Raw genomic sequence first — 72,089 nt, 5'->3', positions numbered from 1 at the left:
TGCAAAGGACCAACAAAAGCTGATCCCAAAACAAGATGGAGATACAAAGTAGAAGGACATTCTTGGAGATCTGGAAACGAATTTTAGGCAAGTCTAAATACCTGCTGATGCTATTAGGTCAGCTCCTAAGTATTTCATGCTCAAATACTTTTTTTGAGAGGCTATTTAACTTGATGTCATCACACTGGAAGCACATCAGGAATCAGTGTCATCAGGGCTTGATAAGAACAGAGCTGCAAGTCAAAGGACATTTTATTTTTTACTGGATTCAATTTTACCATTACATGAAAGATAATAAAAATGTCCTGGGCTGCAAGCAGTTCAAAGGGGCAATATTAAGAGAGAAAACTGAAATAGAAATATGCTATTGTATCATGAGTTTAAAAAGTTATTAAATATTATTATACTTTTCTCATACATATTATTTATTAGTAAATCCTACTACTAATTACTACCCATTGCCACTGTTTACTACTATAATTGTTGCTTTGTTTAAATCATAGCATTAATGTAATAGAAAAGAAAATAATAAGACATAATGTATAATTTCAAATAAATACCCATTGTAATAACACACACAGGCATAATTCCTTATTTATATTGTTATGTTCTTTCTGTTTGGTATGGCCAGGTCTCAAACCAGCTCTCTAACAAGTTAGTCACCCTATACCTAAGTCTGAATTCTGGTTCTGCCAAGCACTGTAGCCTTGGGTACGTCACTTAACATTCTTCAGCCCAATATGCCTCATCTTACAAAATAATTATAAACAGTAATAAGCTTTGAGACATTGTCATGATGGAAATGATCAGTGCATGTTAGCTCTTTCACTATGCTTGTCCCACCTGAAACTGTCAATCCATGGTCAGGTCTTCGAATGGATTTTATTTTCCTTTATAAGGTCTTATCTTTTGTTGGTTCTGTGGCCTCAGGATCCTGTTACTTGAACCTATTCAAGCCCTTCTTTCTCAAGGCCTTATAAAGCCCTGGGTGCAGTATGTAAGTGTAAGCTAAGTCATTTCTGATTCCTTCTCTGGTCAATTCTTGAGTCCATTTGCACAGTTAAATTGCCTAATTCAAGAGATTCTTTATTTAAAAAAAAAAAGCATTTCAGAGTACTTTTCATTCATATCAGTTGCTTTCAGGAAAATCCCTATAATCTACTTCTGATTCCACCACTGCTGTAAACCAAAGCCAAGTACAAGGGCTACCTACACATCACAAGAGAGAGAGCACTGAGGCCTGGGAATTGCTGAATGGTTTCTCTTCAGGAAAAGCAGTGATTTGAAGGAAGACTTTTTGAAATATGGCCTTTTGTTTCTTGCCCTAAGTCAGCTAGCAAGAAATATTTCTAAGAGGAGAAACAGGAAAATACCAAATAGAGAGCTTGTCAGTTTGTTTCCTAAAGGGATAATTTTCTAGTGGCATCATGCCAGGAAGCTGGTTGTTCCCATAGTCCTTTCCCACCCCCCTAAACATAGTTACAGACTATGTGTAGGGTCAGTACAAACTGTGTGATCAGACACAGAAGCCAAACTGGAGAGAATGTGATGTTCGGTTTGTGATCAGTGTGACCATGAGGCCAGACTGATTGGTGGTGCCAGGAGGCTCAGTGTGGTGTAATCAGAGGGAGACAAGGATGTGAGCAAGATAATCATCTGCTTTATGACTCTCAGGCCAACATGGGGTCTGTAGAGGATGAGGTGGCCTGAAACCTCTCTGCAGGGAGGATGTGGACAGAAAAAAACAACCAAACTTTGGACATCAGAGTGCACTGCACAATAATAGAATCCACAGAAAAAAATAACTGGAACAAAAAAATACAATGCAACAAATGGCTAGAAAGAAAAGAGTACCTTATACATTACCAACCCATGTACTCCTCCAAATTTAGACATCAACACGTAAATGGAAAATCCTGGGCTGCAGGGATGTAGGGAAATCCTTAGAATGTAAGTCACCCTTCAGTAAGAAAAGGCACTTTCCTCCAGAAGCCTTGGCACAAGGTTTTTATGGGAACAATAGTTACAAGGCTCACTGGCCAGGAAATGAACATATGCTAAATTATGTATCTTTGATGACTTAAATCCTGAGGCCTTAGGATGTGAAGTTTTGAGATGGGAAATAAGGATGTAGAGTCTCAGTCTATGACAGACCAGATGATTGCTCTTGGCTCCTGGCGCAAGCTGCTGCCTTAGGTATTCTGTTGGTGGTGGGGAGGGTAGGGGACAAGGATGAGGAGGTATGTAGGGGATTTTAAAAAGTTAAACATCAGGAGTTGGGGGTTAAGGAATCCAAGCATGGAACACCTTTGTTTGAATTTAGTCATGAGAAAGAAGAATTATGTTTGAATAAAATCTTGTAATGGAGTTTCAAACTCTAGAGGACTAACATTGTCAGATAGTGTAGGGTGAGTGATATGGTTTGGCTCTGTGTCCCCAACAAAATCTAATCTTGTAGCTCCCACAATTCCCACATGTTGTGGGAGGGACCTGGTGGGAGATGACTGAGTCATGGGGGTGGGTCTTTCCTGTGCTTGTTCTCATGATAGTGAATGGGTCTCATGAGATCTGATGGTTTTAAAAATGGGGGTTTCCCTGCACAAACTTTCTCTTTGTCTGCTGTCACCTATGTAAGATGTGACTTGCTACTCCTTGCCTTCCACCATGATTGTGAGGCCTCCCTAGCCATGTGGGACTGTAAGTCCAATAAACCTTTTTCTGGCATAAATTACCCAGTCTCTGGTATGTCTTTATCAGCAGCATGAAAACGGACTAATACAGTGAGTTTCTGAAAGTGACAACATGTGGCAGCAGCAAGAGGCAGGTGCAGTAATAGGCTAATAAACAATCACAACACTAGCCTGAACTGAGTGTGGAAGGCAGTTGACTACTTCATTTTCCAATCTGGGACTGTATAAGACATTAGGGTTCATAAAAACTCCAGGGAGACAGGGAGAGACTGGAATTCTTGCCATCAAGGTTAGGTATTGAATCAATGAATTAAAAACTGAAAATTAGTAAAGGCAAGACTGTACTTTCACCCCATGTTATTGAGTATACATTCAGCTTGCAACAAGAAGAATGTACATTTCTAACAAGCTAGGTTTTAGATATTCCTAGAACCTCCTAGTACATTCCACTAGAATGTAAGTTCCAGGAGGGTAAAGGATTCAGTGCCATATTCTCAAAACTTGGGAATATAGCAGGCTGTTAATGAGTATTTATTGTATAAGTGAATAAAAGGTGTATTGATTATAATATTTTGGGCTTCTTAAATACTAATTAAATAGATGGATCATTACAAGGTATGGAGAAAAATACAAACACATGATTTATTTTGTTTTCATAGCAGAAATAATTAAATATTTTAGATTCATCTAGGTGTAAGTTAGAAAATTAAACATAATTGAATTGAATTTATATAAACGTTCCTTGGGTGCTTATATTATGTGAGATACTGGGCTAAAAATTTAATTGAATGAGCGAGTTCCTGTTCTTCAGCAATCTAGTGAAGAAATACAACCTAAGGTGACATTACCATTCACTTTAACAGTGAGGTATCTGGATAGTGTTCTGGAAGACTGCAGAGACTGATATAAAGCAAATGTAAATGAAGGAGCCTAGGACAGGCTCCATGGAAATATGACTTAGCTGACTTTTTTTTTTTTTTTGAGACAGAGTCTCTGTTCCCCAGGCTGGAGTGCACTGGCGTGATCTAGGCTCACTGCAAGCTCCGCCTCCTGGGTTCACGCCATTCTCCTGCCTCAGCCTCCTGAGTAGCTGGGACTACAGGTGCCCGCCACCACGCCCGACTTAGCTGACTTTTAAACCATGTGACAAAAAATAGTCAGCAAAGAACAGAAAAAGATTTAAGCAAGGACAAAATATATTCAAATCATAGACTGAGCATCTAGTGTTTTAGTTTGATGTGGCTAGAGAAAAGTGTGCAAGAAGGGCATCAGTCAGAAGAGAACCCTTGGAGATTCCATGTCTGTATAATCATATATATATATGATTACATATAAGTTGTACATCATGTAGGTGTTGTACACCATATATATTATACATCATTACATCATATATATATATATATATATGTTGCATACCATTACATCATACATATGTATCAGTCTTTCCTCAGTACCTCTGGGGCATCTGTTTTAGAACCACCACCACCACCCACCTTGGATATCAAAATCCTCAGATGCTCAAGTCCGTTATATAAAAAGGTGTAGTGTTTGCATATAACCTACACACATCCTGCTGTATACTCCATTATCTCTACATTACCTATAATACCTAATACAATGTAAATGCTATGTAAATAGTCGTTATACTGTATTGTTTAGGGAGTAATGACAAGGAAAAAGGTATATATGTGTTCAGTACAGAGGCAACCATCCATTTTTTTCCTCAATGTTTTCAATTCATGGTTGTTTGAATTCACAGACATAGAGGACTGGTGTGTGTGTGAGCACAATTTATTATAGAGATTTGACCTTATGCACGTGTGGAAAATAATGAAGTCATGTCTGCAGTGCTGCTGTCTTTACTGGCAGAAGGTTTTTTTTATCTTTTCTGTCACTGGAGCCCCACTGTTCCATCCTGGGTGCTGGCCTTAGTCTGCAGCTGGATTCTGCCTCATTCAGCCACCCCATCTTTTTCCTCTCTCTTAGTTGCTCGTCGATTTGCCCTAGTTTTATTCTCCCCTGTCCCTGCTCCTGCTCCTCCACTTTTCCAGCCCATGATGACACTTCTTTGAGTCTGCTGCTATTGGGAGGGGTTCTCATCATTCTCAGTTCTTTATGAACAGCCACAGTTGTTCCTAAGAAACTTGGAATATACTCTGCCTAGAACAACATTTGAAGGAAGACATCTGAGTCACTCAAATGCATTTATTCCCAATAATAATCATTAGTGTATTCAGATAGGTATATGTGTTTCAGGTTTGTGATATAGTAGGAAGAAGAATACCCTTCTTTGTTAAGGTGCTTGTCTCTACACCCAGCACCAAATCCCTCCCAGGCTTCTGCCAGCCCCACTGAGTCTTAGTTCCAATACTAATGGTCTATTATTTACTCCCAAACTCCCTTACATCTATTCAATTAGTCCTTCAGGGAGTCGTTGGTTCCCGAAGCAAGCAGATATGCAGCTTAATCCAGGTCCCACAATGACTCACCATCTACCACTATCAGACATTCAATAGACACGTGTTTCCATTTCCATTGGCCCCCTAAGCCTTTATTCCACCAACCAGAGTCCCACTATGAAAGTCAAAAGCATACTATATTTTATATATGAACTCTACATTTCAAAACGTGTGTACTTTTAGAGTTCCCTTCTTGAATTTTGGTAAAATAGCTTTATTTACCCCCTTCTTCCATTTACTTCTGAAATGCCAGCCATTTAAGATTAACTTTAAACAAGTTAATTTCCCTGTTATTACTTTTATTGCTGTTTTTCCTTCTTTCTATGTTTCTATATTGTGTTCTTTTAATTAATATTGTCTTCCAGTATTTTTGTGGCAAATGTAATCTAGCTAGGAAACATAGGTGGAGGAAATCTGTGGAAAAATGTGTCTCATATTCTCGCAAGCTTTCGTACCAACTTTCTTATAATGCCATTCATTCCTATAATCTTTTTGAAGATATATAAACCAATAGGTGAAAAACTAAAACGCTAATGCAGATTTAAATTTTGTTAGTAACAGATGGAAATGGTGGTATTTTGAGAATGGAGCCAAAATCTGAGGACAGATTAAAGCAAACATAAGAAGTTTCATAACAAAAAAAAGAGTACAAAAAAAAGAGTAATGTCATGAAATTTTGCAATTGAAGGAAATTTCAATTTAGTGGAACCATTCACTGTTTGAAGAAGTCTCTCTTCAGCATATAAGAGACTTAATGACAAGTCAATATTTTAAATGAAAGAACTATATTGAAGATGACCTGAATTAATTGATTTATTAACCCCAGTTATTTTGACCATAAAGTCCATTTTATTTATTTTCTGAATAATTTTTCTGGACCTTACAATGAGATAAGTCAGTATGACAAAATATGTGCACACACACATATTCACCCACACCCACTCTCTACTAGACCTACCTGTAGTCAATAAAATGTGCTTTTTTAAACCAAAAAGTAGTATGTTTAAAAATAAAATTCTTAACTTTTTCTAACTAAGGTTAAGTATAGCCTAAATTGATTTTGTGTAAAGGTAAATGTAAGCCCTGATTGTATAAATAGTTTAAATGATAGGAATAAAAGATTCATAATTAAAAAAAAAAAACTAGAGCCTTTTAATCTGTTTGAACAAAGCATTTCAACTGGATAAGATCCAGGATTTTACTACCAAGAAAAGGTACCGAATGTCTAAAACTTTTTTTTAATAAACTCATAGCCATTTTAACAATTTTTACTTCAACTTTTTAATATACCAGTCTTCTGAAGTATATAATCAGAAACTTCTAGCCATTTTGATATAGATCTAGGAGGTATTGTATATTCTAGATTAAAATAGAGCCAAAACTCTTTAATATAAGGTCAAAGGATTTCAGAATCTTATATCTCTTCCGAACATTTATTTCAAACTTAGAACTGTGAATAGTCCTCTTTTTCTCAGCATAACCTGAAAGTCAACTGCTAAGAGGCATGCACAGTAAAAGAATTTTGAAAAATAACTTCAGGTTTTGTATTTGAATTTACATCATTTCTATTTCACTTTCCTAAGTGTAGTCCTCATATTTCTACCAGACATCAGTTTCAGCTAATTGTTTTATAAGAGCTGTGAGAAACTTGAGAAATTAATTTCAACAACTTATCATTCTCGATAATTAATAGGATCTTAGGTATGCCAGTTTCTCAGAAATATCTTAAATTACAGGCTTAATTTACCTATTTCCTATTTTTTTGACCACCGGAGTCAAAAATGTTGGATGATTTTCTTCAGCTGCTTTTTAAATTGTATAAGCAGAAAAAAGGAAAATAAGGGAGGCTGAACCCCATCAACAGTTTCCATTCTGACCTGCTCTTTTACATTTGCTTGGTGAATACATACATAGAGTTCAAACCAGCTGGCCTTCAAGGTTGTGTAATTTATTTTATAAATGCCGGCTTATTTTTTGGACATTTTAACTTCTGGTCCTGGCAGGACATATCATGCCAATTGTTTACAAAAGGAAGTTCGGATTCTAGTATGTTGCCAGACAACATTTTTGGACAACTTAGTTTAATTTCTTTTCTTTGGAGCAAATATTATTATAGTCAGCATGCAAGTGATATTTGATTATTTATTGGATCGTAATATGACCTAGATCTAACCTTTTCTTCATTTTACTCACCTGCATGGAGCAAAGTAAATAAAACATTATGTTCTTTAAAATGTTGTTATTTTACACAATAATTTCACTTATAATAATTTATCTTAAGAAAAAGAATAAGAATATGAATAAGGACTTTTCAAGCTATGTTTAGAATAATATTATTAAATATAAAGAATACTCTTAGTAATCTAAACATCTAGCAAAAGAGAAATAGCTAAATAATTTGTAGTAATTTCGTAAGATGAAATAGAATGTATCTATTAAAAATATTGTTTTAAAACATATTTGATGTTATTAAAATTATATAATTTTAACTGCAATAATTGAGCTATGAAATTATTCTATGCACATAGTCCCTGAAGGTTATCTGGAATTTGATCAACAGTGTTTTGAATAATTCAAACATTTTTATCTCAAATAACCTCTCCCCTGCACACACACAGACACAATGAAATATTACAACACAATCAGCAGAAACAGTATGGAGCTCTATGAGATGGAACAGTGATTGGTAAATGTGGGAAGTTGTAAACGTTGGGGTTGAACATTTTTTGGGGGGTTGAACCATGTTTTTATTTTGCTCTATAAGAACTGCTTCACTTTTCAATTGGGTTGTTATGGTTTTTCTTAAAACTTAAAAAACTTTATGAGGAGAATATGCCTTTTGGCATATTTATTGTAGATCATTCCTCAATTTAGAATATATTTACCGACATAATCAACATGTAATTTTTCCATGCCTAAAGTTTAACTTTGATGTAGTCAATTTTATCAATAATTTTCTGGATGGTTTTGGTTTAGAGTGATTCTTAGAGCACGTTCTCCTATTAGTAATAACAGCTCATATTACTGACGTTGACTATAGGCCAGGAGGAACTGTGCAAAGGGCTTTACCTATGTGTAGGAGTGCACAGGTGACCTTGTACATACCCATCCAGGCCACGTGCACTGAGGCTTGCACCACAACTTTTGTGAGGCTTTGCAGGAATCCCTGTATCCTGAACACAAGAGGATAAGAGGCTTGTGAGGAGCTGTTCTCTGGCCCTCTCCCCATCACTGCCGTTTCTTCCCTGGGAGGCTGTCATGAAATGCTTTCTCATCACCTTTGGTGGCCTGAAGGTATGCACCATTCTTTTTCACCTTCTCAGGATATACCACACAACTGCTCAGCTGTAGCCAAGAATTGGCTCCTCCATGAGGAAGTATGCCACACCTTTGTGTGGCACTCATCGGCTCTTTTTGTTTTGGTGTCATCCTTTTCGGTATGTAGGACGAGAATCAGGGAGCTGGCACCTTTGGCTACTCTTCTTTTTGCTATATATGTAAGTAGTAGACAATCTAAATCTGAAAGTGCCTTCTTGTATCTTTACTAGCTGAATCAATCAGCTCATATTAACTCATTTAATCCTAAAAATTAAATAGTGCTTTTTATACACGTGAGTAAACTGAGATACAAATGTTGCATAGGTCATCCTGCTAAGTGGTAGAACCCCAATTTAAACCAAGATAGTCTTACCATGGAGCCTGCACTCAACCCCTGCACTAAGCTGCCTTTTATGGTTATGCAAATATTGTAAAAAAGAAAGGAAATCCAAGAGGCTATAATCAAAGACAGATAATAACAAGCATTGGCAAGGATGTGGAGAAGCTGGAATCTTCATACACTGTTTGGAGGAAGCTAAAATGGTGCAGCCACTTTGTAAAACAGCTAGGCTATTCCTTAAAAGAACCTGACAATTCCACTCCTAGGTATGTACCCAAAGGAAATGAAAATGTATGTTCACATGAAAATTTGTATGTGAATATTTATAGCAACATTATTCATAACAGCCTAAAGAGTGGACAACCTAAATGTTCATCAGCTGATAAATGGATAAATAAAATATAGTATATCCATGTAACAAAATATTATTCAGCCATAAAAAGAATAAAGTACTGACACGTGCTGTGACAAGGATTGACGTTGAAAACACTATCCTTAAGTGAAAAAAGCCAGTGAAAAAAGTCCCCATTTGTGTAATGCCATTAATATAAAATGTTCAAAACAGGCAAATTTACAGAAACAGAAAATAGGTAAGAGTTTGTCTAGGGCTTGGGAGAAGAGCTGTTAGGGGAAATGGAGGTTGACTGCTACGGGGTGTGGGAGGTTTTCTTAGAAAGATGAAAATGAAAGTGTGAAGTTGATTGTGGTGATGGTTGTACACTGTGAATATGCTAAAAATAAATTGTACATTTTCAATGAATGAATTGTATGGTATGTGAATTATATCTCATAAAGCTGTTACAAAAAAGAAGTCTACATGAGATTTAATACCTTAACATTTTTACTTTTTATATTTAAATATTATATCCATTTGGAATTTATTTTGATGTAAAATGTGATATAAGGAGTTTGCCTTTGTCTAGCCAGTTTTTCTTACATCATTTATTGAATAATACAGTTTTATTATGCAGATTTGAAATTCCACTTTTATTGTTTTGTAAACTACCAGACCTGTATATTGACTCAATGTTGTAGCTTGATGTGTCTGTCTATTCCTGTCAGTACCGTATGTTTCAATAACTATCATTTTCTGATATATTTAAACTTCTCTCTCTTTACTCTTTTTTCAGATTTATTGACTTTTTAAATATTTTCTTTTTAACATTTTCAAATTTTAAAAAATAATATTTAGTTTGCATCGAAAATACAGTTAGCATTTGTATTAGGTTCACACTGAATTAAGAGAATTAATAAACTATAAAATCTGCATTTATGCTCATTTTATTTATTCCAGTTTTCATTTATATCCCTTAGTAGAATTTTTTAATACTAAATAATCTATCTTTGTTATTTCTGAGGCTTTGATGTATGACATCTTTTCTTCCATTAGTCTGCTTCCATTTGTGTACAAAATAATGCTCCCTAATTTGGGTATTTTAATTTGATAAACAACCACTCTACTGAATTATCTTATTTCTTTTTTTTTTGAGACGCAGTCTCACTCTGTCGCCCAGGCTGGAGTGCAGTGGCAGGATCTCGGCTTACTGCAAGCTCCGCCTCCTGGGTTCACGCCATTCTCCTGCCTCAGCCTCCGTAGTAGCTGGGACTACAGGCACCCGCCACCACGCCTGGCTAATTTTTTGTATTTTTAGTAGAGACGGGGTTTCACCGTGTTAGCCAGGATGGTCTCGATCTCCTGACCTCATGATCCATTCACATCGGCCTCCCAAAGTGCTAGGATTACAGGCGTGAGCCATCGCGCCCAGCCTATCTTATTTCTTAATGTTTCTAGTTGTTTATTTTTAATTATAGTCAAACCATCTGCAAAAAATGGTATTTGATTATTCCTTTCCAATATTTGTGTTCTTATTTCTTCTCTTATTTATTTCCATTGGCCAGCAGTTTTATTTTTTTAGTGTGGTATCCTTGTCTTATCCCTCCCATTAATAAAAGTCTTTGTAGTACCATTGTATTCTCACTTCAGTTTTTGGGATGAGATATACAAGTTTTTAGTTACATCAAGGAAACATATTCCTGTTTTTCTCTATCACTATTGTGGGTGTGGAGAGGCACAAAGGTACTTTTAACATATTGTTGAATTGTATCTGTATTTCTTTATTTGTGTTGATACTTACAGTGATATTTGCCTATAATTTTCCACTGTTGAGGAATCTTTTTTAATGTCTTTGTATGTCATATTGGCCAACCCTTAGAAAATGATTTGAACTTACTTATTCCTTTATTCTTTCAGCAGAAATGACTTTACCACTTAGCATAAAGTGTAGCATAAAGTATGCCAAACTTTATTGTAGGTGCTAAGGATATGGACAGGAGTTAACAAAACAGTCATGCCCTCTCTTGTGGTTGAAATAGACAATTGACAATCAAACGTGTGCATATATATTTACATGTATATAGTCATGCATCTCTTAACGACAGGGATGTGTTCTGAGAAATGCATCATTAAGTGATTTTGTCATTATGCGAACATCATAGAGTGTACTTATACACAAACCTAGATGGTCTGGGCTACTGTACAAACCCAGGCTATATGGCATGGCCTATTGCTCCTAGGTCACAAACCTGCACAGCATATCGCTCTACTGAATACTGTAGGCAATTGTAACACAATGGTAAGTATTTGTGTATCTAAATTTATTGAAACATAGAAAAGAAACAGTAAAAATACAGTATAAAATATTAAAAGGCACACTTGTATAGAGCAATTACTATGAATGGAGCTTGCAGGACTGGAAGTTGCTCTGGGTGAGTAAGTGAGTGAGTGAGTGAATGTGAAGGCCTAGGACATGACTGTGCACTGCTGTAGTCTTCACAAACAGTGTACACTTAGACTATGCAAAATTTATAAAATATTTTTCTTTCTTTAATAAGAAATTAACCTTAGCTTATTGTAACTTTTTAACTTTATAAGCTTATTAATTTTTTTCAACTTTTGACTCTTGTAATAACTTAAAACACAAACACATTGTACAGCTACACAAAAATATCTCCTTTCTTTATATCCTTATTCCATAAGCAATTTATTTTTTAATTTTTTTTTTTCACTTTTTAAACATTGTTGTTAAAAACTAAGATGCAAACACACCCATTAGCTTAGGCCTACCCAGGGCCAGGATCATCAATGTCACTGTCTTCCACCTCCACATCCTGTCTCACTGGAAGGTCTCCAGGAGCAATAACAGGGATGGAGCTGTCATCTCCTAGGCTAACAATGCCTTCTTCTGGAACACCTTCTGAAGGACCTGCCTGAGGCTGTTTTTCAGTTAATTTTTTTTAAAAGAAAATTTTTTGAGATTTTGTGATTTTCCCCACAAAATTCCCTCTGTGATTTCCCCACCCTATCAGGGCTCCTTGAGACCCTTTTACCTGGCCCTCTGCTAAAAAGCGGAGGTTCTGACTTCTCCATGCTTTTGGAGTCTGCCAAACTGGGTCTACCTTGGGAGTAGAGAGGCTAGAGAACGGGGAGCAAGAAAAATAATGAGGATTGTTTTCTTCACTCCTTGGAACATAGGGTCCTCTGGTCAGAGGAAAGGGTTCTTTTCTCAGAGTTTTAGGTGACTGTATGGTGACAATGGTGTAAGAGTGCCCCTGATCATGACTGGGGTTTGCCTGGAGCCAGACAAGAGAGTTTTTATTGAAAATTTTAAAAAGTTTCCCTGCACACACCCTGCCATCTCTGTCCCACAGAGGTCCTTCTTTCTGATGTATGGCCAAAACAAGGAGGGTGGGGTTCTCTTGAAATTTGTCTGCTCATTACTACTGTGTAGTTCAGAGATTTGAGCTGCTCAGCCAGAGGATAACAGTGAAAATAAATAACTGAAACAGGAAATTCACCACTGTATAGGTAATTCTTCTAGTGTTTATTTTGGTCCCCAATTTACTTGTTATTATTTATTTTCAGGGCCCTCAGATAGTTGCTCTGTGTATTCTACCTTGGGTTTTTATTTGTAATTAGTGGCATAGGTAGAAGCAGTGTGCTTAGTCCATTTTAGCCAGAACTAGAGCTGCACTGAGACGGAGCCCACACTCATCCCCAGCCAATAACTTTTTATTGAAGAGGGTTTTTAAATTATTATTCTACTTTAAGTTCTTGGGTACATGTGCACAAAGTGCAGGTTTGTTACATAGGTATACATGTGCCATGTTGGTTTTCTACACCCATCAACTCATCATTTACATTAGGTATTTCTCCTAATGCTATCCCTCCCCCAGCCCCCAACCCGTGACAGGCCCCAATGTGTGATGTTACCCTCCTTGTGTCCATGTGTTCTCATTCTTCAACTCCCACTTATGAGTGAAAACATGTGGTGTTTGGTTTTCTCTTGTGTTACTTTGCTGAGAATGATGGTTTCCAGTTTCATCCATGTCCCTGCAAAGGACGTGAACTCATCCTTTTTTATGGCTGCATAGTATTCCATGGTATATATGCCACATTTTCTTAATCCAGTCTATCATTGATGGGCATTTGGGTTGGTTCCAAGACTTTGCTATTGTGAACAGTGCTGCAGTAAACATACATGTGCATGTGTCTTTATAGTAGAATGATTTATAATCCTTTAGGTATATACTCAGTAATGGGATTGGTGGGTCAAATGGTATTTCTAGTTCTAGATCCCGAGGAATCGCTGCACTGTCTTCCACAACTGTTGAAATAATTTACACTCCCACCAACAGTGTAAAAGCATTCCTATTTCTCCACATCCTCTCCAACATCTGTTGTTTCCTGACTTTGTAATGATCACCATTCTAACTGGTGTGAGATGGTATCTCATTGTGGTTTTGATTTGCATTTCTAAAGAGGTTATTTTATAACAAGAGGGCAGAATCATAGTGCCTTTTCAGTTCTGTTTCTGTTATACCTCATAGATGGTGTTGCCTGCTGGGCTATAACCTCCAGCAAGCAAGTACTCGTAGAGTGCCACACACAAAAATGCCATTTGGTAATGGCATTTTAATAAGAATCACATAATGGTCCTCTGTCAAGAGAGACATATCACTAGTTTGAGCCTCCTTCCATTTTTGTGTGGCCATGCATAAACTGCTTTCTAGTCTTCTATTTTCTCTATAGGTAACAAAGACATGGTTGTGTGGAAGAAGATGAGTAATTTCAAATAAAAAAGAAAAAATACCATTAACCCAATTTTTACACTATTTTTATTCAGTATGCTAATATGTTACCTGTAGATAAGTTGGAAATTTTTAATGGTAACCAAACTTTCAAAGGCAAAACTAAAATATGTAGCACCATAAAAAATAGTAAGAAATTACTTCCATTATAATTCATCCATGAATCTTTTGTAAACAGAATATCATTTTTGTATATATCTATTCTGAATGGATGTGTGCATACACTCATTAATGCTAGGGTTGCAGCTTGTGAGCCTGAGGGCAAGAAAAAAATCTCAGATAAACAATAGAAATGAACAACCATACCTTTGGTGTGGAAAGTAGAGAATAAGAAGTTAATCAGAGAGGAGACAGAGAGTGAAGAAGCTAACTCAATTTTCTTTAGAAGCTGAAAAAAATATGAAGACTTTGGGAAAAGTAGGTAAAAATAGCAGCACATGAGAACCAGAGATCAGAAATGAAAAATCAGCCTTAGCGACAACTTTCTTGAGATCAAGAGGAACTCAATCAAAACTTGCCATTATACCTGAGGTGAAATAAGAGTGGCGTTAGGTGACAAAGCTTTCTTAGAGATCTTTGGAGAGAAGGACCAATGGTAGGGAAAACATAGAATCATGAAAATATGCTGGCAATCTGAACCAGGTAAGTACTTTACCGTTCCTCTAGGCTCTGACTATGTAGAGTACAATAATGTTTTCTGCATGAGGCAAGTGGCCTAAGATGATGTTTCAACTCCAGACATACTACATATGGTATAGGGGTAGTGCGGTGGGAAGGATGGAGGAGGGAGCTGGGCTATAATCTCCAGCAAGCGAGTACTCAAAGGGTGGTGGCTGCAGAGGGGCAGGAAAAGCAGAGGCCCTGGATTCCTTGTACCTGCACATCTTCCTTTAAAGTGTTTATGAATAACAGAACAGTAGTGGGAGATTATAAACACGTTCTACTTTCATCTTGCTTTTAAGTGTTATTTCTTGTTTTAAATCTAAAACTCTAGCATTAACTGGGAGAGGGTTATCAGAGAACTCTGTGTGATTTTGGTTATAACACTATGCTTTTCAAATTATACACATTTTACAAGAAGATAAATGACTGAAAATAGGCTATAGGTAGTCTTCCAAATATAACACTTTATTAACTATTACAGGAATGCTTTCCACTTTGATAATGGAATATTAAATAATGTAATTGTTAGTAATTATTAGTAACAATAGCTGTTAGTGTTTAGAATTTGAGGTCTTATTAAAAGATTTTCTAAAAATGGAGGCTCTAAGAGATGAATCTGTAGCCATAAGCTAAAGCAAAAAGAGTACGATGGGATGGCCATATATTGGGAAATTCACGGTAAATTACTACCACACAAAATAGTGCAACTAGGAAGATGCATTATTTTTTTCTATCAAAAATATGCTTTGTTCTGCATTGCAACATGGAATATCTCATTGTCAAGAAAACAAAGACCACTGGGTTTGTCCCAGCTGTGTACTTAACAAAGCCCCACAGCTGCTTTTTTAAAAGATCTTTTGTGGTAAACTATTTAGAAGGGAGTGAAGGAGAGAGAGAAAGAGAGAGAGATTTTTACAAAACATTCTGATTCATGCTCTCCCCAGTCCTTTCTCCACCTCAGACAATCTTAGTCCATTATCAGAAGGTAAAGAAACCAAAGTTTTGCAACTAGAATTTTAATAAAGGTTGTGGACTTTTGAGTCCATCACTAAGGCGAAGATAGAGCCGGAAGAGAGGGAACAGAAGTGAAGCACCTGAGCAGTTCTTCTCCTGGACTTCCTCCACATCCCTCCTCCCACAAGTCAGAAACTTGGCTTGGCAGCACTGATAACTGTTAGAGCGGCCACTGTGACCCAGCCTGGTGGTGGAGGGGGGTGAGGTGGGGTCAAAAGAGCCCGCTCATGTGTCAGTGGGAATTGACACAGTGACCGCTGCCTCATTCCTATGATCTTGGCTACCAGAGATATCCCAGAATTTTTGGGCTATTCAAGGTTATTGACCACACAACATCCAAAGAGTAATAAAACAAAAAAACCATAAATACCCTAAGAGTTTCAAAATGTTGATGAGAAGATCCATAGAAATGTTAGACAATTACCTTGTCACTAACACTGGCATCGCTATATAGCTTTTAATGTAAACCAAAAGCAAGTAATATTCCAGAATGTTCCAAATGGCCCTGACAGCTTGGTTCCCCACCCCGCACCCACCAAGAGAACCCCTTGAAGCAGGTTTCCTGTTGCTGCTCCTTTCGCTCCTTGACTAAACTGTGAAATATGAGCTCAGTGATTTCTGGTCCATGCTGTTTATTTCATGCTTTCACATTGAAAACAATAATTTCCTGACCCTCTCCTCTTTCATTCTTATGTGAGGGTGAATAAAATAAAGACTTTGGCAATCTTGGATCTCAATCTACCTCCAGAAGACCAAGAGTACTAGATTTTATAAAATATGCAGGAGCTTTACCTCTGCTTTTTGCAAACAGCTTTACTTGTTATCAATCTGTCCTATTGAAAAATGTGGCTGACATCATCTTTTGCCTTATATTTATGCTAGGCAGTACTTTCTTTGAAGGACCTAGAAACTTAAATAGTCAGAACATGGGGATTTCAAATAAACCTGATTGTTTCCCCCACATACTGGTAGCTCCTTCTGGCCTGTATAGCTCCCTACTGCACCTCCAGTAGAAAGTGGTCAAATCTTGAAGACAGGTGCAACAAATCACAGAACCTCTCTCTTTCTGCTATGTAGGCAACTCTGTTTGGCAAATGGCAATGGCAGAGGAGTAAAAGTGGGAGAAAATGAAAGCAATGCCTGAAGAACGTCAAAAAAAATTGTTCGTGTCCTTCTGCTCCTCACTTTCCTTGACAATCAAAATGTGGGCTCATGTAACTTCTTTTTAATCTCAATAGCAATTGTATAATGTCTCAAGACAGAGTTTAAAATTCCTTTTTACATGAAGGAACATAAATTAATTAACAGATATTCTACTCTCAGAGGAATCAAAAATATTAATACCATTCCAAATATATTGTATGTTTATATTAGAATCTTATCCATAAAGTAATATGATAGCAAAATTCACAGAAAAATTACTTACAAATGTATGACTGAATTTATTTTAAAATGAGGCTTGTAAAAAATAGAATATTACTTATTTACCGAATTAGTTTGATTTATTTCTAGATGGAGAAAGTTGGAATGTGTTTCCTGCTTATATTTAAAATTGTGGAAGCTAAATAGAATTTTCTAAATTACTTACCAATGTGAGTTATCCATTTTTTATCATCAAAAACATTTTTGTTTTGCACAGTTTTTGTCTTGCATGATATAACTACCTAAGCTTTACATAGACTTTAAATTGGAAAGGTGACAGCAATGACTTATAAGATTGATTGAGCCATTATTTTACTCACAATTTATGTAACATTATGTATCCAGAATTTCAGGAAACTGCAGAGGAATCGGACATACATCCTTTCTTCAACAAACTAAGAGACTAGTAAAGGAGAAGACATTTATGTAAATAACTTTGGTAGAAAATGAAAGAATACATGACTAGAAAAATGATACACACACTGTTATATTTGTGAAGGGCTCATAAGCAAGTGGTTTCTTTTAAATGGTTTTCACATGTGATTTATTGAGGAAAGGCCACTTTAAAATAGAATTATATAATTGGAAAAGAAGAGTTAGTCATGTTCACTCCGTAGGGAGGTAATTTGAAAGACTAAATCTTTTAAACCATATATAGAACCTCAATAACATATGTGCCCATCTAAAGTTTTATATGAAACCCATATCTATATTTTATAAACAACTCTAAAACTTACAAATAAAATTCCTCAAAGAAGAGTTTCAACAAAATATACCTTTTAGATATCTATAAGAAAAAAATCGTATTAATTTGAATAGATATATATTATAGGAGAGAAGGTTTTTTTATTGCAAAACACTTAGGATAAAGAAAGACTTCATATGGGAGCAATAGTTTCAGTGAGTGGTAAAATTGTGTACAATCTAAGCATAAAAAGATAGAGAAAGGTAGTCCTGAAGAACGTAAACAGCAAAGACATGGTGCAAGGAAGTATGGGCATGTGTGGAAATGCTGTATATGTGTGTTTGTACCTGAAGGGGAATATGATAGATTCAGTATGAAGGTTGAGATCACATTGTAGAAGGGGTATGCTATTCCTGGGATGGCAGTGGTAAACCATTAAAGTGTTTGCACAGATGAGTACATGATATTGGAGTTGTTCCTTAGGGAATAGTAAACTAACTGCAGTATTTTAAATGCAGGAGAGTGTGGGGACTTACGAAAACGTTACTATACTAGTCCAGGTGGAGACTGATGATTAAACATTGAGTGACTAAATAAAAGTCATAGCAGTAGGAACAGAAAGAAATGGATGATTACATGACTGTATCCTAGTGACAAAAGTACATGAGACCATGGGAAAAACTTTACCTCCTCCACTTATTTTCCCTAGAAATATAAAAACGATCCTTGTTTTGGAAGACTTTTGAACAAATACTGAGCCATCTCGAATGATGGACCAAGTGAATCTTGAAAACAGCTCTCATTATCATACCACATTGATTTGAGTTTCTTCTTGTTCTTGCAGAAAAAGTTCAAAGTCGTGTACTCAGAGTACTTTCAACAGTACTGTGCAAGTGTCGAGTTGACTAAATGCACATATTTCCATCTGATGTCAAACATGCTGCCAAACCTTAATTTTACAATGAGACTACAGTTTGCCAAACAGAAAATCAGAGCACCACAGCTCCTCTGAATTCCAGGGTGCCAGTTGAACTGTGGACACATACTTGTCCTAGTGCTGGAATTAAGGAGCGCTCCTCTAGGGCCATTTGGTTCACAGGATGAATAAGCCTGTTTATGTGACCTGATATCTTTATGTCAGTGATTCACTTCACTGTCTCTTCAAATTAAGTTTCAGGGAACCTACTTTTCTTTATGTCAGTTGTTCTTGCTGAAGTCTAAATAAAGGAAATTTAAACTAATCAAACTATAGACTGAAAATAAACAAGAAAGGGGAAAAGCAAGCAGCCTATGTTACTGGAATTCCAAGGGCTCTTTTAGTTTGGCCAACACTACTTCTATTAGGGAGCCTCCAGTGGGATCATTGGTAAATGTATAAACAAAAGCCAAGTACTATCAAGTAATTGTCTGGCAATATCAGAATATTTCCATCTTATTTAGGAAGAAAGCACTCACTGGTGTCAGTGAGCATAACAGAACAGTGAGGAAATTCACATTGGCATGGAATGGCTTTTCCCCATTAAGCCATAAAGAGCAGGCTGAGTTATGTTCATGCCTTGCCAAACACGTTTCAGCTGAAGTCAAGAAAGTGGAAAGTGCTTGGGTATTTCATTGTTTAATGAAGAACACCAGATATATAGAGAGACATGCAAAAGGCAGGAATTTATTGACTGACAAACATGCTCAAATGGAAATAGGGAACCAGAGGACTGGCCAGAGAATAGATTTTCCTGTAATAGTTTGCAACTGAAGGTTCCTGGAAAAGACCACCCTCCCAGAGAATGGAGAGCTACTCATGTGTGCATGGCAGAGGTAATCTGAATAGCCCAAATTTTCAAACCAGACAATTTAGGGAATTATATGACTGGAATTTTAAAGCCTGCGATTCTACTCCTTATATCACAAAGCAGTGTATTTCTTATCCTGTAATCTTTTATGTATGAAGTTCCACAAAAAATGTTTAATGAAAATTGTTCTTTTTTTAACTTTTGAGATCTTCTCATTAATCTGAAGTAACTGGGAGGTTTGTGAATTATCAAACTGTCTGCATCATAGAATGTTTCTAAACCAGTTATCATACAGAAAGAAAGAGAGACAGAGAGAGAATCCCTCACTTGAGGGAAGAAAAAAGAGAACTAATTTAGCAGTATTTTTCAAATATAATTAATTTACATCTCAGAGTAGTCCATTGTGGTTGACATTTTTTCATCCCATTTTGTATATGGGAAAGAGAGACTGAGAGGGTTAAATAAATCATCCAAGGTCACACAGATAGAAGAAGCTCAAAAGTGAGCTATTTTTCACTTAGAGATCTCTGACTCTTCTGGACCCCTAGTGTTCCCCACCACAAGGTCAGCATGCCACAAGCTGATAAGAAAAGCTTATCAATTCAGATTAGCCTAATGATTGGATGCGATTTATTTCTCGCTGTTATTCCAATGGTTATATGCAAGTAGACAGCATGTTTCACAATTTATGTTATTCTGTGTTTGAAGATATCTTTTCCAGTCCTGTCACAGCTTAGCTTTGTGACCTTAGTCAAGTTACTTAATCTCTCTGAGATTCACTTTCTGCACGTGTGAAATGGAGGCAATAAAATCGACCTCATGGATGATTATATTCAGTGAGCTAATCTACGTAAACACTAAGCATGGTGTCTGTCATATAGTGATGATCAGCCAAGGCTAGTGATTATAACCAGCTAGGTTATACGACCTTAACAAACAGCCACCAAAATATCAGAGTTTAATTTATCATTGACTTTGATATCAATCATTGGTCAGCTAAGCTCTAAATTCAGCTTACTCAAGGTCCCAAGATGAAGGAAACTTCATTTCAATATGACACGTGCTTCCTTGGTCAGTAAGGGAAATAAAAATAATGACTCATACACTGGTTCTTAAAACTTTCACCTGAAAATGAAACATGATACTTCTGCTCACATTTCACTAGTCAAAGAAGGTTGTATGACTCTACCAAATTCACAGGGGGTCAATGTGCCCAGAGCCAGTCACAATAATGATTTAAAATAATTTATACCATTAGCTTGCAAAAAGGAATGCAAACCTAAATCCTCTTTAGTAAGCATTATTTAGTCAAATCATTATTAATGAAATCCTATTACCTTAGCAAATACAAAATCTCTTACTATCCAGATTTATTCATTTCCAAGTTCAATTACCAAAGGATTAGAACTGAAACATCAGTACTGGAAATCAAAAGAGACACTGCCCTAAACTGAAAACATTCTTTCTCCTACATACTCTTCATGCAGATATCCCAGGTATAAGAATTTTTCTATATTTCCCTCTCTCTCTCTCTCTCTCTCTACCTCTTCCATTGCTATCTCTTCCCTCTTCTTCTCTCCCCTTGCATACATTATACATACATATGTGTGTGCATATATATATACATTTTTTCATTTTTTAATTGTTCAAAAGCTGGAGATATAATGCCCCATTACCTCTAAGTATTTTAGTATACATTTTTACACACACAAAAGCATGCTGTTATATAATTAAAGTATAATCATAAACATGAGGAAATCAACACCAATAAAATAATACCATCCAGTTCATAGGCCCCATTCAGATTGTGTGGATTGCATCAATAGTATTATTTATAAGCTCTTTCCCTTCTGGTTCAGGATCCAATCATTTAGTTGTCACATCCCTTTTACCTCGTAAATTGTAACAGTTCCTCAGGGTTTTATTTTTTCCCTGAATTTAATGATCTGACATTTTTTGAGGCGTATAGATGAGTTACTTTGTAGAACATTCCTCATTTGGGGTTTGTTTGATATTTTCTAGATTCAGGTTATGCATTTTTTGGCAGGAGCACCCCAGAAAATCCTGTATTCTTCTCATTATATTATTTCAATAGATGCATGTGATGTTGGTTTTACGCTTGGTTAGCCAAGTGTCTCCCAGATTTCTACAATTTAAGAATAATTAATGATGTTTTTGCATTTCAAATATTTTAATAAGTACTGAATGAAAAGATACTTTATAACTATTTAATTATTCTACTACCTATCAAACATTCACAAGAGGGTTTGAGTATGTTTTCATAATTTTTGTCTGAATCAGTTGTTACCATGAGATAGCCAAAGCCAGTCATTTTTAAAATCAATCATTTCTTATTAGTTGGCATACTACCTTCAGATAGAGTTTTTTCCTTCACTTATTCATTCATTCACTCAGATCAGCATGTACTTACAGATTCCAGTTTTCCAATTGGTTATAATCCTTTACTATCATACTTTTTACAATGCTAATTTATTTCTAGATTTGGCTAATAAAAGCACCCCTAAGCCGGTTTCTTGGTATTTCCACATCATTCTTTAAGCAATTCCTATTTTTTTCACACAAAAAGGTGTTCGAGGTTCTTGTACATTTTTTTTTTGCTCTGAATCTGAGATCAGTTGTTTCTCCAGGAGTCCCTGGTTCCTTTTGTGGTGAAATAATATTTAGAAAACAACATCTGGCTTCTCAGTGTGCTCATTGCTACTGTGGTGTCATTGCTTTCTAGTCTGTCTCAGAGAATAGAGGATAGAACCAGGAAACACACTCCACACACACACACACACACACACACATATATCCACATACACACTTACAAATTTACTCACCTGTGCATCTTTTTCTATATCCACTTATCTATATATATATATAATAAAAATTGTGAATTCACACCAATACCGTCAATTCCAGCTGAACTTCAAAGAGTCTATCCTGTTTCCTTCACCTCACTTCTTCTTATATATTGTACACCAGTGTCCATTGTTCCTGCCCCAGGTCCCTGAGGTGCCTGAAGACTGTGTTTTTATCATAAAACAATTTGCAAATTATAGTAAGAATTGAAATATTTCTTTCATGGTATGGTCTAACTTTATTCGCAACAAAAACAAGTAATATATTTATGGAATAACCACTGAGCTGGAGATGGCAGAAGACTTTCAGGTATAAATAATGATTTGTGTGCCCACAAATTTACAAAATAGCACAGGAAATAGTTTCTTAGTAAAATTTTTGGTCCTTTTGTTCCAGAATTACACATAATAAGGTCTACATTAAAATGTGGAGAATACATGAAGTTCTCTTATTAGCATTGAATTGATTTCACTAATTTTTTATATATGTATATATGTAAAAAAAATCTACAATGGGACTTTTGATTCCAGCCAAGATGGAGTAGACTTCACTCCTCCCAGGTTCTCTCTTGAAAAATTATAAAAACTCCAGATATACTACAACAAACAAGTATAGAAAGACATTGAAAAGTGAAAAGACAATAGACTGCCTAGGGACCTCAGGACTTGAGGAGCAACACAGTGGTGAGTCACCTCAGTTTTCCTGATTGCCTCCTATATATCCTAGACAGAACACTGCAGAAGCCTTCAAATGCAAACTGCCAACAGACACTCAAAACAACACACAAGATTTCTAGAGTATTCTATTCCCTCTCGCCAAGGTGTAAGGAAAAGGTGACCTATCAACAGAAAACATTTTTGGCCCAACTACATCCAACCATTAACAGAAAATCCTTCTTCAATCCCCATGGTTTCAGTGGAAATGAGCAAGGAAGTAATCTTCCACTTTACCCCTCCACCCTGTGAAAACAAGCAGTGATGCACCCTTTCCTCCACTGGGTGATACCACTCTTTCTATGCAGGGACCTGAACCTCTGCCCCAACTCAACATGAAGACTGGAAAACGTGTTGCAAGTCAGGACTAGTTAACGTTCCTGGTGTCAGCAGACTCAGGAGGGAGCTGAACACCTGGGCGTATCCAGCAGCAAGAAGACTGAATGAAGAGGTACAGTACCATACTACTCCACTTTCCCCCACCATGGTGTCAGCAGGGGATGGTGGGAAGCTGAGCCTTCATCTTCATCAGGTATCAATGAGGCAGAACGAAGTGGTGGGAGGCAGGATCAGTTAGCACTCCACTTACCACTGGTGTGATCAGAAACTAGTGGTGAGCTAAATTTCTAACCCACTTCTGTAGCAAAAAAGGGTTAAAGCTAAGTATAAATATCCATCTGACTCTCACATTCAGACTACACATCAACAGGGCAATTGCTTCAAAAAAAAAAAAAAGGATAAATAGAATCCTTAGTTTCATAATCTAATACCCAAAATGTCCAGCATACAGTAAGAAACTCACAGGAAAATTACAACTTGGGTGAGAAAAGACAACAGACAGCAGCACCCAAGTGAATCAGATGTTGGAAATAAGTGATAAGGATTTTAAAGCAGTAATTACAAAAATATTTCATGTAGCAACGACAAATTCCCCTGACACAAATTTAAGAAACAAAAAGTCTGAGTGGAGAAACAACAGTTATACAAAAAGAACCAAATGGAAATTATAGAACTAAAAAATGTAACAATAATACAACCTGATGATTGGGCTTAATCACAGAATGGAGATGACAGATCGAATCAATGAATTTGAAAACAGATCTATAGAATTTTTCCACTCTTAACTATAGAGAGAAAATAGACTGAGAAAAAATTAACAGACTATCAAGAACCTGTGAAACAATACCAAAAGATCTAGCATGCATATTATCAAAGGCCCAGAAAGAGATTTAAAAAAAGAACATTATTGAAAAAGTATTCCATGAAATGATGACTGAAAAGTTCTCAAATTTGCAGAGTAGAGTTTTGCAGTCCTTGGGTTTTCAGAAATTAAGTATAGTCTACTTACTAAGGGCTTTGAAGTTTCTTGGTCTTGTTTAACCTAAATTTCTAGAAGATAAGCAGGGTAAGTAGGGAGATTGGTAGGAGGAAGATGGCGAGGACGGTAAGTGGGGGGAGAAGTAGTATGGGCTTTGTGTTTTCAAACTGTCACTTTATTTTTACATTATTGGATATGGGGAATAATGTGACTGAAGTAGAATAGATTAGGCACATATAAAAGTATAGGTTGAGCAGGGTTATAATATCTATAATAGTGGGAATGACAAGGTTGTTATTTTTTTGTAAATTCTTGAATGGTAATTCATTTAGGTAGAAAACTGGTTAATGCGGGTAGGCACTTCAGGATTTACACTTCAGGAAATTTAGCTAATTTCAAATAGGACAAAGTTAGACAAATATGCCAAGATATGTCACAATTAAATTTTCAAAATGTAAAAACAAAGAAAAACCTTGAAAGCACCCAGAGAGAAACAACACGTTACCTATTACAGAACAAACGACAACAGATTTCTCATCTAAAACCATGGAGGCCAAAAGGAAGTGGTACCATATCTTTCAAGTACAAAAAGAGAAACATTGTCAGCTAAGACTTCTACATCAGGAGAAAATATCCTTCAGGAATGAGGAAAAATCAAAATATTCTAAGAAGAAAAACCAAGGTAATGTATTTCTAATACATCTACCCTAAAATAGCTAATGTAAGTTCTTTGAACAGGCAATAATGGCTATTGTGGACCATTGCTTCTTTTTGCCCTGTAGAAAGATTCATTGGAAGAATAATATACATACATTTTGTATAGAACAATGATGTTATTTGGAAATCCTGGCTAAGATTTTTTTGGGATCAATGCTGAACATTTCAAAGGATGATACAACAAGCTGGAAAGTATGAGTTGTGGGTCTAGTCCTGGTTTCCCACTGCTGGTCTGTTACAGAAATGTGGTCCTACTGTGGAGCCTCAGCATAAATACTCACAGAAGGAGATCCAAAGACAGATGACAGAGCCTCTCAGTATTTGACTCCATCCTTGAGTTGATATGGCACCAGGTAGAAATCTTCTCTAATTTCCCCCAACAAGAGAAGGAATATTACTTAGAAATATATCTTGGAGTATTCTTCTAGACAGAACGTCAGTGATCTAAGATCTTCTGAAGCTCAGTCCAGGACTATTCTCCTGGCAAGAAAAGGAGAGTTTGATCCATCAATTTTGTTCAAAAAGTTCAGAGGTGAGGGTGGAGGAATAGTAGTTTGGGGTGTGGAGGTGTGATTTAAGGGGAAAAAATAACTTTTCCATTATTCTTCTGTCTGAATATTCGAAGTCTGGAACACATCAAAAGCAGTTAAAAATAAAATGGATTGTTATACTTATCTGTCATCCCAATGCAGTTTCCATATTATTTAAAATAGCAAGTTATCTTTGGGTGACATTAGCCTTAGTGATGTGAATTGCAGTTTTCTTTATGATGTCAGGGCTTAACTATGTAGTAAGTAGGAGGAAAACTATCTAACAGAATGCACCTTAATAGGAAGAAAATCAGTTGAACTGAATAAACTAACGTTTACATTCCCTCCGTCTCTATTTTTCATCTAATATCAGCCCCATGCTATTAGAGCCTCAGCCAAAAATTGGGTTTTATTCTTTCTGGCCCCATGATTTCCTTTCAGTAAGAAATGTTCAGACTAAGACACATTAATAAGTGCAAATAAATTTAGCTAGCATTTGCTTGGCTGATTCTCAAAGAGGATCAAGAAAGGAAATGGAGAACACTGATGATAAACTATTCAACAGAGCATTTTGAAATTGGCAATGTTGCAAGAATAGTATTTTATGGTGGTTCAGATACATAATACGTTTTATAGAATGTTCAGAAAAAAATAAAATGATCAAACCACACCCTTTTAGGTATAGATGGAATGGCAAGGGATTTATTTGATACATAGTAAATATTTGAAAATGATTTCAATTTATTTCAGGAAGAGTGCAGATAAGATTTGTTGAGGAAAAGATCTTTATAAGGCACATTAAAATATTTGGAGTTAGACTAGATTTCATTTGTGATGTAAGAAAAAAATACATAATATCTTTTTCATATTTAAAGGAGTTATTTAATATCAGTAGGTCGACTGCTGCTCTAGTGTCTCACAATTGTCAAACTTGTATTATGCATGGGGATTACAAGTGCTTTATTAAATGACTTGTTAATATTATCCTCCCTCAAAAAGGATTTGTAGTAAGAAACGACTGCCACTACAAGTGAACTAGAAGACACCAGTCCTGAAATTCTGCTACTCATTAGTACGACGAGACTTGCATTAGAATAAGCACACTAAGAAAAAGTAACAAATTCCAATTTCGTATTTCTCATCCATGTGGAAAAAATAAAATATAAGCCTCAATTTCAAACGTGTTTGGTGGAGGGATGTTTTAGAATGACCGGTATTTTTATTTGTTTTATTTTTAATTTGGTATGGCTTTTCCACTTTGTTTTGTTCTGTTTAAATTGCTTAGGTCTTCGCCAATCACAATATTAGAGTCCTAAGTAAGCTAACTGACATGATTTCCAGGTTGCCCAAATAGGGAAATAGTGAGATGCTTAAATAATTCGATTAGTGTAGTTCATTTTCCATATCAAGTAACTTAGGTCAAGTTAAGGAAATTTCACAAGCATGAACTACTAGAATTTTATAGGAAGTGAATGCAGTGAACCACCAAATCTCAAGGGTCTGTTTTAACCTCAGAAGTAATTCTATCTTGATAATTAATCAGTGACATAGTTAAGAATTCAAAAGAAAATAGCCTATTTTGCCAAGAGTGTCTGTAGATGTTTAAATTCAAATAAACAGAAATAGCAAATGACCCAAAGACAGTAGTCTTCAAGAGCTTCTTTGGAATTCACAAAAATATTTCCTTTAAACAGTGCTGTATTTAGACTAGCCATTTCACCTTGGAATTTGAGTTAATGAAGAAATGATGAGTTTAATTGTTCTCCTGGTTTAGCTGAGTCCTTTGGATTTTATGAACTAGAAAGAAACAATGTGACGTGGTACTGGACCCAGAGGTTTACTCTTTTCTCTGTTTAATGTGACTCAGCCTGTTTTCAGGAAGAGTAATCTTGGATATGGAAAGCCTATCTTCAGGTCAGGTATTGTGAGCTACTCGCTTCATGACTTTACAAGTCTTTTAACATATTCTGTTTTCTTTTTATAACATTAAAGTGAACTAAATTATTATCATCCCAGTTATATACATTGGTCAAATATGGCCCAGCAGTGCCATATGGTCATTTTTCACACTTGCAAATGAAAAACTCATTGTTAATAGATCAATATCATGACCAAATCAATGGCTTTGAGGTCTTAGAAGAAAATTACAGGCTATGGAGTGGGTTGCCCTTGGGGTTTGAATAATGTACTCTATGGAATTACTAATTGTGTGGGGAATATTTGCTGAATGAAGTAATGAATGAACAACTCTTGTCCACAGAAGTAAATCCAACTATAGATGCCAGAGTTGCAAGGAAAGCTACTCACCTGAAGGTCAATGTCTTTTTTACACAAAATGCCAATTAGAAGTGAACTTGTGTTTCCAATATTAGAAAACTTTATATAAGTTATGGCATTATCTCCTTAAGATCCTATTAACATAGACATTAGAGGTAATAGACTTAGTTTATTTCTTACTCATGCTTACTTTTTTAATATTGCAAACAGGAAAAAGTGAATGAGGTATTACAAGGGATCAACCATTCTAATGCCTGGGTTTTGATAACATAGATTGTATGTTCAAGTGGATTCTTAAAGGTCATACAAGAGCTACATAGGATTTCTTATTTCTCTTAAAACAACCTTTTTTTCATAGAAAATTGTTAGCTTTAAATACTATCCATACACCAGTCAACACTTGTGTGCAAAGAATCCAAAATGAATGTAATTATGCTCTGATTTTATCATTCTTACTAATGGAATACTAAGGAAATCTGTTAAGTAGTAAGATTTAGTAAAAGATTTCACAGTATGAGAGCTACAGTAAAGCTGACCTTTTAAATGTGAAGAAACTATTCCAGTAGATGACTAAAAATAAGCAGAAAAGTCTTAGTACACTCTATTCTGCCAGCTCTGCAAAATAGCATACTATTCTGGCTTGGAGTCCAAAAAAAAAACTGGGTTATTCTTAAAGAACATAAACTTTGGAAAAGTTGAAATTCAATATAATTTAGTTCAAAATACTTAAATACATACTATATTTATATTTATGTACATCTAGTTTCAAAGTTTGGTCCTATTGCTTATTGTCTGTGACGGCAATCAGTTTGGCAAAGCCTTGAGAACATTTTTGCTAATAACTTACTTTTTTCCTCTCTCTGTATCACAAGATTTCATTATGTCACAAACCAGGTTAAGTTCAGAGTACATGATGTAGAAATCAATTATTTGATACCCTTTAGTGAGCAATATTTTGAGCAGCCCATATTTCCTATTATATAGCCTTAGTATCTGAGATTATGGTAGTTAGCATCCTGGAAACATCACCATGCCCTATGAACAGAAACCCTTGACTGCAAAGAATCCCTGCTTCCTATCTCTTGTGACTTGGCTTTTTACTTTTCCATGTGCCTCTGTTCCGTGAACTCTTTCTTTACCAATCTCCATTTGAAACCGTCTGTACCACCATGGTTGTCCTCTACTGGTATGTTGAACTGACTAGCCATCTTGGTTGAGAACTGAACAAATTTTTTTCAACTAGGTTAGAATTTTTTTTCCAAATTTAATTTTAAGTTTAGGGGGTACATGTGCAGGTTTGTTGCATGGGTAAATTGTGTATCACACTGGTTTGATGTATAGATTATTTTGTAGCCCAGGTAATGAGCATAGTACTGAATAGGTAATTTCTCAATCCTTACTCTCCTCCCACCCTCCACCCTTAAGTAGGCCCTGGTGTCTATTGTTCCTTTCTTTGTGTCCATGTGTACTCAATGTTTAGCTCCCATTTACAAGTGAGAACACGTGGTATTTGGCTTTCTGTTCCTGGGTTAATTCATGTAGGATAATGGCCTCCAGCTCCATTCATGTTGTTTCAAAGGACATGATTTCATTCTATTTTATGGCTGCATAATATTCCATGGTGTATATATACCACATTTTCTTTATGCAGTCCACCATTGATTGGCATCTAGGTTGATTCCATGTCTTTGCTATTGTGAATAGTGCTACAATTAACATACATGTGCATGCGTTTTTATGGTAGAACGATTTATATTACTTTGGGCATATACCCAGTAATGGAATTGCTAGGTCGAATGGTAGTTCCATTTTAAGTTCCTTGAGAAATCTCCAAACTGCTTTTCATAGTGGCTGAACTAATTTACATTCCAAGGAGCAGCATAAGAGCATTTCCTTTTCTCTGCAACCTCACTAGCATCTGCTATTTTTTGACTTTTTAATATTAGCCATTCTGATTGGTGTAAGATGGTATCTCATTGTGGTTTTTGCATTTCTCTAATTATTAGTGAAGTTGAGCTTTTTTTTTTTTTTTTTTTTGAGACGGAGTCTCACTCTGTCACCAGGCTGGAGTGCAGTGGCACAAACTCGGCTCACTGCAACCTCTGCCTCCTGGGTTCAATTGATTCTCCTGCCTTAGCCTCCCGAGTAGCTAGGACTACAGGCACACACCACCATGTCCAGCTAATTTTTGTATTTTTAGTAAAGATGGGTTTTCACCATGTTGGCCAGGATTGTCTCAATCTCTTGACCTCGTGATCCACCTGCCTTGGCCTCCCAAAGTTCTGGGATTACAGGTGTGAGCCACCTTGCCCAATTGCATTTTTTCATATGCTTCTTGGATGCATGTATGTCTTCTTTTAAGAAGTGTCTGTTCATATTCTTTGCCCATTTTTCAATGAGTTGTTTGTTTTTTGCATGTTAATTTTAGTTCTTCATAGATTCTGGAAATTGAACCTTTGTTATATGCATAGTTTGCAAATATTTTCTCCCATTCTGTAAGATGTATGTTTACTCTGTTGATAGTTTCTTTTGCTACGTAGAAACTCTTTAGTTTAATTAGGTCCCATTGTCAATTTTTGTTTTTGTTGCAATTGTCTTTGGAGTCTTTGTCATGAAATCTTTGCCAGTTCCAATGCCCCAAATGTTATTTCCTAGCTTATCTTCCAGGATTTCTATAATTTTAGGTTTTACATTTAAGCCTTTAATCAACCTTTAAGCTGATTTTTGTATATGGTGAAAGGAAGGAGTCGTTTCAATATTCTGTCTATGGCTAGCCAGTTATCCCAGCACCATTTATTAAATAGGGAGTCCTTTCCTCATTGCTTGTTATTGTTGACTTTGTTGTAGATCAGATGATTAAAAGTGTATGGCATTATTTCTGAGTTCTTGAGCCTGTTTAATTGGTCTACGTGTCTGTTTTTGTACCAGTACCATCCTATTTTGGTTACTGTAGCCTTGTAGTATAGTTTGAAGTTGGGTAGTGTGATGTCTCCAGCATTGTTCTTTTTGCTTAGAATTGCTTTAGCTCTTTAAGCTCTTTTTTGCTTCCATATGAATTTCAGACTAGTATTTTCTAATTTTATGAAAAATGCCATTGGTCGTTTGATAGGAATAGCATTGAACCTGTACATTGCTTTGAGCAGTGTGGCCATTTTAATATTGATTCTTCCTATCTATAAGCATGGAATTTTTTTTTCATTTGTTTGTGTCATCTCTGATTACTTTGAGCAGTGTTTTATAATTCTCATTGTAGAGATCTTTCACCTCCCTGGTTAGCTGTATTCCTAGGTATTTTATTCTTTTCGTGGCTATTACTAATAGGATTGTGTTCTTTATTTGACTTTTAGCTTGGGCATTATTGGTGTAGAGATATGCTACTGATTTTTGTACACTGATTTTGTATCCTGAAACTTTGTTGAAGTTGCTTATCAGATCTAAGAGCCTTTGGGTAGAGTCTACGGGGATTTCGAGGCATAGAATCATACTATCTGCAAAGAGAGAGAGTTTGACTTCCTTCCTATTTGGATGCCTTTTATTTCTTTCTCTTGCCTGGTTATTCTGGATAGGACTTCCAGTATTTTGTTGAATAGGAGTGGTGAGACTGGGCATCCTTGTCTTGTTCTGATTTTCAAGGGGAATTCTTCTAGCTTTTGCCTGTTCAGTGTGATGTTGACTGTGGGTTTGTCATAGATAACTCTTGTTATTTTGAGGTATGCTCCTTTGGTGCCTAGTTTGCTGAAGGTTTTTAACATGAAGTGTTGCTGAATTTTATTGAAAGCATATTCTGTGTCTATTGAGATGATCATATGGTTTGTGGTTTTAGTTTTGTTTATGTGATGAATCACATTTATGAATTTGCATATGTTGAACCACAGGTTGGAATTATTGAGAGGTTCTTTACAAGCAAATAAAGGAAAAATATGACACCTCTCCTTGTATTTACCATCATCTCTGTCTCTCTAGTATGTGCTGCTTCTTTTTGTTTACGTAAATTTTGCCCCTGGTTTCAAAAGTGTGCATGTAACCAAGGGTGGAACAACCGTCTCTGACTGATTCAGGAGTAAACACAGACCTCAAGCTAGACTGCACAAATGCTTCCTAGAATTTTATATCTAGAGCTTGTGAGAAAGAACATCTTTCATCTCTGGGGACAGAAATATTAGAGTATAAGGGCAAAATTGCCATATGGTCATGATCTCCTTCTGGTGGGTACAAAAAGGGGAAAAAAATATAGAGTAGGAAACCGAATAGAAAACGCAGAAAGAGAGAGAGAACTCTGATTTGGTTTAAGGCCCAAGTGTAGCTCTTCCACCATCCTTTTGTGAGACAATATATTTCTCCTTTTAACTTAACCTTGTTTGAGATGGTTTCTGTTACTTGCAACCAAAAGTATTGACCAATAATTACATACTCCCCAAATAGAAAACCTTTGAAATAGAAAAGATTACAAAGCAAATGTCTTTATGTGAGAATAACAAAAATATGCCTATGTGCTCACTTGAAAATTGTATTTACCAGGTTTATAAATTTTGTTTTGTTTTAATCTCTCTAATTCACTTAGACTTGGATATTTAACCAGACCACTCAGTGTTTAATTAATGATGACTTAGGTTGCTACTTTTTGTAAGCACATGGAGAGATTCTGAGTACATTGCAGTTCTTTTTATTCATTTATTTTTTCAACAACTATTGAAACTTATTCAATAAGCAATGATTGACAGACTTGCTATGTCATGATCAATGTCCTATGCATTACAGTTGCAGATAAGAACAGCCCATTCTCAGAGCTCACTGTAGTAAGGGAAGGACACCTGGGGAGGATTACAGGAACTCTGAGGAGAATACAGCTAGTATTCGGGAAGGGGTGGAGAAGTCTGGGAAGACTTTATATAGGCAATAACCTTTGACATGTGTCTTAAAGAATGAGTAGAAAGTTTCTTGCAGTGCCTTTCCCTGCTTGTCAATTTCATACCTTTCTCATATCTGCCTTTGAAAGTAAAGATACTTAGAACATTAAATGATAACCCTGGTGCCAATAATTGGAGTTAATAAAATTTTGACTTAAAACACAAGAACAGGTGAGAAAGACTGTAATGCTGTAAAACAGATTTTATAATACAAAAATTGGCATCAGATAAAACAATATGAAAAGCAAGATGAACAGAAAAAAGGTCTGTTTTGTATTTCTGGGTAGAATTTAAACTTTTTTTGTTCCAGAACCACTTTTTAAACATTACTAATAGTTCTTAAAGTTTCGCATAGGTCCAGGAACATTGCCAGGATTTCAGGGGATGAAACTATGAATCCCTTTACTATAGATTTTTAAAATCACTTCAGTTCTGAAATTAACTTTCCACAGACTGTTTGAATTACTGATTAGTAATTCATATTATTTGATCAAGGAAAGCCAAGTTTTCAGATGATGGTATTGTTTTCAAGTGCTAGCTTTTCCCAAGGAAATAATCATTCTCATATCATCAAAACCGAACTAGTAATAAAAAACAATCTCTAATCGTTGGGAGTTTTAGAATGTGTATTTTGATTGTTTCTCAGCCTCTCTCCACATGGGGAAGGTTTCCAGTTAAAAACCCGAAGACCTGCTAGATCAATTCTAAAAGAGCTGCAACACTTTGTTTCTTTTGAATTCCGAAAAACACATACACATTCAAGTGAATATTATTACCTTCAATTTCTTTTATTGGACTCCACTTTCTATAGAACAGGATTTAAATAATTTCATTTGAGCATGTGTAATATTTCTTAGGGCTGTATCTTTATGAAATGAAGTCCAGATTTTAAAGTGACTTGGGGGGTGAGGGTAGGCATGGGCACAGTGGCTCACGCCTATAATCTCAGCATTTTGGGAGGCCAAGGTGGCCGGATTGCTTTAGCCCAGGAATTGAAGACCAGCTTGGACAACCTGGTGAAAACTCATCTCTAATAAAAATGCAAAAATGAACCTTGTATGGTGGTGCGCACCTGTGGTCCCCCTACTCAGCAGGCTAAGGGGAAAGGATTGCTTGAGCCCATGAGGTCAAGGCAGCCTCACAGAGACTGAGCTCACAGGGATCATGTGAGCCATGATCACATCACTTTACTCCAGCCTGGGAAGCAAAGCGAGATCCATCTTAAAAAAATAAATACATAAAAATAAAACAACTTGGGTCTCTGCTAATTATTAACATTGTTCATATATTCATGTTTTCTTCATTGTCAAAGATAGGATAATTACTGTGCCTTGTTGTGTGAGTTTCCAGATAAACTCTGCAAGAATAAATTATGTTATGACATCATTTGGATTAAGAATGGGAAGAAAGTGGTAGAGTGGAACTGGATATTATTCAGACACACCAAAGAGGTGGAAGGTACATTGCAGAGGAGTGACAAAAAAGCAATACTGGTAAGCAAAATAAGTAACAATAATAGCAGCACACATCTGTACTTATATACAAATGCACAGGGAAGATCTAAGCCCTGGAAGTCATTGTATTTCTATGGACAAAGGTAGCAAAAGAAGTCCTGAACTTATGACCAGCTACTCTTAAAACAGAAACACTCGCTTTCCAATATCACCCGCAACTTATTTTGTGATACAAACCTGTATTTTAGTAAAGCATTCTGCATGGTACTGATTTTGTCTGAATACATTGTGACCATCTTTTCACATACTATAAATCACACAAACACACCAAAACAATTTGCGTTAGTGTAGTAGATTCTGTTCATACTCATTTCCCACCCAGTCTCATATGATCTCTCTTTTCCACACTATCTACTTATTTTCTGGCGCACCCAGTTCACTGTTAAAGGGTTGTGTAAGGTCAGCAGTTCTTCCAGCAAGTGGTTAAGGCCAGCATGACCTTGGCCTGTTTCTTCCATCACAGAATTACATGGCATATTTGGCAGATTGCTAAACTAAATAATGTGACATACATATTTTTCTAATTGTCAACTGTCTGTAGACAAATTACTGAAATTTTGATGTATCGGGTAATCTTCCATCAAGATGAAACTGAAACACTCTCAATATAGTATTATAGCCAACTGTGGCTTCTGGAAAATCAACCAATATTTGCCTTTGCTTGACAACTACTAAGCCCATAATTTTTTTAAGATGAATAAGGCCCAATAACTTCTTATTTTTTGGGGTAAAAATAGCTTCAAATACTTTAACATATATTATACCTGCTGTAGTTTCTAATACAAATGAAAATAATGATATGGTGTATATTTGGACCTCTACTTTCTACCTCTGTTTATTGTCAAGGTTTGAGTGTTAAGTGTAGCCACACAAAATTAAGGATTAATTAAAATAATTTTTACAGTATTAGTAAATAAGTTTTTGACAGCTTATTGTCAACAAACTTTTAAATATATTCTTGTATGGATTTAAAAAATAACTATATCTCAAGAATACTTATTCTTCAAAAAAACATAAAAGTATAAGGTGAATGATTCATTAAGAAGAAAAAGGGACAATGGAAGATAAATTTTTGAAGGTTCTGTTTGCTTTGGAGATTCTGAAGATATCTGAGAATTTTTAACTTGGGATTTCTTTAGTTTCTACAAGGATGCCTTAAATTATCACAAGATTATTACTTCCACATGTATGGCTAGTATTTCTGAAATAATATTTTCAGGGTCTTGAAAGAGGCTCATTTCAGAAAACAATAGTGATCCTGAGTTAATGAAAGTCTTCAACGGTTGGAAGGTAGGGAATTTTTACTCGTCCCTCCAACTCTATTATTGATCTGGTATGCAATCTTCAGGAAATTGGTTTATCCTTTCGCCTTCTTACTGGTAAAAATGACTGCCTTAGAGGTCTTGTAAAAACAAACGTTGGCTTGATAGTGCTAAATAAAAGCAGAACTGTGTTGGCAGTTCATACCATCATGTTCTTATATGCAGTTCCTTATAATTACTGGCGGTCACATGAGAATAGTTCACATATTGTTTCTGGCAATATTCACTGGTAAAGCCATCCTCCCATTTCTCCAAAACCTTATGTAGAAATGTTGGCATATCAGTTCTTCAGAAAGGAGATAAATCTTGCCACCATGCCAACCATAACTAATGTTATCTGTGATAAGCATGGCGGTTTCCATACTTCTTTCTTTAAAGGTCACTTTAGTTTATCTTAGTATCTGATATGTTATGCACACTGGAAATAAAATAATCACTGGACTACCACCTCTTTTCTCCCAAAAGCGATAATGTCGTTGCTCTTGGCTGCCACAAAGTGGCAGTGTGCCCACTAACTTCTCCACTAGAAAACCCAGTGTTGGCCTTTAGCACAAAACAGGACAGAACTACTCCTCAAGATTAGGGTTGCCACACAAAATACAAGAAGCCTAGTAAAATTTAAATTTCAGATAAACAACACCATACTTTTACAAAAAAACTTTTTTGTTGTTTATCTGAAATTCACATTTAACTGAGTGGCCCATATTTTCATTTGCTAAGTCTACCAAGGCTACTCAAGATAGATTTGACTCTTGCAATCATGTAAACTTTTAAGTTGAAATACACCTGTCCTTGATGGCTTATTTACTTATCTATATTTATTGAATTATAGAACTCTTTAGTTAGGGGAATCCATATTTCCCCCTTCTAGCAGATTTCTATTTACCATATAGTACTAGATTCACATGTTTAGTCCTTCATAAAAATGAATGTGTTTGAAGGCATATTTATAGTACATTTTGAATGCTGTTTCCATCATTGATATTAAACTAACAAGTACTTATTGGTCATCTACTATATGCAAGGCCTTGTGCCAAAGGGTCATAAAAGGTTCTACAGAAGGGGCTAGATAGAATTGACTTGAGTGTTTAAAATAAAACAAAAAAAATAGGTAGGCAGAATGGAGAACATTCAAGAACATTCTGGAACATTCTAGATGGGTGGTCAGGTATTTTCTATGCAAAAATAAACGTTTTATGAAAACCTGAAAGGCTTAGTTCAAAGGCCTAGTTAAAATATTGAACTATTAACATCCATTCATTCATTCTAGTGTCCAAAACAATCTCGGCACACATTATAAGCACTCATTAATGAATTAATTGAATTATTTTAAAAAGTAAGAATGACACTGGGATAGAGTCATTTAAAAATTTTTAATTTGCTTGAAATTTTCTCTTCCACTTTTAATGTAATCTCGCCAAGCTTTATCAAATTTCAACAAAACTCAATCCAGACTTCTATTATACTGATATAATGTCACTTTTTGGTGTAATATTATGTATATTAGTTGTTTACTCCAACATACTGAGTTTAAAATGGAAAGTTTCTTTTTATGTTGTCTAATATATTCAAATGTCAGTTAAAATGTAAAACTTTAAAAGTTATACAAAGTGTTTCATTAAATTTTGCCCTCCAAATGTCTCATTCTACCAGAAATGTTGCAATAACATTATGATTTGTGAGCTTTCCCTTCCATTTCTGAGAAAGCTGAGATTTCTGAACTTGTATATGACTATACTCACCTATGCTTCTCATTCACAAGCACATTATGTGTAAGGCGCTCTATTTGTTTGTATAATTTTGCAATGTAAATAATCTATTTCTTATTATAAGGAGAAGATAGTAAAAGAAAATCTACAATTGCTACATTTGAAATAGCAAATCTGGAATTAAATCTACCCTGAACTGCAGATATTATCTAATACAACTTAACATTAAACAGACACTTTGCATGTTATTCATTCATGTTAGAGCTGGGAGCTATGTACAGTTGCTAATCATTTTATTATTTTTTGAAAAATTATGCTATATTTTACCGTTTCAACAACCTTCTATATGTAAGATTTTTCTTAATTTGAGAAAAGCTGGAGCTGGAGGCCATCATCCTAAGCAAAGACATACCTGCAGCTAACTAGCATATGAAAAAAGCTCAATATCACTGATCATTAGAGAAATGCAAATCAAAACCACAATGATACACCATCACACACCAGTCAGAATCCCTATTATTAAAAAGTCCAAAAATAACAGATGCTGGTGAGGTTGTAGAGAAAAAAAAAAAACACGTATATACATTGGTGATGGTAGTGTAAATTAGTTCAACCATTATAGAAAGCAGTATGGCAATTCCTCAAAGAGCTTAAAGGAGAACTAACATTCGACCCAGCAATTCCATCACTGGGTATATACCCAGAAGAATATAAATTATTCTACCATAAAAGCACATGGATGTGAATGTTCATTGCAGCACTATTCACAATAGCAAAGACATGGAATCAACCTAAATGCCCATCAACAACAGATTGGATTAAGCAAATGTGGTATATATACACCATGGAATACTATGCAGCCATAAAAAGGAACAAGATCATGTCCTTTGCAGGGACATGAACGGTGTTGGAAGCCATTATCTTCAGCAAACTAACACTGGAACAGAAAACCAAATACCACATGTTCTCACTTATAAGTGGGACCTAAATGATGAGAACACATGGAAACATAGAGGGGAGCAGCACACACTGGGGCCTACTGGAGGTTGGAAGGTGGGAGGAGGGAGAGGATCAGGAAAAATAACTAATGAGTACTAGACTTAATACCTGTCTGATGAAGTAATCCATATAAAAGTTTCCCCATGACACACATTTACCTATGTATTACAACAAACCTGCACATCCTGCACATGTACCCATGAACTTAAAAGTTAAGAAAAGAAAAAAGCATTATACAGAATTTATTCTTTAATCATCAGAATATCATTATTCTTTTTTTAATATATGTGCCAGGTATTCCACTGGATGTTATATAAATTTTTTTATATGCCACTTCTAAAAGATTTTGAAGTAGCTTATAAATATATAAAGTTAAAAGAAGTTATGGCTATTAATAGAGATATAATTATATTATCAACCGAAGGTCTCCAAAAGTTGCTAAATGGGATTAGCTGATTTGGATCAAAGCTCTCTGGTGAAAAAAGCCAAATAGGATACATGAGTAGTTACAGAAAGGGCAGAGAGGTGAACTTATATTTTCTGGCAATAAATCTGATTTATAAATATTCCAAGTTGCTGACTGGTGGCGAATTTATATGTTTTGATTATATGCAGTACAGAAGATAGGATTAACATTTTCTTATGGAAACTGAGCATCCATACTAGTAACTAACTGAATGGTAAATCCACTTTGGCATGAAGGTGGGCAAGGGAAGACAACGTGGGGACAATGATGCCTGCACCTAATTTATGAACTCTGTAATAGAAGGACAGCGTATTTCAAAAGCATGGAAATTGGAGTGAGCTTGAAAAGCAAAGAATATTTAAATCCAAATGAGGCCAGCTGAGGAATGAAAGGAAGGACTGTGTGGTATGGTGGTGAAGAGCAGGTCAGAGGAAAAAAATCCGAATTTTCCTGACATATAAAATTCCTACAAATCAATGAGAATAAAACCAAGACCTAATTAAAAATAGACAAAGAATATGTATGGATAGTACAGATAGTACATTAAAACAAAAATAGAAATAACTCTTAAACATCTGAAAAGGTGATCACCCTCTCTCATATTAAGAGAAGTGTAAATTAAAACTACAAGATACTATTTTTCATCATCAAATTGCTGCTGGGAGTAAAATAGCTACTAAGACAATTAATGCCCCTGCACTTGTGGAGCTTACATTCTAGTTGAGAGACAACCAATTAACAAATATACATAAATTATCATGATTAATAGGAGGAAGTGACGTGTAGGAAGATAGGGTAAGTGAAAGTGACAGTGATGCAGGGGATCACTATTGGATGGTGGAGGCAATTCTAGTGGAGTGGGGAGGGGGCAAGGGGGAGGAGGAAGTGAGTCAAAGGGAACAATGTGGAGAGACTTGCTGGAGGTGCTTTGATAAAAAGAAGCTGAAGAAATAGGACAGTACCTAGAAGAGAATAAGGGGTAAAAAGTGAGTTTTGTTTATTAAGTGAAAGAGAATGGTGCAGAATGTGGATACTATGCTACAATTTATGTGTTGTGCCTTTTTAATAGATAGATAATAGAGATAGATAAAAGGTTAGATAGATAGATAGATACATACATGCATACATACATATATACATACATATATAGCTTGTATGTGCGAAAAATATTTCTGGAAAAATTCACGAAGTACTAATACCATAATTGTTTCTAGGGAAGGAAATGGCTGGAAGAAGGATGAAAGATTATTTCTTTTTGTGCTTTTCAAATATGTATCATATACAGGAATCATCCATGCAGAAGTAAACAAATCCTTCATTATTCAAAATACTATGTAAATTATACTCAACTGTGAACATGACTTAATTTTTCTCTATTCAAGTTGACATATCCCTGTAAGTGTAAAAAGCTGGAAATCATGTGTATATTTTCTCAGTTACTTTAATTACATTAAGAAAACTATAATCAGAAAAATATTTTATTAATCTTAGAGTTGCATGTGAACACTATTAACTAACACATATCTTTCTTATCATAATCTACTAGCATGAGTTAAGATATAACTTCTGAATTGTTTGGGTTCAATTGCTTTCCCCAAAAATTGTGTTCAAGTCCTAACTTGATATGTTAGGTATGTTCAGTATGTGTGAATATTACTTTACTTGGCAATAGGGTTATTACAGATGTAATTAAATTAAAATCAGGACATACTGAATTAGGGTGGACTCAAATCTAATAACTAATGTCCTTATAAGAAGAGGAAAAACTGGACAGAGATTCACAGAGAGAATCCATACAACAATGGAAGCAAAGAGTGGAGTCATGCATCTGCCACCAAGAACTGCCAGCAACCAGTGGAAAACAGAAAAGGCAAGGAAAGACTTTTCCCAGGAGGCTTCAGGAGGAGCAGGGCCCTGCCAAGACCTTGACTTTGGAGCCACTAGACTCCAGATCTGTGAGAGAACAAATTTCTGCCACTTTAAACCTCCCAGTTTGTCCTATTTGCTACAGCAGCCTTAGCAAACTAATACAACAATAGTGATATTTAATGAACGACATAGGAAAATGTTTATTGGAAAAGTAATTGAGACTTCAGGAATATGGGATTATGTGTTTTTATAGGAAACAGATTAGGGCATTAGAAAATGTTTCTTTAAGGGAACAAGATAAATTAGGCCAAATCAGACCAAACTTTGACTAAGATAGATAAACAAAGAGATACTTGATATAGGCCTAGTCTCTACATAAAAGTGAAGTGGATATAAATGTGAATAATTAATTTATCACATGACAAAGACGCTAAAAGGAGGGAAAAGAAAAAAAAAACTGTTCCATAGACACATGCCTTTTTGATTAAGACTGATAATTCTTAGAGCTTGTCTACCAAGCAATCTGGCTTAAAGAAAGCACTAATGGATTTTTTCATGTAGAAGTGTATTCATGTTGGAAAAGGTGTTGTAAGCATAGTACTGAATATATTGGAATTTTTGAAAAACCTATGCAACTTTAATTGCTCAGTGTTTTATGCAGGGCAATGTGTAATTGCTGTCTTTTGTTTATTTTTAGATAAAAGATCTGCAGCTATGGAATTCTTCTCCATGACATTTTCACAGAACATACTACTTGTGATTTATATCATGTCCTTACTCAAGGTAATTTTATTTTTTAAGAATACCATAAAATCTATTTAAGTCACATCCTGTCTCCCAGTAAAATGAAAGACATCTCAGAAGGGATTTCATTGTATCCTTTTGGGTGTGTGTGTTTTGTATTTTTGCATTTTCCCAGGAAGAAATGGAGACAGTGACTCAGTTAATGCATTACGCTTATCCTCTCATTGCTCCATTCTTGGTTTTGGTGATCATTTGAAATACATGGAGATTGTTTGCTCAACTCTCTCAGGCTGCTGCTTGTTAAATAACAGCACTTGTCAGCCCTATGTCGTTTTTGTAGTACAGTTACGAATAAACAGGACTCCAGGTCTCACCAGTCAAAGTTACCCTTTGGAAACTAATTTCTCCCTCTTCCCTCTTTATTTCTGCTACCATTGAGAGAGAACGAGAGAGAGAGAGAGAATATTTTGGCACTAATAAAATAATGAAAGTTCACTCAGTCTTAATATATGGATGTGGACCTCTCTCCCATTCCACATCCAGCTACTCCCTGACTCCTGTATCCCAGTCTCTTACAACCATAAATCCGTTCTCCATTTGGAAAATTTTGTCATTTCAAAATGCTATATTGATGGAATTATAGAGTATGTAAACTTTAGAGATTAATTGTTTCATCCTAGACATTCATGCAAGTTGTTGCATGTATCAATAGTCTGTTCCTTTTCTTTCCTGAGTAGTGTTCAGTGGTATGGGTGTACCACAGTTTCTTTAACCATTCATCCGTTGTAGAACATCTGAGCTGCTTCCAGTCTGGGGCAATTATGGATAAAAAAGTTTGCTATGAACAATTATATGTGAACATGTAAAATGCATAGGAGTGCAATTGCTGGATTATGGATGATTACATGTTGAATTTTTCAAGAAACTTCCAATTTTAACTTTACATAAAACTATTTGTTTTCTTTCCTCTCTCTCTCACTCCTTATGATACATTACTTGAACATTTCTTCGGATTCTATCTTGGCTTTTTTATATTGTTTTTTGTGTATGTTTTATAGTGGTTGCTCTGTGTGTTACTGTATATATGTATGACAAATAATTCCTCTACTGATATCAATATTTTAACACTTTATTTTACCTTTGCCATTTTAAGTACCATTGTCTTGAGTCTGAGATGATGTTAAACTTTTTGTTTCATTCATAAAATATGATTTATAAAACTCATGAGGAAAAGGATAGACTATTACGTGTAGCTATACTTCTTTTTATTCCTCCTTCTTTCCTAGTGCTCTGAGGTTCTTTCTCTTATCATTTCCTTTTCATTTTAAGAATTTCCTTTCATCAACCTTTAACAGTAGACCTGCTGGCAACACACTCTTTTTGTTTTCCTTCATCTGAAAAAGTATTTATTTTGCCTTAATTTTTGAAGTACACTTTTGTTGAACGTAGAATTGACAGTTGAAAGTTATTTTCTTTTAGCCCTTTTGTTCTCTGTGCTTTCAGATGAAAGTTCATCATCACTTGAATTGGTGTCCCTATAGGAAATGCATTGTTTCTCTATGGCTGCTTTCAATATATATTTTTTTGTCTTCAGTTATTTTTAGAAATTTATTTATGATATGTCTTGGCACAGGTTTCTTTGAGTTTATTCTATTTGAGATCACTCAGCTTCTTGAATCTGCAAGATTATGTCTTTTGCCCAATTTGGGAAGTTTTTAGCCATTATTTCCTTGAATACTCTTTCAGGTTCACTTTCTCCATCCTGTGGGCTTCTAATACAACACATGATGGATCTTTTGATTTTGTCCCACAGGTGTTGGAGGTGCTATTTTTGTTTTCTGTTTGTTTATTTTACAGTCTGCATTCTCCCTGTTGTTTGGATTGGGAAAAATTTTATTGATATGTCTTTAAATTCACTGATTCTCTCCTTTGTCATATCCACTCTAATATTAAGTCCATTCGGCAAATTTATTTTTCCATTATTATGTTTTTTGGTTCTTTAATTTCTATTTGGTTCTTTTTATAATTTCTATTTCATGACTGGGTTTATTTTTGTTTCAAAAGAATTTATAATTGATTATTGCAGCATGTATGTGGGCTGCTTTAAAATCCTTTTCGAATAATTCCAACATCTGACTCATCTCAGTATGAGCCTTACCTTTTGGTGTAGATTGCCTTTTCTCCTTCAGGTTGATTTTCTTGTATGAGACAGGATTTCTTTGTATTTTGGATGTTATGTTAGCCTCTGGATCTTATTTATATCTTGTATTTTAGCAGGCAGTCACACTGTTTATGTTGATTACAAGGTCCTGGCCTCCTTTTGTAGACTATGATTTCAAGAGCAGTTCAATTTTCAGACCCTTTGCTTTGTTATTCTCATCTGCTTTATCTGATGCTACTATCACTCCTGGTGCTGCCTAACAGAGTAGAAGTAGCTTCACCAGTCTGGAATGCTGGGTGTTTCCAAGTAGGAGAGGGGAATCCCAGACCCATGAGAGCAAGTCAGTTCTCACTTTATTTTACTAGGCTTTCCAACAATATTTAATGCAGTTGATGATGCCATCCTTTAGAAACCCTTTCATAACTTGGCTTCTGAGATAACACTTTCTTTTGTTTTTTCTCACTGCTCACTTCTTTTAGTCTTGTCTGATAACTTTCCTTCTTCTCTTCAACTTTTAAATATTAAATAGCATTCAGAATCAGGGATCAAAAAATTTACCTTCACTTTATAGGTGATCACCCAAAGGTTAATATTTTTTTTTCCAATGGTTTGTGGGGAAAGGTGGTGTTTCATTACATGGATAGGTTCTTTAGTGGTGATTTCTAGATTTTGGTGCACCCATCACCCAAGCAGTGTGCACTATACCCAATGTGTAGTCTTTTATCCCTCACTCCCTCCCCCACTCCCCCCAGTCCCCAAAGTCCATTATGTCATTCTTATGCCTTTACATCCTCATAGCTTAGCTTCCACTTATAAGTGAGAACATATGACATCTGGTTTTCCATTCCTGAGTTACTTCACTTAGAATGATGGTCTCCAACTCCATCCAGGTTGCTGCAAATGCAACCGTATTTTCTTTATCCACTTGTTGGTTGATGAGCAGTTAGGCTGGTTCCATATTTTTGCAATTGTGAATTGTGCTGCTATAAACATGTATGTGCAAGTGACTTTTCCATATAATGACTTCTTTTCCTCTGGGTGATTACCCAGTAGTGGGGTTGCTAGATCAAATGGTAGTTCTACTTTTACTTCTTTAAGGAGTCTCCATACTGATTTTCATAGTGGTTGTACTAGTTTACTTTCCCACCAACAGTGTAAAAGTGTTCCCTTTTCACTACATCCATGCCATCATCTATTATTTTTTTTCATTTTTTAATTATGGCCTTTCTCACAGGAGTAAGGTGGCATCACATTGTGGTTTTGATTTGCATTTCCCTGATAATTAGTGATGTTGAGCATTTTTTCATGTTTGTGGCCATTTGTATATTTTCTTTTGAGAATTGTCTATTCATGTCCTTAGCTCACTTTTTGATGGGATTATTTGGTTTTGGTTTCTTTTTTTGAGTTCTTTGTATATTCTGGGTATTAGTCCTTGGTCAGATGCATAGTTTGCAAATATTTTCTCCCATTCTGTGATTTGTCTGCTTACTTCGCTGATTATTTCTTTTGCTGTGCAGAAGCTTTTTAGTTTAATTAAGTTCCATCTATTTATCTTTGTTTTTGTTGCATTTGCTCTCGGGTTCTTGGTCATGAAATCTTTGCCTAAGCCAATGTCTAGAAGATTTTTTTCTGATGTTATCTTCTAAAATTTTTATGGTTTCAGGTCTTAGATTCATCTTGAGTTGATTTTTGTATAAGGTGAAAGATGGGAGCCAGTTTCATTCTTCTACATGTGGCTTTTCAATTATCCCAGCACCATTTGTTGAATAGGGTGTCATTTCCCCACTTTAGGTTTTGTTTTGATTTGTCAAAGATCAGTTGGCTGTAAGTATTTGGCTTTATTTCTGGGTTCTCTATTCTGTTCCATTGGTCTACTTGCCTATTTTTATACCAGTACCATGCTGTTTTGGTAATTGTAGACTTATAGTAACCTTTGAAGTCAGGTAATGTGATGCCTCCAGATTTGCTATTTTTGCTTAGTCTTACTTTGAATATACAGGCTTTTTTTTTTTGGTTCTGTATGAATTTTAGGATTTTTTTTTAGTTATGTGAAAAAGGGTGAGGGTATTTTCATAGGAATTACATTGAATTTATAGATTGATGTTGGCAGTATGGTCATTTTCACAACATTGATTCTACCCAACCATGAGCACGTGATGTGTTTTCATTTGTTTGTGTCATCTGCAATTTTTTTTTTTTTTTTTGAGACAGGGTCTCCCTCTGTCACCCAGGCTGGAGGACAGTGGCTCAATCTCTGCTCACTGCAACCTCCACTTCTTGGGTTCAAGCAATTCTCCTGTCTCAGTCTCCTGAGTAGCTGGGATTACAGGCACATGCCACCACGCCTGGCTAACTTTGTTTTGTTTTGTTTTTAGTAGAGATGGGGTTTCAGCATGTTGGTCAAGCTGGTCTTGAACTCCTGACCTCATGATCCACCCACCTCGGCCTCCCAAAGTGCTGGGATTACAGGCGTGAGCCACCATGTCTGACCATCTATGATTTCTTTCAGCACTGTTTCACATCCTTAGTTAGATATAGTTCTAAGTATTTTATTTTATTATTTTATTTTGTTTTATTTTATTTTATTTTATTTGCAGCTATGGTAAAGGGATTGAATTCTTGATTTGATTCTCAGCTTGCTTGCTGTTGGTGTATAGCAGTGCTACTGATTTGTGTACATTGATTTTGTATCCTGAAACTTTACTAAATTCATTTATCAGATCTAGGAGCTTTTTGGATGAGTATTTAGGGTTTTCTAAGTATACGATTATATCATTGGCGAACAGGAACAGTTTGACTTCCTCTTTACAGATTTGGATGTCCTTTATTTATTTCTCTTGTCTGATTGCTCTGGCTAGGACTTCCAGTACTAGGTTGAATAGAAGTGGTGAAAGTGGGCATCCTTGTCTTGTTCCAGTTCTCAGGCAAAATGCTTTCAACTCTTTCCCATTCAGTATAATGTTGGCTATGGGATCTTCATAGATGGCTTTTTAACATTAGGATATGTCCCTTCTATTGCTGAGGGTTTTAGTTTTAAAGTGATGCTGGATTTTGTCAAATGCTTTTCCTGCATCTGCTGAGATGATCATGTAATTTTTTATTTTAATGCTATTTATGTAGTGTATCACGTTTATTGACTTGCTTATGTTAAACCATCCCTGCATCCCTGGTATGAAACCCACTTGATCATTGTGGATTATCTTTTTGATATGTTGTTGGGTTTGGTTAGCTGGTAATTTGTTGAGGATTTTTGCATCTATTTTCATATTGGGCTATGGTTTGTTGTTGTTGTTGTTATGTCTTTTCCTGGTTTTGATATTAGGGTGATATTGCCTTCATAAAATGATTTAGGGAGGATTCCCTCTTTGACTTTTGGAATATTTTCTATAAGATTGGTAACAAATCTTCTTTGAATATCTGATAGAATTCAACTGTGAATCCCTCTGGTCCAGGACTTTTTGTTGGCAATTTTTTTTATTACTGTTTCCATCTTGCTACTTCTTATTGGTCTATTCAGAGTTTCTATTTCTTCGTGGTTTAATCTAGCAGTGTTGTATCTTTCCAGGAATTTATCCATCTCCTCTAGATTTTCTAGTTTGTGTGCATAAAGGTATTCATAGCGGTCCTGAATAATCTTTTGTATTTCTGTGGTATGGTTGTAGTATCTCCTGTTTCATTCCTAATTGGCCTTATTTGGATCTTCTCTCTTCTTTTCTTGGCCAAGCTTACAAATGGTATATTGATTTTGTTTATGGTTTCAAAGAACCAGCTTTTTTATTTATCTTTTGTATTTAATTATTTCAATTTCATTTAGTTCTGTTCTGATCTTTGTCATTTCTTTTCTTCTGCTAGGTTTGGGTTTGGTTTGTTCTTGTTTCTCTAGTTCCTTGAAGTGTGAGCTTAGATTGTCTATTTGTGCTCTTTCAGACTTTTTGACATACGCATTTAATGCTATGAACTTCCTCTTAGCACTGTGTTTTGCTGTACCCCAGAGGTTCTGATAGGTTGTGTCACTATTATTGTTCAGTTCAAAGAATTTTTAAATTTCCTTCTTGATTTTATTGTTGACTCAAAGATCTTTCAGGAGAAGATTATTTAATCTTCATATGTTTGTATAGTTTTTGGGGGTTTCTTTTTGGATTTAATTTTCAATTTTATTATACAGTAGTCTCAGAGAATATTTGATATAATTTTGATTTTCTTAAATTTATTGAGACTTGTTTTGTGGCTTATTACATGGTCAATCTTGGAGAATGTTTCATGTGCTGATGAAAAGAATGTATATTCTGTAGTTGTTGTGTAGACTATTCTGTAATATCTGTTAAGTCTAATTGTTCTAGGGTGGAGTTTAAGTCCACTTTTGTTGTTGACTTTCTGTCTTGATGACCTCTCTAGTGCTGTCAGTGGAGTATTTAAGTCCCCCACTATTATTGTGTTGCCATCCATCTCATTTCTTAGGTCTGGTAGTAATTGTTTTATAAATTTGGGAATTCCAGTGTTAGATGCATGTATATTTAGGATTGTGATGTTTTCCTGTTGAACTAATCCTTTTATCATTATATAATATCCCTCCTTGTCTTTTTTAACTGTTGTTGCCTTAAAGTCTGTTTTGTCTGATAGAATAGCTACTCCTGCTTGCTTTTGGTTTTGATTTACATGGAATATATTTTTTTCATCTTTTTACCTTAAGGTTATGTGAGTCTTTATGTGTTAGGTGAGTCTCTTGAAGATGACAGATATTTGGTTGGTGGATTTTTATTCATTCTGCAATTCTGCATCTTTTAAGAGGAGCATTTAGGCCATTTACATTCAATGTTAGTATTGAAATGCAAGGTACTCTTCTAGTCATCATGCTAGATGCTGCCTGAATATGGTTTTTTTTTTCATTGTGTTATTGTTATACAGATCCTGTGAAATTTATGCTTTAAGGATGTTCTATTTTGGTGTATTTCAAGATTTTGTTTCAAGATTTAGAAATCCTTTTAGCATTTTTTTTTTGTCATGCTGGCTTAGTAGTGGTGAATTCTCTCAGGATTTGTTTGTCTGAAAAGGGTTTTATCTCTTCTTCCTTTATGAAGCTTAATTTCACAGGATACAAAATTCTTAGCTGATAATTATTTTGTTTAAGGAAGCCATATTAGTCTGTTTTCATACTGCTGATAAAGACATACTCCAATTAAAAGACGCAGACTGGCAAATTGGATAAAAGGTCAAGACCCACCAGTGTGCTATATTCAGGAGACCCATCTCACCTGCAGAGACACACATAGGCTCAAAATAAAGAGATGGAGGAAGATCTACCAAGCAAATGGAAAACAAAAAAAAGCAGGGGTTACAATCCTAGTCTCTGATAAAACAGACTTTAAACCAACAAAGATCAAAAGAGACAAAGAAGGCCATTACATAATGGTAAAGGGATCAATTCAACAAGAAGTGCTAACTATCCTAAATATATATGCACCTAATACAGGAGCACCCAGATTCCTAAAGCAAGTCCTGAGAGACCTACAAAGAGACTTAGACTCCCACACAATAATAGTGGGAGACTTTAACACCCCACTGCCAACATTAGACAGATCAATGAGACAGAAAGTTAACAAGGATATCCAGGAATTGAACTCAGCTCTGCACCAAGCAGACCTAATAGACATCTACAGAACTCTCCACCCCAAATCAACAGAATATACATTATTCTCAGCACCACATCACACTTATTCCTAAACTGACCACATAGTTGGAAGTAAAGCACTGCTCAGCAAATGTAAAAGAACAGAAATTACAACAAACTGTCTCTCAGACCACAGTGCAATCAAAGTAGAACTCAGGATTAAGAAACTAACTCAAAACCATTCAACTACATGGAAACCGAACAACCTGCTCCACAATGACCACTGGGTACATAACAAAAAGAAGGCAGAAATAAAGATGTTCTTTGAAACCAATGAGAACAAAGACACGACATACCAGAATATCTGGGACACATTTAAAGCAGGGTGTAGATGGAAATTTATAGCACTAAATGCCCACAAGAGAAAGCAGGAGAGATCTAAATTTGACACCCTAACATCACAATTAAAAGAACTAGAGAAGCAAGAGCAAACACATTCAAAAGCTAGCAGGAGACAGGAAATCAGAGCAGAACTGAAGGAGACAGAGACACAAAAAACCTTCAAAAAATCAATGAATCCAGGAGTTGCTTTTTGAAAAGATCAACAAAATCGATAGACCACTAGCAAGACTAATAAAGAAGAACAGAGAGAAGAATCAAATAGATGCAATAAAAAATGATAAAGGGGATATCATCACTGATCCCACAGAAATACAAACTACTATCAGAGAATACTATAAACATCTCTATGCAAATAAACTAGAAAATCTAGAAGAAATGGATAATTTCCCGGACACATACACTCTCCCAAGACTAAACCAGGAAGAATTTGAATCCCTGAATAGACCAATAACAGGCTCTGAAATTGAGGCAATAATTAATAGCCTACCAACCAGAAAAAGTCCAGGATCAGACGAATTCACAGCCGAATTCTACCAGAGGTATGAAGAGGAGCTGGTACCATTCCTTCTGAAACTATTCCAATCAATAGAAAAAGAGGGAATCCTCTCTAATTCATTTTATGAAGCCAATATCATCCTGATACAAAAGCCTGGCAGAGACACAACAAAAAAAAGAGAATTTTAGACCAATATCCCTAATGAACATCGATGCAAAAATCCTCAATAAAATACTGGCAAACCAAATCCAGCAGCACATCAAAAGCTTATCCACCATGGTCAAGTTGGCTTCATCCCTGGGATGCAAGGCTGGTTCAACAAACACAAATCAATAAACGTAACACATCACATAAACAGAACCAAAGACAAAAACCAAATGACTATCTCAATAGTTGCAGAAAAGGCCTTTGACAAAATTCAACAGCCCTTCATGCTAAAAACTCTCAAACTAGGTATTGATGGGACGTATCTCAAAATAATAAGAGCTGTCTATGACAAACCCACAGCCAATATCATACTGAATGGGCAAAAGCTGGAAGCATTCCCTTTGAAAACTGGCACAAGACAGGGATGCCCTCTCTCACCACTCTTATTCAACACAGTGTTGGAAGTTCTGGCCAGGGCAATTAGGCAGGAGAAAGAAATATAGGGTATTCAATTAGGAAAAGAGGAAGTCAAATTGTCCCTGTTTGCAGATGACATGATTGTATATTTAGAAAACCCCATCGTCTCAGCCCAAAATCTCCTTAAGCTGATAAGCAACTTCAGCAAAGTCTCAGGATACAAAATCAATGTGCAAAAATCACAAGCATTCTTATACACCAATAACAGACAAACAGAGAGCCAAATCATGAGTGAACTGCCATTCACAATTGCTTCAAAGAGAATAAAATACCTAGGAATCCAACTTACAAGTGCTGTGAAGGACCTCTTCAAGGAGAACTACAAACCACTGCTCAGCAAAATAAAAGAGAACACAAACAAATGGAAGAACATTCCATGCTCATGGATAGGAAGAATCAATATCGTGAAAATGGCCATACTGCCCAAGGTAATTTATAGATTCAATGCCATCCCCATCAAGCTACCAATGACTTTCTTCACAGAATTGAAAAAACTACTTTAAAGTTCACATGGAACCAAAAGAGAGCCTGCATTGCCAAGACAATCCTAAGCCAAAAGAACAAAGCTGGAGGCATCACACTATCTAACTTCAAATTATACTACAAGGCTACAGTAACCAAAACAGCATGGTACTGGGACCAAAACAGAGATATAGACCAATGGAACAGAATAGAGCCCTCAGAAATAATACCACACATCTACAGCCATCTGACCTTTGACAAACCTGACAAAAACAAGACATGGGGAAAGGATTCCCTATTTAATAAATGGTGCTGGGAAAACTGGCTAGCCATATGTAGAAAGCTGAAACTGGATCCCTTCCTTACACCTTATACAAAAATCAATTCAAGATGAATTAAAGACTTAAATTTAGACCTAAAACCATAAAAACCCTAGAAGAAAACCTAGGCAATACCATTCAGGACATAGGCATGGGCAAGGACTTCATGACTAAAACACCGAAAGCAACAGCAACAAAAGCCAAAATTGACAAATGGGATCTAATTAAACTAAAGAGCTTCTGCACAGCAAAAGAAACTACATCAGAGTGAACAGGCAACCTACAGAATGGGAGAAAATTTTTACAATCTACCCATCTGAGAAAGGGCTAATATCCAGAATCTACAAAGAACTTAAATTTACAAGAAAAAATCAAACAACCCCATCAAAAAGTGGGCAAAGAATATGAACAGACACTTCTCAAAAGAAGACATTTATGCAGCCAACAGACACGTGAAAAAATGCTCATCATCACTGGTCATCAGAGAAATGCAAATCAAAACCACAATGAGATACCATCTCACACCAGTTAGAATGGCGATCATTAAAAAGTCAGGAAACAACAGGTGCTGGAGAGGATGTGGAGAAATAGGAAAGCTTGTACACTGTTGGTGGGACTGTAAACTAGTTCAACCATTGTGGAAGTCAGTGTGGCCATTCCTCAAGGATCTAGAACTAGAAATACCGCTTGACCCAGCCATCCCATTACTGGGCATATACCCAAAGGATTATAAATGATGCTGCTATAAAGACACATGCACACGTATGTTTATTGCGGCGCTATTGACAATAGCAAAGACTTCGAACCAACCCAAATGTCCATCAGTGATAGACTGGATTAAGAAAATGTGGCAGGGGGGCGGGGAGAGGCGGGGGAGGCCCCCTCACAGGCAAAGGATTGGGGGGCCAGGCGCGGCCATGCAGCTCTGGGTGGAGCCGAGCCCAGACGAGGTCCGCAGCTGCCCCTGCGCCTCCGTGCCTCCGCGCCGCCTTAACTTCCTGGAGGCGGTGTAACGCGAGATCCAGGCCCTGCGGTAGCAGGCGGAGGAGGCAGAAGACCGCGCAGGGCCTGCAGCGGGAGCTGAACTGCAAGCACCAGCGGCGCGAGAAAGCTGAAGGTGATGTGGCCGCCCTCAACCGACGCATCCAGCTCGTTGAGGAGGAGTTGGACAGGTCTCAGGAACGACTGGCCACAGCCCTGCAGAAGCTGGAGGAGGCAGAAAAAGCTGCAGATGAGAGTGAAAGAGGAATGAAGGTGATAGAAAACTGGGCCATGAAGGATGAGGAGAAGATGGAGATTCAGGAGATGCAGCTCAAAGAGGCCAAGCACATTGCGGAAAAGGCTGACCGCAAATACTAGAAGGTAGTTCGTAAGCTGGTCATCCTGGAGGGTGAGCTGGAGAGGGCAGAGGAGCGTGTGAAGGTGCGTGCGAAGGTGTCTGAACTAAAATGTGGTGATGTGGAAAAGAACTCAAGAATGTTACCAACAATCTGAAATCGCTGGAAGCTGCATCTGAAAAGTATTCTGAAAAAGAGGACAAATATGAAGAAGAAATTAAACTTCTGTCTGACAAACTGAAAGAGGCTGAGACCCCTGCTGAATTTGCAGAGAGAACGGTTGCAAAACTGGAAAAGACAATTGATGACCTGGAAGGGAAACTTGCCCAGGCCAAAGAAGAGAACATGGGCTTACATCAGACACTGGATCAGACACTAACCGAACTTAACTGTATATAAGCAAAACAGAAGAGTCTTGTTCCAACAGAAACTCCGGAGCTCCGTGGGTCTTTCTCTTCTCTTTTAAGAAGTTCCTTTTGTTATTGCCATCTTCGCTTTGCTGGAAATGTCAAGCAAATTATGAATACATGACCAAATATTTTGTACCGAAGAAGTTTTGAGCACCAGTTAAATCTCATTCCTTCCCCCTTTTTTTTTTTTTCAAATGGCACCAGCTTTTTCATCTCTCTTATTTTTTCCTTAAGTTGCATTTATTCCTAAGGTAGGCAGGATATTTCCTAGTAAGCATACTTTCTTAAGACGGAGGCCATTTGGTTCCTGGGAGAATAGGCAGCCCCACACTTTGAAGAACACAGACCTCAGTATCCAGTCGTGGATATAATTAAAACACTAAAGACCATAACCTTTTGGGTCAACTGTTGGTCAAACTATAGGAGAGACCAGGGACCATCACATGGGTAGGGATTTTCCATCCAGAGCCAATAAAAGGGCTGGTGGGGGCCAGGGTGGTTATTGTGGGAAGTCATAACCCACAGATAGATTAACCTAAGAATCTTGGCCCTTCTCCACACTCCACCATGCAGAACAAACATCCTCTCAAGCAGTCAACGTAGAACGCTTGGGAAATAGTCATAATTACCCACATATAGTAATTAATAGATGGTAAGTAATAGATCCTTGATATGATGTTCTTTTGCATATTTCCCTGGCCGGCTTTCGCCTGTAAGGAAAGGTGGCTTTTGCCTGTAATCCCAACACTTTGGGATGCCAGATCACTTGAGGTCAGGAGTTCGAGACCAGCCCAGCCAACATGGCAAAACTATGTCTCTACTAAAAATACAAAAATTATGGTGACACCTGCCTGTAGTCCCAGCTACTCAGGAGGCTGAGGCAGAAGGATCGCTTGAACCCAGGAAGTGGAGACTGCAGTGAGCCGAGATTGCACCACTGCACTCCAGCCTGGTCGACAGAGTGAGACTCCATCTCAAAAAAAAATAAAAATAAAGTTGTTCTCTGAAGAGCAAATGTCTCATTCCAATAATGACCCACTCAGCAGGAATATGGTAGAGTTCAGTCCAATTCAGATCAGCCATATCCAGAAGACTACAAGTCATTACTAAGTTGAGCAAAAGAGTTTTTATCTATTAGCAGAAAGGGCCTCTCTGGCAGCAGACATTAAAAATTGGCCCAACTTCATTTCCATACTTCAGGGAACAGCAAATTGAAGATTTACTTATCTAGGACTTGAATTCCTTCTTTGGGACCAAGTTAATAAAAGACCAAGAAACTCCTGATTAAACTGGATGATGAAGGATTCTGTAGACAGGGCTGCACATATGGGCTTTGTTTGACTTCTCTTTTCTCCGTTAACATCTTAGAGCTGGAACATTCCACATTCCCCAGTAGCATGTGGGGGCCGACTAAAGTTTACAATTCTGACTAAAAATCACCCTGCTTCTGAATTACCTGAATCCCTTACCCACCCCACCCCACCACCCCACTCCTATTTATTCAGCACCACACTACCCAGGAAATACACTAGCAAATTGTGCAATGGAATAAAATCCACACTTTACTTTAGATTCTTGCAACTGTATCATATGTAATAGTATCACTTTTTCTACATTTTGGTCAAATAAATTTTTACATAAACTACAAAAAAAAAAAAAAGAAAATATGGCACATATACACCATGGAATACTATGCAGCTCTAAAGAAGGAATGAGTTCATGTCCTTTATAGGGACATGGATGAAGCTGGAAACCATCCTTCTGAGCAAACTATTGCAAGGACAGAAAACCAAACACTGCATGTTCTCACTTATAGGTGGGAATTGAACAATAAGAACATATGGACACAGGGTGGGGAACATCACACACCAGGACCTGCCAGAGGGTGGGGGGGAAGGGGGAGAGATAGCATTAGGAGACATACCTAATGTAAATGACGAGTTAACGTGTGCAGCACACCAACATGGCACATGTATACATATGTAACAAACCTGCACATTGTGCACGTGTACCCTAGAACTTAAAGTAAAATAAAAAAATAAAAAAACAAAAAATAAAAATACTTATTCAAGGCTGGGAAGAAAAAAAGGTTTAATTGGACTTACAGTTCCACATGGCTGAGGATGCCTCCGAATCATGGCAGGAGGCAAAAGGCACTTCTTACATGGTGGTGGCAAGAGAAAATGAGGAAGAAGCAAAAGCAGAAACCCATGATAAACCCATCAGATCTCTTGAGACTTATTCACTATCATGAGAATAGCACAGGAAAGACTGGCCCCCATGATTCAATTACCTACCCCTGGGTTCCTGCCATGACGTGTGAATTCTGTGAAATAAAATTCAAGTTGAGGTTTTGGTGGGGACACAGTCAAAGTATATCATTCTGCTCCTGGCCCCTCCAAATCTCATGCCCTCATTTTTCAAAACCAGTCACTCCTTCCCAACAGTCCCCCAAAGTCTTAACTCATTTCAGCATTAACCCAGAAGTCCACCATCCAAAGTCTCATCTGAGAAAAGGCAAGTCCCTTCTGCCTATGAGCCTGCAAAACCAAAAGCAAGCTAGTTACTTCCTAGATACAATGGAGGTACAGGTATTGGGTACCATTTCAAATGAGCGAAATTGACCAAAACAAACAGATTACAGGGCCCATGCAAGTCCAAAATCCAGCGGGGCAGTTAAACTTTAAAGTTCCAAAATGATGTCCTTTGACGCCAGGTCTCACATCCAGATTACACTGATGCAAGAGATGGGTTTCTATAGTCTTGGTCAGTTCCATCCTTGTGGCTTTGGAGGGTACAGCCTCCTTTCTGGCTGCTTTCATGGGCTGGTGTTGAGGCTTTTCTAGATGCACGGTGGAAGCTTTTGGTGGATCTACCATTCTGCGGTCTGGAGGACAGTCACCCTCTTCTCAAAGCTCCACTAGGCAGCAACACACTAGGGACTCTGTGTGGGGGCTCTGACCCCACATTTCTCTTCTGCGTTGCCCTGGCAGAGGTTCTCCATGAGGACCCTGCTCCTGCAGCAATCTTTTGCCTGGGCATCCAGGTGTTTCTATACATCTTCTGAAATCTAGGTGGAGGTTCCCAAACCTCAATTCTTGACTTCTGTGCACCCGAAGGCTCAACACCACATGGAAGCTGCCAAGGCTAGGGGCTTCCACCTTCTGAAGCCACTGCCTGAGCTGTATGTTGGCCCCTTTCAGCCACAGCTGGAGTGGCTGGGATACAGGGCACCAAGTGCCTAGGCTGTACATAGCACGGGGACCCTGGGCCCAGCCCACAAAACCACATTTTCCTCCTGGGCCTCTGGGCCTTTGATAGGAGGGACTGCCATGAAGGTCTCTGACATGGCCTGGAGACATTTTGCCTATGGTCTTGAGGATTAACATAAGGTTCCTTGCTACTTATGCAAATTTCTGTAGCCGGCTTGAATTTCTCCCCAGAAAATGGGTTTTTCTTTTTTATCACATAGTTAGGCTGCAAATTTTCTGAACTTTTATGCTGTGTTTCCCTTTTAAAACTGAATGTTTTAAACAGTACCCAAGCCACCTTTTGTATGCTTTGCTGCTTAGAAATTTCTTCCAAAAGATACCCTAAATGGGTCAGGTGTGGTGGCTCAAGCCTGTAATCCCAGCACTTTGGGAGGCCAAGGCAGGTGGATCACGAGGTCAGGCGATCGAGACCATCCTGGCTAACACGGTGAAACCCCATCTGTAATAAAAATACAAAAAATTAGCTGGGTATGGTGGTGGATACCTGTAGTCCCGGTCACTCGGGAGGCTGAGGCAGGAGAATGGCATGAACCTGGGAGGCGGAGCTTGCAGTGAGCCAAGATTGCGCCACTGCACCACTCCAGCCTGGGTGACAGAGTGAGACTCCGTCTTAAAAAAAAAAAAATACCCTAAATCATCTCTCTCAAGTTCAAAGTTCCACGAATCTCTAGGTCAGGTAAAAAATGCCACCAGTCTCTGCTAAAACATAACAAGAGTCACCTTTGCTCCAGTTCCCAGTTCCCAACAAGTTCCTCATCTCCATCTGAGACCACCTCAGCCTGGACCTTATTGTCCATATCGCTATCAGTATTTTGGGCAAAGCCATTCAACAAGTCTCCAGGAAGTTCCAAACTTTCCTACATTTTCCTGTCTTCTTCTGAGCCCTCCAAACTGTTCCAACCTCTGCCTGTTACCCAGTTCCAAAGTCACTTCCACATTTTGGGGTATCTTTTCAGCAACGTCCCACTCTACTGGTACCAATTTACTGTATTAGTTCATTTTCACACTGCTGATAAAGACATATCCAAAACTGGAAAGAAAAAGAATTTTAATTGGGCTTACAGTTCCACATGGCTGGGGAAGGTCTCACAATCATGGCAGAGGGCAAAAGGCATTTCTTACATGGCGGTGGCAAAAGAGAATGAGGAAGAAGCAAAAGTGGAAACCCCTGGTAAAACCATCAGATCTCGTGAGACTTATTCACTATTAAAAGAATAGCATGGGAAAGACAGGCTCCCATGATTCAATTACCTCTCCCTGGATCTCTGCCACAACATGTGAGAATTCTGGGAGATACAATTCAAATTGAGATTTGGTGGGGACACAGCCAAACCATATCAGAGGCTGAATATAGGACCCTAATCCCTTCTAGCTTGTAGGGTTTCTGCCTAGAAATCTGTTAATCTGACAGGTTTTCCTTTATAGGTTACCTGATGCTTTGCTTCACAGCTCTTAAGATTCTTTTCTTTGTCTTGACTTTAAATAACCTGTTGACTATGTGCCTAGATGATGATCTTTTTGCAGTGAATTTTCTGGGTATTCTTTGAGCTTCTGGTATTCAGAGTTCTAGATCTCTAGCAAGGCCAGGGAAGTTTTCCTCAATTATTCCCTCAAATATGTTTTCCAAACTTTTAGATTTATCTTCTTCCTGAGGAACACCAATTATTCTTATGCTTGCTTTTTAAACATAATCCCAAATTTCTTGGAGGCTTTTTTCATTTTTTAAGAAATTATTTTTTCTTTGTCTTTGTTGGATTGAGTTAATTCAAAAGCCTTGTCTTCAAGCTGTGAAGTTGTTTTTTGTTTGTTTGTTTTCTACTTGTTTAGTCTATTGAAATTTTCCAGTGTATTTGGTATTTCTCTAAATGTCTTTCATTTCCAGAACTTGTGATTTTTTTTCTTTATGATATCTATTTCTGTGGAGATTTTTTCATTCATATACTGTATTTTGTTTAAGTTGATGTTCACCTTTGTTTGGTACCTCCTTGAGTAACTTACTAACAATTATCAACCTTTGGAATTCTTTATCTGGCAATTCAGATTTCTTCTTGGTTTGTATCTATTGCTGGAGAGCTAGTGTGATCTTTTGGGGGTGTCCTAGAACCTTGTTTTGTCATATTACCAGAATTACTTTTCTGGTTCCTTCTTATTTGGGTAGACTGTTTTGGCAGAGAGATCTGGGATTCAAGGGCTGCTGTTCAGATTCTTTTGTCCCTCAGGGTGATCTGTTGATGTGGTGCTCTCTCCCTTCCCCTAAGGATGGGGCTTCCTGACAGCAGGCCGTCAGAGATTGTTATCGCCTTTCTGGGTCTAGCTACCCAGAGAGACTACCAAGCTCTGGGCTGGTGCTGGAAAATGTCTGCAAAGAGTCCTGTGATGTGATTTATCTTCATGTCTCCCAGCTGTGGACAACAGCACCTTCTCCAGTGGAGGTGGCAGGGAAGTGTAGTGGATTCTGTGAGAGTCCTTGGCTATAGTTTTGTTTAGTGTGCTGCTTTTCTCGAATGCTGGTTATGCTAACAGTGAAGTTGTCATGTGGACATATTCAGGACCTCTGGTTAGCTAGGATGTTGCAGGCAGCGGAAACAGCTATTGTTTTCTCCTTCTTTGGAGCCGACTTGTTCTGTTATGAGTTGCTGTAATGGCTTGAGTTGGTTGGCCTCCAGCCAGGAGGTGGCACTTTGAAGAGAGCACCAGCTGTGGTGGTAGAAGGGGAATATAAGCTTGCCCTAAATTGGCCAGGATAAGTATTCAAGTTTCCCAGGTGATGGGCGGGGCCATAGAGCTTCCAAGAGATTATCCCTTTTGTATCCCTTCAGCTACCAGGATGGGTAGAGAAAAACCATCATGTGGGGACAGGGTTAGGTGGGTTTGAGCTGCCAGACTCTCCTCACTGGGGCTTGCAGAGGCCATTGTGGGAGACAGCAGGGTGGTTCTCAGGCCACTGGAGCTATGGTCCAAACGGGATTATGGCTACCTGTGCTGTGTTGTACAGGTGGCATGGCAGGCAGGGCTGAGATCTTGCCCCAGGCTACAAGCTTCCCTGCTGAGAAAGCAAGCAGGGCTTTCAGGCAACCTCTGCATTTGTATCTGCACTTCCTGTTTGCCCCTCACCTCCTTAGATTCAGCTCAGAAAAATTTGTGGGATCTTTTTCTCCTGTAGATATTTGTATGGCTCACTCTATATCTTCAGGCACCAACTCAAATGTCATCTATCGTGAAGTCTTTCCTGATTATTATACAGAACATAATCACATGCTCACACACAGCATTCTCTATCCTCCTATCCTGCTATAATTCTATCCATAGCATATAACATCAGATGTGTATTTATTACCTAAGGCTCCTAGTAACACAGAAGCACTAAGAAACCAGTGACTTAACTTGATCCATTCATTTTCCACCCCTTTGGTGCCTAGAAGACTGGCTGGGATACAGAGGTACTTAAAAAGTATCTGTTAAATGAATAGTTATTGAATGTCTAAAGAAATAAATGACCAAACTGGGTACATGAATGATGTATTTGAAAGCAAAAAAAATCACAGACTATACAACAGGTTGTACCCTGTCACCAAAGAATGAATGACAAAACTTGATCATTCCTGCTGAGAATTTGGTCTCTCACTCCTACTCTGGGTCCTTTACTTTGTTTCAGTCATTATTGTTCTTCTATATAGGTACTTTTGGAAATATGTGTTCCTTTTCAGAACCCTTGTTACTTGTCATAAAGTGCCTTGAAAGATCAATTTGCTGAAAGTTAAATTTTTAAAAATTTATTGAAAACAATGCATTTCCTCCACCAATTTTCTTACCTTTCAGTACTCATAGTTCATTTCTATCTGCCTGTTCATTTTCTTAATAGAGAATCCATGTATTCATTTATTTGAGAAATATTATTGATAATCTATTATGTGCCAGGCAATGTTCAGTGAATGTATTCTCTTTAAGTTTAATGCTTTGTACCTTTTTCCCTGGCAACCGTGTTCTCTGTATGGGATCGATGTTTCCCTGAAACGTTAGTACTTTCTACATACTCTATTGATGGAAGGCACTTTCAGCAGGAGAAAAAAATCACTTTCAGCCCAGAGTGTAAGATGAAAATAGATGCCCCACTTTTTAGAAACATTAACAGCCTGACATTTCCTGTGTACACCGTTAAGTAAACTCCTAAAAACATCAAGTGATGTACATTACTGTTTCTTCATATTCAAGAAGACATCAGTTATAATATCATTAGTTCTGTTTAATAACAAATAGAAAATTATTAAATAAGCCAAATATTAGGAATGATTGGTTTAGAAATAATGAGAATTAAGAACTGGAGAAAATATTATTTATGTGGAAGTAAATGTGGAAAAAATACAAAAATAAAAACCAGGAGTTTTTTCATAATGGCTCTTGGCCATCTTTCAGATGCCTTTCAGATCATCTGAGTTCTGTTTTTCCTAGAGAGATAGCCTTTAGGTTACCAAGCTACCACTGGTTTCCTGATGCTGTAAAACTTAACTGTGCCTACTAAGCAACTTCTGAAGATAAAGAGAAATTTTCCCTTAGGGGATGAAACAGGGACTATATTAAGTTATAACAGATATTTAACTCCACCAATTGGTTGGTTGGTTGTTAACTAATACATTACAATTAATTTAACTTTATATGATCAAGATGTTGAATTGCAAGCCTCTCTGTTAGCCTCCTGCAGCAATAAAAGCTTTTCCTTCTGTTGTCCATATGCTGGAATTCAGGCTTAAGTGTGTGGATATGTTATTGGATGCCGGAGTGGTTCTTTATATCCTGAACTCACAAGGCCAGCTATGGATGTTTATTCTCTCCTACCTAATTCTGGGCAAATTTTGCTTCCTTCTCCAAGTATAAATGGATTGCATAATTTATTGCATTGTTTATAAACAAGAACATGAGAATACACCCTAAATTTCAATTTATGATGCTTCCCTCATTATAACATTACTTACTGTAGATTTGTTAGACAGAAATAATATTTAGCTCTTTAATGATCTGGAATATGTGTTGGTGTAGAATGTATAACTATCCTGCTCCCGTTGTGCCCCTCACTCATACTGTATTGCCACTATCCTCATATCTTCAACTCTTAGGAATAATATTCCAAGTTCTACTTCAATACATTTTAGTGTTATACTTAGAAATAAAGTTGTCTACTTTACTTTTCTGGATTATATTTCTCCAGTTTTGGTCTCCGGGTTCTACTAACTTTATAACATCAATGGAGGAGATTTCTTTATTCTTCTAAATCCTGCAAATGTTTACATAGTACAGAAATCTTTGCCTTTAAAAAATAAGTTCATCAACAGTCTGACAAGAGACTTGTCTGAATGAAATTATTTGGTACACATTTTCTCTATTTCTTCTGTATTTATCAGTTAATTTAGGCTTCCAACCATTCTTGAGTTAGCTTTTTTCTTCATTTGTAATTTTTTTAAAATTTTTCCATAAGTTATTGGGGTACAAGTGGTATTTGGTTACGTGAGTAAGTTCTTTAGTGGTGATTTGTGAGATTTTGGTGCACCCATCACCCGAGTAGTATACACTGCACCATATTTGTAGTCTTCTATCCCTCGCCCTCCTCCCACTCTTCCCCTCAAGTCCCCAAAGTCCATTGCATGATTCTTATGACTTTGTGTCTTCATAGCTTAGCTCCCACATATCAGTGAGAACATACGAAGTTTAGTTTTCCATTCCTGAGTTACTTCACTTAGAATAATAGTCTCCAATCTCATCCAGGTCACTGCAAATGTTAATTCATTCTTTTTTATGGCTGAGTAGAATCCCATCAACTGTATCTTTCCTTCATATATGATGCTTAGTTTCACTGGATTCAAAATTCTTGGCTAATAATTGTTTTGTTTGAGGAGGCTGAAGATTTGCCTGGTGCTTCTGTCTTACAGCTCTTAAGATTCTTTCTTTTGTCTTAACTTTGGAACTTTGGATAACCTGATGACAGTGTGGCTGGGTGAAGATCTTTTTGCGATGAACTTCCTGGGTATTCTTTGTGCTTCTTGTATTTAGAATGTCTAGGTCTCTAGCAAGGCCAGGGAAGTTTTCCTTGATTATTTCCCCAAATATCTTTTCCAAGCTTTTAGAATTCTCTTCTTCCTTGGGAACACTGATTATTCTAAAGTTTGGTCATTTACCATAATCCCAGACTTCTTGGAGGCTTTGTTCATATTTTCTTATTCTTCTTTCTTTGTCTTTGTTGGATTGGGTTAATTCAAAGACCTTGTCTTCAAGATCTGAATTTCTTTCTTCTGCTTGTTCAATTCTATTGCTAAGACTTTTCAGAGTATTTTGCATTTCTAAAAGTGTATCCAAAGTTTCCTGAATTTTTGATTGTTTTTTCTTTGGGGTATCTATTTCTTTGAATGTTTCTCCCTTCACTTCTTGTATCATATTTTGGATTTCCTTGCATTGGGCTTCACCTTTATTGAGTGCCTCCCTGATTAGCTTAATAACTAACCTCCTGAATTCTTTTTCAGGTAAATCAGGGATTTCTTCTTGGTTTGGGTCCATTGCTAGTGAACTAGTGTAATTTTGGGGGGGGTGTTGAAGAGCCTTGTTTTGTCATATTACCAGGATTGGTTTTCTGGTTCCTTCTCATTTGGGTAGGCTCTGTCAGAGGGAAGGTCTAGGGCTGAAGGCTGCTTTTCAGATTTCTTTGTTTCACAGAGTATTTCCTTGATGTAGTACTCTCCCCCTTTTCCTATGAATGTGGCTTCCTGTCAGTTGAACTGCAGTGATTGTTTTCTCTCTTCTGCATCTAGCCACCCAGTGAGTATACCCATCTCGGGGGGTGGGTCAGGTGGGGGGCTAATGGGGGTTGTCTGCACAGAGTTTTGTGATGTGAACCATCTGTAGGTCTCTGTTGTGGACAGAGACCATGCCTGTTCCGGTGGAGGTGGCAGGGGGCAGGGAGGTGCAATGGACTTTGTGAAAGTTCTTAGCTTTGGTGATTTAATGCTCTATTTTTGTGCTGGTTGGTCTCCTGCCAGGAGGTGGCACTTTCCAGAAAGCATCAACTGTAGTAATAAGGGGAGGAACTGCAGTGGGCGGGGCCCTAGAACTCCCAAGATTATATGCCCATTGTCTTCCGCTAGCAGTTCAGACAGGGAAGGACCATCAGGTAGGGATGGGGCTTGGCATGTCTGAGCTCAGACTCTCCTTGGGCAGGTCTTGCTGGGGCTGCTATGGGGGGTGGGGGTGAGATTCACAGGTCACTGGAGTTGTGTACCTAGGAGGATTATGGCTGCCTCTGCTGAGACATGCAGGTTGTCAGGGAAGTGGGGGAAAGCCGGCAGTCACAGGCCTCACCCAGCTCCCACACAAACCGAACGGTCGGTCTCACTCCCACTGTGTCCCCCTGCAACAGCCCCCAGAACATGTCCCCCTGCAACAGCCCCCAGACAGTTTCCAGGCGGAAAGCATAAGGGCTTGAAAACCTGCCCCAGGCTACCCACCTCCCAGCTCCCAAAGAAAGGGCTTGGTTCTTCCCCAGCCTGTGAAGTCTGCACACCAGATTTGCACCCTCCCCCGAGTTCTGGCGAGGAGGCTTCTCACCCCGTTCAAATTGTTATGGGGTTCAGCTGAGATTTCCTTCTCCCTGTGGAGTTTTACCACCTGCTCCTCCCCTGTTGGATCCCTATGGTGCCAGGCAGGCATGGGCTGCTTGGGGACCAGAGAGCTCCCAGGGCCTTCCTGCTGCTTCGTCTACCCCTGTATTTTGCTTGGCTCTACAAATTGACTCAGCTCCAGGTAAAGTCAGAAACTTCTCTCGCTAACAGACCTTCAGCTTCTCCAGTGGGGGTGTGTGTTCAGGAGAAGAGGGTCTCCCTTTCCCAGTTCTGAAGTTGGGGCACTCACAGTTTTGCGGGGGGTCTCCTGGGTCGTGCAAGAGCAGTCCACTTCCTTCAGAGGGTCTGTGGGTCCTCTTGGGATTGCTCTTGAGTTAGCTTTATTAATTTATATTTTTCTTAAAATATTCTATTTCCTCAAGACTTTCAAATATATCACCATAGAATTATATGCACTATAATTGCAAATTTTGTCTCTTTTATTAATCTCATTAAAATCTGCTCCTCCATTTTTATTGAGTATTTTTTTCCTTTTTCAAAGCATTGCCAGAAGGAGGATTTATCTGATTATTTTTTAATAAACAAGTTCCTGAATATATCTGTATTACTTTTCTATCATTGCTGTAACAAATTGCCACAAACTTGGTGGCTTAAAGAAACACAAATGTATCATTCTCTGTGAGTAAGAAATGTGACAGGAGTCTCACTATACTAAAATCAAGGCATCATAGGTCTTCACTCCTCTCTGTGGGCTCTAGGTGATGTTCCATTTCCTTGCTTTTTCCAGGTTCTAGAGTTCACCCCCATTCCTTGGTTCATAGGCCGCTCCTCCGCCTTTGAAGTCAGCAACAGGCGAGTACTTTTCACATCACGTCACTCTGACCTTCTGCAGTCACAACTGCCCCTGACTGTCCCCACTTCCATCTCCCTCTTCCACTTTTAAGGACCTTTGTGATTTCACTGGTCTCATCCAGACTAAACAGAATAATGTCTCTATTTTAAAGCCAGCTAATTAGTAACTTTAATTCTCCCTGCAACCTTAATTCTTCTTTGCAGTGTAAACTAACATGTTCACAGGTTTGGGGGTTAGAATACGAATATCTTGTGTGGGGGCATTATTCTGCCTACCAAAATATAAATTAAACTTTTGATGTTTTATAATCATTTTCCTACCTTTCTTTTTATTGTTTCTTCCTGCTTCCTTACTGTAATTTTATTGCCATTTTAAAAGTTTTAGTTATGTGTTTAGCTTATTTATTTTTACTTTCTAACAAAAGATTTTAAATCATAGAATTTTTATTTCAGTACAGCTTTAGCTGTATCCCTAAGGATTTAATAATCATATCTAGAGAGTTTCTAAATATTAGAAATGATTGGTTTAAATTTACATGTGCCTGCATTCTCTTTAAATAAACTTTTATTATTTACTTCTATTTTTATTGGAAATTGGTTCAATTTTTCTTTAGAGGTTTTCTTTGTCACATATAATGGGAGCCTATTTTTAAGAACATTCCACCCAAATTTGGAATGAATAACTAGTTTCTACTTATATTTTGTAGACAAAATGTTTCTTATTAATAACAATGATGATAATACCATTTTAAGTGTTTACTTGGTACTACACTGTGTAATTATAAATATGATCTCAATTAATCTTCATAGTGACTATCAGTAGGTATTATTATCCTCAATTTACACAAGGAGAAGCAAAGCCACATCACTGGTAGATGAGAAAAGCAACACTTTATTGTTATATTGGTTATTCAATGTTAAGGAAACACATAATTGTAATGCTTTACACGTTTACTTTTTTTCTACTTTTATTTTAAGTTCAGGGAGTACATGTGCAGGTTTGTTACATGGGTAATTGTGTGTCACTGACCCTTCTTTTTTTAAGTCTGCTTTAATTCTTCAAACCTGAGGGCCGAGTGAGGTAGTAAAATTTCTCACAACTCTGTTTCTATTGATTCCTTCGGTCTTAGTTTCTGTTTAATGTAGTTTGAAGTTAGTTTGGTCACCACATGCTATCTCATGAGCATTTATCTTCACTTGTAAACTGTATTGGTTTTTAGTTGAAAATGACTCTCTTTGCATATACTACCACTTCTACTTTGCCTGTGTTTAATATTGCACTCATATTTCCCTCACCCTCCTTTGTTTCTTTATTTATTTTGCCTAACGTATCTGCCCGTTCATTTTTAACATTTTGCATCACTTTTGGTTAGATGTGCAGGGTGAGCATAATGTTTTTAGCTGGATTTTGTTTACTAACTCAATCTCAGTGTCTGTTTTAAACAGAGTTTTAAAGTAATTTGTGTTTTTCCATAACTGATTACTTCAGCCTCACTTTTATCAGCTGATTTTTTTTCCTTGTTTTCTATTTTCTGCTATGAGGAATATTGCAGAATATGTTGTCTTAGCTTTGGTCTTCTCTAGTGTTTAAAAAAGTATTTGGCCTCTTTTTAATATTAGTAGTGTTACCATTATCTTTCAAAGGCATCTTTAAGGTATAGTTCTTCAATTATCAAACTTTAAACCAAATACAGTAGCATTAGACTGTTCCTTATCTAAGTGGAGGATTTTATATACTTTTACTTAACGCCATATATCTCTATTCCACTTGCTTGCCAGTCTTATTTTAAAAATCTAGGTTTTAACTTAGATTATTGTTAATAAATTTCCTTTTTTGCATTTATATAAACTTATGTAAAAAATACTGTAAAATTTGTGTCTACATTTTTACCATATGAATTACAATTATTTGGACTTTCCTCTTTCTTATATTAGTTTTACTGTGTACCAGAGTCAATTCTTGGTCAGTTCTCACCCAGTTTTGCAGATGGTACTCTATTTCCTTCCTCATTAATAACAATGTGGATTAATGTGAAAACATAGAAAGACCTCATTCAGGGCTTTCCTTTTTACCCTTTCCCCATCTTAGCAAAAGAAAGGAATTAACCTTCTGAGAAAACTAAAAGGAATTAAAAAAAGAGGTATCCCCAGAATTCCTAGGCTTGGAATTTCAACTGGATTTCAGTTACTACAGCCTCATTCTTGGATTCATTCCCAAAGGCACTTGCAGAAGTGTGAGCACTCCATGGGCCATGCCTTGGCTCTGTGGTTCCACTCTCCTGCTCTACTTCAAGGCCAGCATATACAATAAGGATCTCCTCTTCCCATCTCCATTGTCATCTCCTGGTTAGCTCTTACTCCTTCATCTCTAAGTCTCAAATATCTCAAATATAATTTCCTCAGGAATACTTTCCTCACCTTCTAAGTCAATCAGGTTCACCTACAGTTTGTGATTAGGTATTTATTTATCTAGTTATTTGTTCTGTATCTGTTCCACTGCATTATAAGTTCCATACATACATGAAAGTCCTCCATTTTTCTGACCACCAGATTCCTAGTCCCCGGTAGTACCTAGCACATGGTAGAGACTCAATAAATTCATTCCTTTTTTCAAGACAAGTTTTTGAACACGTACTACATGTCATACACAAGTTTAGATGCTGGGCATGCGGAAGAGGCCCCATGGAGCTTACATTCCAGTGGAGGGAGGCAGGAAATCAATGTAAGTTAGTGACACAGGCTTTAAAGAAAACAACATCGGGCAATGTCAGTGTCTAGAGAGCTGGGCGGCTACTGTCATTACAGTGTACAGGAAAAGTGTAATTGAGGATGTGACATGAAAGATTAGACCAAACCAAAGAGAAGAATATAGCCACATGAAGATCAGGGAAAGAACTACCCAGGCAACAGGAAAAGTAAAAGAAAATGTCCTAACACCCAACTAAGCTTTGCTTTCCAAAGAGCAGAAAGGACAGGAAAGGTGGTCTATATGCATGGAGGATAAGAGGGGCAAAAGATAAGAATCAGAGTACAAAATGAGAATGAGCCTGGTGAGTCCAAGGAGAGAAAGAAGGGGAGCGGGGATGAACAGGGGCATAGTGATAAAGGAGTGTGGTCAAGGATTAGCATCTCCTCCAGCATTGATTATTCTTCTAATAAGTTCTAGACCTTCTGTTGAGCTTTTTATCTACATTATCTCATTTAATTCTCAACCAGAGGGATTATCGTTCAACTTAACAGATAAGGAACTGGAAATTTTAAGAGTTTAGCAATTCGCTAAAGATTCAACCAATCATATGTGTCGAAGACAAAGTTTGACCTTACCTCTGCTGGACCCCAAAAGTTGTGTGTTTAACCACTATCCCTTACAGAGTGGCACTCAGACAGACTTGTTCACAATAACTGGAGTAAAACACATTGTAAGAGAAGTACCATAAGATTTGAATTTGTCTTTGCCTCCTTAGACAAATGCTTTCATTTTGTCTTCACTTATTAGTTATTCATCCTCTCTAACAATGCACTATACAAAAATGTGTATCTACAGTCCTTTCAGCTTCATTCAAACAAGACCAACTTATATGCAGCTGGTGAGTGAATGCCTCTAGCAGAAAGCTGCACATAGCACAACTCCTTAAGTCTAAGCTCAATCTCTAGTAACTCCATCTACCACTGCTGTATAAATCACTGTGTGCTATATATGTCCATACTATTCATTCCCAAACATGCACTAGTTAATGAGAATGCTAGTCCATGACCTTGTTTATCTTCTTAAGTTTTAGCAAGGGTGTAAATTAGTTTATAGGTTTTAGCAAAATCTTCTCAATCAATCAACATATTCAATCAGAAAACATGCAAAGGGATGACCAATGACCCAAATTGCCTTGTACTTTTTTCTGCTTCTTTTGTTTGGTTTTGTTTTTGTCGCCTTGGTGCTTCCTATTCTATACCATCAACACTATTTTCTCTGAGACTGGTTTGCCTTGTGGTGACTAAAGGAAGTGGGTAATTACATTGAGGAGTGACAAGAGAGAATGTATCTCCACTCCCTCAGGCTTAAGTTGTGAAGCAATGTTATTTTCTTGTTCATGAAAAATATTCCAAGGAAATAAAGTTTACCACTTTTTATTTAAGTGAAAATAACCTTAGAGTTTAGTGTAATTGTTTATTATATTCTCAGCACTACCTTTTCCTAATTGTCCCAATGCATGTGTATTTTAAATATTAAAAAGGAAAAACTAGATTTCTCAGCAAGGCCCATCATTTATTTTAAAATGAAACAGATTACTAATTTTGCTGCAAGCAAAGCAAATCAGTTAATTTGTCATGAAAAACTCCATCTCCTAGCCAAAAACATAAATCAGTCCAGTTTTTACTCTGTCTATGAAATATCACACAAACTAGTTTTGGCTTTGATGTAACCCATGTATCAATCTGTAAGTTTTATTCAGGGAGTATTGTTAATATTAGTGAGTTTTTACCCATGATGTTGCTTCTCCCGAATCCCACCCAGCCTGGAAATGGCCCAAGAATGATGGAGTGGTGGGACAGGGTGGACATGTAGCAAAACAGTTCTCATTAGGGATCTGAAGACACCCACTTCTAAGTCATTCATGCTCCCAATTGCTTGTGTTACCACTTATTTTCCATGCCTGTCTTCCAGTTGCCATGTGTTCCCAATTAAAGTGGCATGTTTGCACTTTAGCTCCCAGTTGCCTGCTTGCCCTTCATTTTTAATAGCTTATATATTTCTCTCAGTATATCATTTTTTTGGAAGAATTTAAAAGAAACTCTAGGCATGCTGTAATCGGTATTATTAGTTTCAGCAGACTGATTAGGTATGGAGACTGTATGACTCAGATTTTTGATGTGGTCCATGTATTTGATGGTACTTCATTGAAACACATCTTTCTGGCCATGATGACAGCATCCAGGGAGATAGAGCTCTGCTCCTGGCAACATATTCTGATCAACAATTCTACCATGACATGAAAATATAAAAGTAGAGCATGTGTGGTGTTTCCCAGTTATTTTAGCAACAGTAAAAATTCTTCTTAAAAATAGCGTGGTTCTTATCTATAAGGTTATATTCTTATCTATAAGAACCTGAATGAAAAACTTAGACCGATATTATTTTTTTTCTCCAATAAAATGAAAGAGGTAAGTACTGGTCAAATCAGTATTTTGATGGTTTGAGTGATAGTGGGGACTCTGGAATCCAACTTCCTCAGCCTCTCACCTCAACTCTAGAACCCAGTGAAATAGAGACAAATATTGACTTTGCAGCCTCTCTGTGAGTATTCCATTTGAGAATACCAGATGGAACTGAAAGTGTCTCTTCTGCCCCTCTCCGCAACCATCATGAGTCTGGTGAATGACATCAACAACTTGCTCACCCATATCACTTTGATGCATTCATGGAGATCACACCAAAGTGGGAGTTTCCATTTCTTTAGCTGGACTCAACTTGGAGTTAGTACTCAGAAGCAGTGGATTCAAAGCAGAAAATTAAAGACAGAAAATAAAACCACATAACACTCCAACACAGGAAAGTCACAGCTGCCCCTTTTTCTCTGGGCTGTCTTCTCCAACTCTTCCCTGACTGCTCCCAGAAAGTGCCCCTTGCAATTATCAGTGGGGTCTAATAAGCCATGTTAACAAATTGGCAAGTGTTAAAAACTACTAACAAGTAATAGGGGTCTTCCTTACATAAATACTTAGAATTGAAGAGGAATTGGAAATTTTTGAAAAGACAGAGGGCAGAAGTCTGAAGCAGTTTATGTCAGGAATAGCTGTCACAGTCTCTTTACCAAGATCCTTAGAACCTGTCCCATCAACAGAAGTCCATAAAAGTTATGTGGGTTAATGAAAAAAAAAAACTTTGCCTAGGGTTGGTCTTCTGAAATGTGCACAGATAGTAAGTCATCAGGAGTGTCCTGTTCAGTTGTGAGAGGCAGCAATGCATGTGTAAGCAAGTAAAAACAGACGCTCGCCCAGCCCTCAGGGAATTTTAGATTTCCCTTAGTACATTTGTAAGACGGGTTCAATGTAATTTTCCCATAACATGAATATACGGGAAGTGATCTTTCCAAGAACACACAGTGAGACAGTAGACAAGAAGTCTAAGAACTAAACCAGATGTCACAAACTGTGAAGTCTATTCTCAACCCTTTCACTAACTCACTGATGTGGTTTAGATTAATTCACTCAATTTCTAATCCTTTTATTAAAAACAATGCTTCCTGTTTATTTTTAGAATCATCCATTCAAAAGCTTTAGTTGTTTTTCATTTCCATTGTAAGTTATACCAAAATAAGAGTTAGAACTTCATATCAAACTATCATGACATCCACTTAACACAGAGGGAAGAAAATAATCAAATTGAGGTTAATATTGTATCAGATCAAATGCCAGCACAGAGCACAGGCAGTGAACACACTCTCTCCTGCCTCATTCTTAGGGGCACAAACTGGGACATAATGACATTAGCCTTTGTGGTTTCACCCATCAAGGGACAACTATCAGTGGTATGTATCCACATGAGTCAGGGCCATGTTCAGACTTGTGCTTAACAGATAAGTTTGCTAGTGGTCTTGAGTCTACAGCAGTCTAAGTCTGGATACAGATCTCTAAAAACCATGAACTATGAAGAAACTAGAATGCATTGGGTTTAGATACTTACAGTGAAGGTAGATTTTGATATATTCGCTTTCAGCTGACTTTTAATGTAATGATAAGTCAAGGAAAGCATTGTCAACCTTAGATGAATTCCTATTCTAGGAGGTGCTGGGTTGACAAAGGGAAGGAATCTTAGTACCCCTGAGAACTCTTCATTATGATTTCCCCAGTCATTGACCTTGGCATTAGGAGGTCTTTTAATAATGTTGATGCTTAGCTTGACTAGGCCATGCCAAGAGTATGATGGGGACTGGATATTCCAGGCTGAACCAGTAAGAGCTATCCTGAGAGCAGAGTAACTTAGCCCTAAGATTAAGCCAGAGCTAAATTTAAAAGCAATGAGCTCTAAGACATGGTAGTAAGTAAGAAACGAAGGCTAGAAATACAGAAAAA

The 72,089-nt window shown here is 37.1% G+C and overlaps 1 non-coding gene and 1 pseudogene across 1 annotated transcript; one reads left to right on the top strand and one right to left on the bottom strand.

Moving 5' to 3' along the window:
- Positions 1 to 33,515: 33,515 nt before the first annotated feature.
- Positions 33,516 to 33,577, bottom strand: LOC115935677 (U7 small nuclear RNA). Its single transcript, XR_004071297.1, has one exon. It is a non-coding gene; the product is annotated as a U7 small nuclear RNA (small nuclear RNA).
- Positions 33,578 to 52,466: 18,889 nt separating this feature from the next.
- LOC101140667 (tropomyosin alpha-4 chain-like) lies at positions 52,467 to 54,961 on the top strand (annotated as a pseudogene).
- Positions 54,962 to 72,089: the final 17,128 nt, after the last annotated feature.

Source organism: Gorilla gorilla, chromosome 7, assembly GCF_029281585.2.
Source record: "Gorilla gorilla gorilla isolate KB3781 chromosome 7, NHGRI_mGorGor1-v2.1_pri, whole genome shotgun sequence".
Lineage (NCBI taxonomy): Eukaryota > Metazoa > Chordata > Mammalia > Primates > Hominidae > Gorilla > Gorilla gorilla.
This window is presented reverse-complemented; position numbering and strand designations above follow the sequence as displayed.